We start from the raw sequence: 72,089 nt of genomic DNA on the forward strand, positions 1-72,089 counted from the left end.
TCCTGAGACCTGGCACCAGATAGCGGGTTTCTAAACTGCCTTTCCTTTTGATAAAGTAACTCAGACTTTACTCTAAGATAACACCTTTTATAGGAATGGGGCAGTCTCCATATACATCTAATACCTTGACTGCTTTTCTGTTAGGAAAGCATCTAAGTACAGTGTGGGCACTACCAGACATAAATAATAATAGTACCTGTAGAAGGGGAAATACAGAGGGTCCGTGTTAAAATGAAAAATAGCCCCTAGGAAGAGAGAGCAAGGAGACTATGTAATATCCTTTAAGAACTCAGGAAGTTTAATCACCTTCTTCTTTTCAGCTCTGTTGCCAATAAACACAGCGGCTGCCAGGAGTCACTGGGTTTTTTGGCTATTCAGTTCAGAAAAGGGGCAGTTTCAGCAAACAGCGCGTTGGCTGCAGTTCTCCAGGGTCCCAGCACTTCCTGCAGCAAAGAGCCCCAGGGGGCTTCGCACTCTGCAGTTCTGCTTGGGGGCGATGGCAGGTTTGGAAGCCTCTCGCGAGTTGTTGTCTCGGAGGGGCCGGTGCCCCAGCTTTGAAATACACCCAGCACCTCCATGCCATGCCCGAGCCCGCTGGGAGCTGGGCAATCAGCGCCCTCCTGACCATGCCAGGCTGCCTGTAGGGCTGGGAGCTACCTGGGGGAAGGAGGAGTCCAGGCTCGTCTCGCCCCGGGTCTGCGCCCAGAGGAAAGAATGGGAATCTCCAGCACAGGCACCTGCTGCCCGGCGCCCCAAGCTTCGGAGGGACTGGGGAAAGTTGGAGCAGCCCGGCCAGCCGCGATCGCTCTTACCTTGGGCACAGAGGGTGCACCCTGAGACAGCGACGGCTGCAGAGGGCGGCTAGGGGACAGGAGCACAGGGACCCGGCGGGTTATCTGCCGGCGGGGCGGAGGCACCAGCCCAAGCGGTGCAGGGCTCCCCGGGGCTGCGCGCAGCTGAGCTGAGCAGAGGCTCTCAGCGGCTCCAGCCCTGGCCAAGAGCGGGAGCACCTGGGACTGCCCTGAGGGCGGAGCTAGGGGCGCTGGAGGCTGCGGCAGCCGCCTGCCCTCCCCGCTGTGTGCTGGGCGGCCGGTCACCGGCGCTGCTGTTGCTCGGTCTCCCGCGTGGAGCGGTCAGCTGCGCTGCTGCGGGAAACCCAGCCAGAGGGAGCGCGGAGCCCCGTGGGCAGCCCGCGGGTACAGGCAAGGCCAGACTGCGCTCCGCCGCACCTGTGTGCGCACAGCCTGGTAACACCCCAGCTACACCTGTGCGCACACCTCGGTAACACCTCGCTACACCTGTGCGCGCACACATCCTGGTAACACCCCTGCTGCACCTGTGCATGCACACGCACTGGGTACACCCTGCTACACCTGTGTGTGCACACCCCCCAGTTACACCCCAGCTATATCTGTGTGCACACACACACCTCGGTTACACACCAGAGATACCTGTGCATACACACATCCTGGTAGCACCCTAGCTACACCTGCGTGCACACACATAGACTGGTTACACCCCCACTACACCTGTGTGTGCACGCACACACACCTACACCCCACTACGTCTGTGCACACACACAGATCAGTTACACCCCCACAACCCCACTGCCTATACCTGTGCACACATATATCGGTTATACCCCCACACCCTCATTACTGCTGTGCACACACCCGTTACATCTCTGCTGTACCTGTGCACACACACCAGGGTCACAGCAGCACAGGTCAGTACAGCCCTGCTATACTTGTGCACGCACACACTTGAGGGTTACATTCCCGCTATACCTGTGCACCCCCACACAACTCTATTATACATGTGTGCACACACACCAGTTACATCTCTGCTATACCTGTATGCACACTCACACACATCTGTGGGCACATCAGTTATACTCCAGCTACACTTGTGCACACCACACACCAGTTACATCCCACAGCCTCGTTATACTCATGTGCACACACATTGGTTACACCCCCACAACCCTGCTATACCTGTGTGCACACACACCAATTATATCCCAGGTACGCCTGTGCGCATGCACATGGGTTACACCCCACAGCCCCACTAAACCTATGCATGCACATACACCAGTTACACCTCCACTAGCCCATTATACCTGCGCACGCACACACACACAGTGGTTACACACGGGCTATACCTGTGAGCACACACACACCAGTTACACCCATACACCTCCATTATACCTGTGCACACACCAATTACATGCCTGCTATACTAGTGCACACACAATATACAGATACCGGTTACACCCCTACACACCCATTATACCTGTGCACGCACCAATTACACCTCGTCTACAAACACACATACCCCAGTTATACCTATACACCCCCATTATATTTGAAAGCACACCAGTTATATCTCCAGTATACTTGTGCGTACCCACACATCGGTTACACACATACATCCTCATATATTTGTACACACTCTATACCTTGTGTGCATTAGGTACAGCCATACACCCCCATTATACCTGTACACATACCGGTTACACCCCTATTATACCAGGGTATACCCATGAATCTCTCTGCTCCCCACCATACCCATGTGCACGTGAGCATTCACATACACACACATAACAGTTATACACAGGTATACCTGGACACACACACATTACACCCATGTATCTCCTACATCCCCATTAAAACTGTGTGTCTTCCCCCTTGTCAGTTGCACCTTCACATCCACATCCACATTCATATTCTGCCCCTACACATCAGGAGGATCTCTTGCCACAGCAGCTGAGGAAGAGGGCGGATTGCTTACCCAAGCCAGGGAGAGGAGGGGAATCATAGTTCCCATGGGAATATGTAGACCAAAGGTGATTTTTACCACAAATAGAGGGCTGTGGAGGTACAAAGAGGAGAAGAAATCATTTACATTGATCCATCTGAATGGCAGATTGACAGTTTCTCCCTTCCCCAGTCCAGAACCATTCAGATGCACTGCACAATAGCTTTGCAAACCAGCACCTATCTTAGAACCTACATGAGGACTTATACCACTACAAAGTAAGGTGTGATGTGAGTTTAAATCTATGTAGTCATACCAGTACAACACTTCCTGTGTGCATTGGCCCAGAAAGGCTGCCATCTCATGCTGCATAATCTCAGTTTTCATTTACAAAATTAAGGACTGGATTGTCTGGGGCAAAGTGAATTTAAAATTGCAGAGACAGCTGATGGAGAATTCCCCTTGTGCAGAGGAACCTGCACCCAGGGAAAGCGGCGAAGAGGGCTCTGCCACACCCTGCACAAGCCATCCCTCACCCTCAACAGAAAGGGGGAAGAAGTTATGTTGGGGGTGTGCCAGGGTTGGGGAGAGAAAAGGGTATGGCAGAGCAGACTCCCTAAAGGACCTTACATCAGTGCCATACATTAGAGCTATCGAGGGATTGCTGATGATGATGACATTATAGCTGCTTCTCTGTAGCTCTAACTTGCTCCAGGGCCAGGCAGCTCAGATTAGGAAGCCACAACCAGCGCCTTCATGGTCCTGTGTCCCCACTGCACTTGAGCTCTATTAGGTTCTGGTGGTGAATCTGCCCCACATTGTCTCTAGCTCCACCAAACGTAACTTGCTACTGATAGATTCTGGTTTCAGGATTCTCCTGGAAAGCTAATCTGGTCTCTGTTTAAATCCTTCTTGTAGAAAAGTGGATGTTTGTTAGGACTTGGGGGTGGGGGCATGGTGAGTCTGTGTATGTTAGATATTTAACATATCTATATATCTTGAGGAAGCCATTGCAGCAGACTGGAAAACAGTGGTACTTCTAAATGGCCTGTGTCATGCAAGAGGTCAGACTAGATGATCACAGTGCTCCCTTCTGGCATTAAGCTTGATGAAGAAAAGCTCCACATTAAAATCAGGACCATTTCAAATCTGGCCCATAAAAAGAGTGGAAAAGAGAGATACAGAGAGCAACACAAATGATTAAAGGTCTAGAAAACATGATCTATGAGGAAAGATTGGAAAATTGGGTTTTTTAGTCTGGAGACTCAACAATGGGGACATAACAGTTTTCAAGTACATAAAGGGTTGTTACAAGGAGGAGGGAGAAAAATTGTTCTCATTAACCTCTGAGGATAGGACAAGAAGCAATGGGCTTAAATTGTAGCAAGAGTGGGTTAGGTTGGACATCAGGAAAAACTTCCTAACTGTCAGGGTGGTTAAGTGCTGGAATAAATTACCTAAGGAGGTTGTGAAATCTCCGTCATTGGAAGTTTTTAAGAGCAGGTTGGACAATTACCTGTCAGGGATGGTCTAGAAAGATAATACTCAGTCCTGCCTTGAGTGCAGGGGACTGGAGTAGAAGACCAGGAGTGCAGGAGTGGAAGGGGTGATGACTGCAGGCAGAAGGGGTGGAGAGCCCCACACACACACTTGCTCTGGCCCAGGGCCCCACAAATCCCTACTCCACCTCTGGTTCTAGGAAGCATACTCACCTCATCCCTTTCCAAAAACGACGTTCCAGAACAGCCAATGTACATAATGGAGGTGTGCAGCTTTGTCTCATCACAGCTGGTGGTGCTGTTCTTTCATATTCTCTCTCTCACTGACTTGCGTTGATTCAAGGCAAGGACCCAGACACTCAGCCTAGGAAGGCATTCCAAACAGCCGTCTGAAGCACGTGCAGGCTCTGTCTCTGATTTCAGAGAGGGCACATTATGACCTAGAATTGCTTGTGGCGCTGTCTCCAAGTCCAGCCCTGCCAAGCATCCCACGATAATCCTCTTTACACCGCATGAGCACCATGCCATTGTACAGACCAAGGGCACTGTGCATCTTCACAAAGGTGCTGGAATTGCAAAATACTAGAGCTTCTTTCTTGTTAGACTCTTGTGTGACTCAGGGCTTAACCGGGAGGGGTGGGATAGCACTAGTGGAACAAGAAGTGTACAGGGTATAGTGGACTACTAAAATAAATGAAGAGAATATGGAAATTTGTCTTGGCCAAGGTTCTACTTTCTTCTATAGGTCTTTGGAGTACTGTCTATAGTACTTCCATCCACAATCTCTAAGCACTGTACAATCTTATTAATTACCCCCACAACAACCTTGTGAGCTGGGTAAGTATTATTACAGATGGGCAAAGAGACAAAGCAGGGAAGAAATTTCCCCAAACTCACACAGGAAGTGTGCAGCAAATCCAGATTTGGGTTTTTTTTATGATACAGTGTAGGGTCTTCTTTCAGTGCCTACACGTAAGTCCTGTGAGCGTGTCTATCAAGCAGAAGATACCGAATACTCCTACATATTTTAATTTGATTTGATTAAATTGGCTACCTAATTAATTGCATTGTTACATATTACAACTGGCCTAAGACACTAATTTCATCTTTTTATTTTAATCTTCCTTTTTGCTAACACTTTTTAAAGCAGTATATTATTATTGTTATTTTATTTATTAACTGTGTTAAAATAGCACCTCGGGGCCCCAGTTAAGGGCCCCACTGTGCTAAGTGCTCTACAGAGCAGTAATCAGTAGACAGTCCCTTTTTCCAAAAAGCTCATAGTCTAGGATTATGACAAGAAGCAACAGAACAAATGTGGCAGAAGGTAGAAGTGGGTGGGCAAGGCAACTGTAAAATAAGCAAGTTTTGCACACTAGTTAATAGTGTCAGCTCATTAACTCAGCTAGACCTAAGTCTATTTGTTCCCCAGTGCACATATAGTGCCAATCCATCCAGAAGACATAATCACAAGTTTAAATGGCAGGACCATTAAGAACTCCAAACTAGACTAAATATTTCTGACACCAAAGCCACACTAGACAATGTACGATGAAAATGTAGCACTGCCAGGGGGGAAAAATGTACAGGGCCAGCACAAAGCCCTATTTCAAGGAAGACTTAAGAGCCACGTAGGCCTCATGCTGGGCCCATTGATTTCATCCCCATTGCTTTGTATATATAGTATGTCATTCATTAAAAATTCAGTTTGCATAGCACCTTTAATATCATACTATGACACACTAATAGCACTTTACTACACCAGGCCACATCGTTCCTGGACTCACACCATGTTTGTTGTCTTTTGGGATGCACTCAAAAAGAAGACCAAGAATCTGAGAGAGAGAATTCATTTTAGATAACAGAATTTAAACCTAGGGTTCAAATCTTTGGGCAGTTGATTAGGATCCAGTGTTGAGAGAGTTTGATCAGTTTTAGAGGTGGCTCACTCAAAAGTGTTGCTGTAGGCTATTAACCACCATTGCAAGTGGGACCTTTGGGTTCCATGATAAAAGACAGTAGCAATTTCGCTATTAATTACACAAAGACAAATATCAGATTCAACCTACACATAAACAGATGTAACCCACACTGAAATCAGTCTGTTAATTCCAGTCTCTTCATAAGACCCTGCTGCAATGCCTACAAGAAATTAGCCATTTATGACACCTATTTATTTGATAGTTTTTCACCTCACCATGCTGTACACTAGCCTTCATTGAGTAACCCTGTGATTATGTTGTTACCACTCTATTTCCCTCATCCACCTCCTCCCTCCTGTCTTCTTACAGCCTCTTTGCAATTTGTCTAATATTAGTTGAGAAGCTCCTAGGGGTTGGGAGTCTCGTCTTGCTCTGTGCGGTGAGCACCTATCACAGCTTTGGCCATTATACAAAATTGATTATAGATTTAGCCCACAATATTACAAGTCATGTATATTACACATTTGTCCCAGCTTCATTGGCTAGTTCCTGCAGTTTAGTGATTCAGAAGAAGGAATTCCAGTATTTTTAGTTGACATAAGAACATAAGAACGGCCATACCGGGTCTGACCAAATGTGCATCTAGCCCAGTATCCTGTCTACCGACAGTGGCCAATGCCAGGTGCCCCAGAGGGAGTGAACCTAACAGGCAATGATCAAGTGATCTCTCTCCTGCCATCCATCTCCATCCTCTGACAAATAGAGGCTAGAGACACCATTCCTTACCCATTCTGGATAATAGCCATTTATGGACTTAACCACCATGAATTTATCCAGATCTCTTTTAAATGATGTTATAGTCCTAGCCTTCACAACCTCCTCAGGTAAGGAGTTCCACAAGTTGACTGTGCGCTGCATGAAGAACTTCCTTTTATTTGTTTTAAACCTGCTGCCTACTGAAAAGTCTGTTCAGCCCCAGAAGCATAGAGCAACTTCTGTTCCAGCCTGCCAGATGGGTAGCTGCTGTTGATTTACTGTTTAATTAACTTTTGGATTTTCCTCAATGTGTTTGTTTCTTTCTTTCAGAGTGGTTGATTACCAGGGGCACTTCACTGGATCAAGATTGAAGAGTTTGGAGTGGAGTTTAGAGTATTTGTTCTGCTCATACAACAGAAAGGAAACTGGGGACCCCAGAGGATCTCTGGGAAAATGCTTAAGAAAATTTTTACTGTATTGACTTTTTTTGAGCTGTCAAAAAAAAACAACAACAAACTATCATTGCCCTGACAGCAAAACCAAAACCATCAGTAAACAGAGACATGCACAAAGAAACAAACATAACAGAGAAGCAATTCTGAGTCTTTAGTTTTTGTACACTGCTGGGCTGACCAAAAAGCCAACCACTTGCCACAGCACATAATACAACTTTAGGCTCCAGTCCTGCAAACACATTTACACCTGAATTGCCCTACTGAATTCAGTGGGACTGCTCACATGCGTAAACATACTCATGTTATAAGCATTTGTGGGATCAGGGTCTTATTCACAGATCATCTTTCAAAATGTATCCCTTTTTTTATGGAATTAAATACCAAACATCCTTCATTGTTGGATATAAATAGTAGAGTACCATGGTGTATAGATATTGTGTGGAGAATGAATAAAAGCACTAAGGTATTAGACCAATAATAGAGATATAGGGAGAAAATATATGTTTAAAGAGAAGAGAGATGAAGAAAGTCTAGAGTTGTGTTTTACAATACGCACTTCTTTTGCCCAAGATAAATTATTTCATACTCAACACCTTTAGATGAAGTAAGCTCAGATAAATCCACAAATTTACTTGCTCAACACAGAGAGGTAATTAAAGGTGTAAAATACATACATGTGCATATCAGCATCTTAAAGATGGTTGTTAAATCTAGAGGTAGTCATAAAATAATGGAGACTAAGTAGATAGAAAAAAGCAGAGGGCCAAGAATTGATCTTTGTGGCACTGAAGGAGATGGTTCTTGGTACACCAGTGAAGGGAATGAGTGGAGGGACACATAGGAACAGAAGCCTGTCCAGAAAGGAAGCCAAGATACCTAAATAGCCATTGGAGGCAGTGAGGCAGAGGGACAGCAGAGTCCACAGTGTCAGAGGATGAACTAAAGTCAAAGAAAATGAACAATAAGAAAGAAGGTAGTAATTAACTTTATGGCAGAAAAAAAGATCCCATACTATGGCCAGAGTACTAGGCAGAAAGTGGATGAGGGCCCTGTTGTATGAGAGGTGATTAGAGAGAAGGTTCCCCCTCAGAGAGGGATGAGGCAAGAAAAAGGAGAAGGTCAAAAGTTTTTTTTTATTAAGAAGAGGTGGATGGGGCAGGTTTGAGAGACGTTAAGAAGGTACCCAAGAAAAGGGAGTTGTTGACAATTAATATAAAGAGAGAAAACAACAAATAGTAGGAGGGAAAGTGGGTCAAAGAAAGTGTGCTTTTTTTAAGTAACTGGATTATTGCTGGAAGGCCCAGGGTGATGAAGGAGAATGTGTCAGAAGACAAATGGAGGAGACCACCTTGAATCACAACTATCTTAGACTGAAGCAAGTTCCTCACACCTGCCAGGGAAAGGAAAACTGAGTAAATGGAGAAGTCAGTTAGAATGACTTTGTGGCCACATTACTTCTGACCTCAGTGCATCCTGAAAAGCTAGGTCTTTGGGAACATTTGTCTCACATCATATAGGTTGTGGCTTCATGGTCAAAATAAGAGAGGCTAGGGTTGCTGTGGCTTCCACTACAACATCTGCGGGACAAACCATAAGGAACCGTTGTTTGAGGCATTACTAGGATTCTACAATGTATGATGGATGTTTGTGATTATGAAAAAAAAGAGCATTAAAGTGCACAATAGCAGAGGTGCAAAAGATTGTGCAATCTTTTTAAAAACTTGCATTTTAACTTGTTGAAGTCTATTTCACTGAAGCTACACATTGCAGCTAGAATGAACAGGCAGATTGCTCCCCCAGGTGGCAGTTAGGAAAGCTGCATGCCACCCTTTTATTATTTTTTTAAAGAACAGATTTAAAAAAAATATTAAAACTAATGTTAAAATTATATAATACATAGGTTAAGGAAAGACTGCCAGTACATCTGGGTATAATGCTTAAATTATCCAAAGGTACAAAGGGTGGTTTAAAATACAATACATATAGTACATAATCAGCAATAACCCAAATAAAATTAATAAATTTAACGATACAATTTAGATATTAGCATCTAAGTATTTGAGTACATCACTCGTAAAAAGTTATGCAGAGAGCTGGTTGTAGAAAGCAAATATATTAATGAGTGTAGATTGTCCCTCAGCAATTGAGAATTTAGGATAGGTTGTCCCTTAATAGATATAATCGATCAGAGAAGTATTTCGGTTACTTTCCGATTTTGCTTCTCTTAGGCACTCCAGCTCAGCTCTCCTAGTATTGCCGATGCCTGGAGATGTGTTTTAGGTAGATGTCCCTCAACCATCTGATGGCGTCCAACACCATGAGTTGCCGCATCAGCCGAGCGTAGCATTGACTGATTCTGCATTCTTGCAACACTCGCTTGTTATTGGGGTCCAATTCTCCCAGGGCTCTGACGATCAACAGGTAAATTTGAACCCTGTAGCCCCTAGCTTTCAAAGTGTCTGCCAGAGGGGAGTATTTCTCAAACTTTAGACATTGGGTGTCGTGGAAAGCCGAGGTCCTGCTTTTCAACAGGAACTGTGAAGTCTACTATGATGATCTTCTTCTGTTCCTCATTGATGATGACAATGTCTGATTGCAGTTGGCTGTCCATTCCAGGGACGATTGAGATCATAGCAATCTTCCTCACGGGTGGCAAGATGGCTCCGACCAGGCGGTCTTGGATGGTGTTTGAGCACAGCTGCCAGGCTGAGGAATGGGGCTTTCAGCTACACAAGACATAGGGTAGCATCTCATTGGCACAGCTGCATTTCCTGTGCTATATGCAATGTTATTGTAGCCCTGTTGGACCCAGGAAACGGGAGAGACAAGGTGGGGTGAGGTAATATCTTTGATTGGACCAACTTCTGTTGGTAAGAGAGAAAAGTTTTTGGGCTTACACAGAGCTCTTCTTCAGGTCTTTTTTATAGTTAGTTCTATTTATGTACTTATTTGCAGGGGTCCTAAGTTTTGCTGTTTATTTTTAGGTAAACTGACACATTCTAAGGAGTAAACACATTTTTATAAAATCAGTCCTTAAAAATAATTTGCATTACCTAAAAAAAATGGCCCCTGCAAGCCCCTTCACTCATTGTGATTAACTCTCAGCAAGTGTGAGACTTCTAAGGTCTGCTGGGCAACTATATAGCCCTGCACTCCTAGAGTTGAATTCCTTCTCCACACAGGATAACGGGGAATTTGAGGGTCCACCACAGCTCTCCAAAAATAATTTTTAGCACATTACAGGAATTTTCAATACATATTTTATTTTTGCTTCAGTTGGGTTTTGTTGAATTAATACTCAAAGAACCCCCTAGACTTAAAACACTTGACATAAATCCATAGACATAAACCAGATGGTACATTTTAGGAAAGAGCACTGACTGTGGAATACATAGAGGCAACTGCAATATGAAATATGAAATGCAAGTGGGGTTGCTCAGCTCTGGACATGAAATCCAGTCAGCTGGGTGTGTGCAAGAGAAACTAAGCCCAGGCACTCAGAGACTGTAGTGATAAATGCAGTTATAAATACCAAGACAGATTAGATGGGAGTGTGTAGAGGTGACAGACTCCACAGACAACACTGCAAAGGGCCCTGCGGATATTGTGAGAAGGCATTGGAGGACTACTGGCCCTCATCTGCGTCAGCTCCAGCCTACATTCACACTACAGTGACAGCTAACAAGGGCAGCTCACTCAAGAATTGTCACGTGCCTGGTCGTGCCTGCCAACTGGTGTTATTAGCACCACCACACATGAGACAGGGGTTGAGTTAATGGGAATACTCAAGCTGTTACACATGGTAACTCTGTAGCTGAGACACATTCCATGTGGGTATAAGAGCGGTTTCCCTTCCACACCTGGTAAGCAGCATGCAGGGGACAGCACCATGTGGAACATATGCAGGCTACACAGTTTTGACTTGCTACTGATAGGTATATGGCTCAACAGGACAATCCTGCTCAGAGTTCTTTCACTAACAGGGTTAAAAATCCCATATACTGTTACATGGACCATGACAAGCCAGGCCTTAGCAAAGCATAGTTCTACAACACATTTCTCTTGCATCCTTTCCTTCTGCCTTTCAAAAGAGACAGACCTGGCTATAGATTCACTAGATAATTCCCCAGTCAGTAAACACAGTGTTTAGGTCAAGAACAATGGTGACTAATTCTAAAAATGTTTCTATGTAAAATGGATAAGTATTTTTCTCAGATCGCTCCACTATTTTCCACGTACACACACACACCCCTCAGATGTCTGCTTACTTTTACAAGTTATGAATCTGTTTTTAAATAACCCCGCACAAAGTAAGACTAACTATATCACAGATACAATGGAAATATAAACTCTGTCAAATCCTCCCCCATCTCTAATACAATAGATTAAAAATGTTTAATTTTGTGTTTAAGAATTTTAAATGCTCATCATACTACTTCATGTTTGCTGTTAAGTGTTGCTATACCTGACTTTATTTTGTGTGAATTAAATCTGTTTCTATATTTCATTTAAATTGAATTCCGACTGAAAAAAAAATTAATAAAAGATGCTTGTGTGTTGTTTCTTCCTACTCTGTTTTCTTCCACGAAAGGTTAAATGTAGCAGTTCCAGTTGGCTTAGTCGCCGTTGCCCATCTAACTTGTGTGTGTAATTTTCCTCACAATTTCAGTACATCCTATTCAGATTTCTGCAGTGTCTCCAACTGAACTGTTTGGTCAGAGAGAATGGATATAGAAATAGAGTGTCTAGTGTAAAAATGTATCAAAACTTTTAGAAGAACTTTATTTTTCTTATAAATTACTACTGTATTTGGTAAATAAATGTTTAATTTTTGCCTTGTGTACCTTTATCAAACTTTAAATATGTTGTAAACAGTATACCAGATTTATCAGTGCAGAATAATAAATACCATTTATTTTCATTCTTCACACTTTTATATAAGACTTTTGATTAACTTGGCCTTATTTAACAAAAGTGTGTTGTGGTTTTTTTTTAATTTAATTTTATAATCTGATCAAGGAAGCATCTCTTCACAGAGGTTCTCAAACTTTTGTACTAGTGACCCCTTTCACATAGCAAGCCACTGAGTGCAACCTCCCCTTATAAATTAAAATAATCTTTTCATATATTTTACACTATTATAAATATTGGAGGCAAAGCAGGGTTTGGGATGACCACTCACGACCCCACATGTAATAACCTCATGACCCCCTTAGGGGTCCCAACCCCCAGTTTGAGAACCCCTGATTTATATCTTATTATCTTACTTGAAATCACCCTGTATTTTAAATTGCTCAGCCCTAGGAAGCAGTATCTGCTAATAATGTAATTCACTCTTTCACTGCTACCTTATCTTTATAGCTATAAATTACTCTTTTTGCTACTACTAGAACTATCATGTAGTATTTGTTTTGCAATGTTTTTAATATCAAAGTCTCATTTTAACATCATGGAATAAATTGTAAATTTAGTCCTTGTGAATGCTAATGGATTGATAGGCATTGACAGTATTTATTAATTAAAGTAGTCATAGCATGGATATCAGCAGTGTAAACTTCCTGTGCACCTCTCCTTTTAAGTGCCTCTACCCTGTTATAAAGGGACTCCTAGGAGGAAGTTCAAGTTCTTGGTGTCTGCTAAGACAGCCATCAAAAGTAGTACTTACTTGAGGATCTATTCTGGTTTTATTATTTGATATTAAACATATTTTTTGCCTCTACACTGACAATAAAAGATAACCTCTCCAATATTTACTTAGAACAGATGTGGGTAAAGCACATGGTACTTATAATTTCAAAGTGGTATGTCTCATTCTGGATCAGTTTTTGAGACTGGGGCGAAAGAGCGCTTAAAGTGAGTCCATTAAATAAAGCAGGCATGCAGTCCAAAGGATCCCTTTGGTAACCTAATTGAGAGAATCTGGAAATATTCAGATGCTGTGGGGATGAGTGTGGTATAAGAACTTATATAAAATAGAAATTCCTTTAAAAAGTGGATGTTAAATCCTAGTGAGGAAAATAGAAAGGAGCATAAGTTCTGTAAAATTAAGTGTAAAAATATAATTAGGAAGGCCAAAAAAGAATTTGAAATATCTAGCCAAAGACTCAAAAAGTAATAGAAAGGATGATAAGGCCATTGCAGAGAAACTAAATGCATTCTTTTCATCGGTCTTCATGGCTGAGGATGTGAAAGAGATTCTCAAACCTGAGCCATTCTTTTTAGGTGACAAATCTGAGGAACTGTCTCAGATTGAGGGGTCATTAGAGAATGTTTTGGAACAACTTGATAAACTAAACAGTAATAAGTCACCAGGACCAGATGGTATTCACCCAAGAGTTCTGAAGGGATTCAAATGTGAAATTGCAGAACTACTCACTGTAGTCTGTAACCTATCATTGAAATCAGCTTCTGTATCAAATGACTGGAGGATAGCTAATGTGACGCCAATTTTTAAAAAGAGCTCCAGAGGTGATCCCAGCAATTACAGGCCTGTAAGCCTGACTTCAGTACCAGGCAAACTGGTTGAAACTATAGTAAAGAACAAAATTGTCAGACATATAGATGAACATAATTTGTTGAGGAAGAGTCAACATGGTTTTAGTAAAGGGAAATCATGCCTCACCAATCTACTAGAATTCTTTGAAGGGGGTCAATGAGCATGTGGACAAGGGGGATCCAGTGGATATAGTGTACTTAGATTTTCAGAAAGCCTTCGACAAGGCACTCACCAAAGGCTCTGAAGCAAAATAAGCAGTCATGGGATAAGAGGGAAGGTTCTCTTATGGATCAGTAACTGGTTAAAAGATAGGAAACAAAGGGTAGGAATAAATTATCAGTTTTTAGAATGAAAAGAGATAAATAGTGTTTTCCCCCAGGGTCTGTACTGGGACCAGTTCTATTCAACATATTCATAAAGAATCTGGAAAAAGGGGTAAAGAGTGTAGTGGCAAAATTTGCAGATGATACATAACTACTCAAGACAGTTAAGTTCCAAGTGAAGAGCTACAAAATGATCTCTCAAAACTGAGTGACTGGGTGTCACGGAGACTAGGCCCGGACCCCTCCCTGGCTTCCTGTGATTCACCATCACTTTCAGTCAGCCAGTAAAACAGAAGGTTTATTTAGACGACAGGAACATAGTCCAAAACAGGTCTTGCCGGTACAGACAACAGGACCCGCTTTAGTTAGGTCCATCTGGGCCCCCAGGGAGGCCACAGGCCTGTTGGGAAGCCCAAGCCCTGTCGGGGTGCCCCTCTCCTTTTCCCAGCCAACTCAAAACTGAAACTCTCTTCAGCCTCTCATTCAGCCTCCCCCCAGCTCCTCCCCCAGCCTTTGTCCTTTTTCCAGTTTCTCGGGAAGAGGTGTTACTTGGCCTCCAGCCCCCCACCTGGGTTCTCAGGTTACATGCTCAGGTATGCTCCCTTCCCCAGTGCAGGCAGTCCCAAACTCCTCTGCAATCTTCCCAGGTTAATACTCCCCACTCAGCATTTACATAACACATTAAGAACATTTCCACTTTGTCACACTGGGCAACAAAATGGCAGATGAAATTCAGTGTTGATAAACGTAAAGTAATGCACACTGGAAAACATAATCCCAACCATACATATAAAATTATGGGATCTAAATTAACTGTTACCACTCAAGAAAGAGATATTGGAGCCACTGTGGATAGTTCTCTGAAAACATCCACTCAATGTGCAGCAACAGTCAAAAAAGTGAACAGAATTTTGGGAATCATTAAGAAAGGGATAGATAATAAGAGAAAAAATGTCATATGGCCTCTATATAAATTCATGCTATGCCCACATCTTGAATGCTGTGTGCAGATGTGGTCACCCCATCTCAGAAAAGATATATTGGAATTGGAAAAGGTTCAGAAAAGGGCAGCAAAAATTATTAGGGGTATGGAACAACTTCCATATGAGGAGAGATTAGTAAAACTAGGACTTTTCAGCTTGGGATAAAGAAAAAGACGACTAAGGTGGGATATGATTGAGGTCTATAAAAACATGACTGGCATGGAGAAAGTAAATAAGGAAGTGTTATTTACTCCTTATATCACAAGAACTAGGGTAATTAATGAAATTAATAGGCAGCAGGTTTAAAGCAAACAAAAGGAAATCTTTCTTTACACAATGCAGTCAACCTGTGGAACTCTTGGCCTTCACAACATCCTCCGGCAAAGACTACAGCAGGGTTCAAAAGGAACTAGATAAATTCATGGAGGATAGGTCCATCAATGAATATTAGCCAGGATAGGAAGGGATGGTGTCTCTAGGTGCTGTTTGCTAGAAGCTGGGCATGAGCGACAGGGGACGGATCACTTGATGATAACCTATTCTGTTCGTTTCCTTCAGGGAACCTGGCAACTGGCCATTGTCGGAAGACAGGATACTGAGCTAGATGGACCTTTGGTCTGACCCAGTATGGCCGTTCTTATAGGTAAGTGACATATTTTTAGGATACATTAAAAATCATTTTCTTTTTGGTTCCTATAGGTAATCGCTTGGTACTTTTCTGTTCCCGACTTATTTTAAACAGAAAATAGGCCTGCTCCAACCACTGAAAAGCAGCAGTGATTGTCATTTTTCATAAGAAAGTGGAAGTCTTTTTAATCTGTGACATTCAACATCAGCACTACTACAGTTTAAACATATTTTTAAGTCCTCCAATTTCTAATAAGAATGGAAAATTACTCCATTCCCCCAAAAAATCTCACCACGCACTTTATTCTTAAAAAGTTTTCATTTTTATTTTTCACCATAGTACAAAAATACAGTACAATGTGATGGCAAGACATTCTCCAAAAACATTCCGCAAAAACGGGGGAGAACCCCATAATGCTTCAATATAAGCTATCTTCTCTTAATATAACAGTTGAAAGATGAACATACAATAGATAGGTGGAGTTTCAACCTGAATGCAAATAAAGTCAAGTCACAAAGAGTTCCTACAAGAAAAAGAATGTTCAGAGTGACTATTCCACATGCTACTAGATATTAATCAAAATAACTCTATTTGTTTTAAGTGTTCATGGCAGAATTATTGGTTTGATTTTTTTTTGGCTTTTCAGAATACAGCAGGCTTGAGTCACATCTCCTACTCATGAGTATCCCCACTGAAATCAAAGGGATGACTTCATGTCAGTCAAACGTAGGGGAGCAAGCACTGATTGGAGACCAAGTGCTGGCTATCTGAAAATGTAAAAATCATTGCTCTTAAGAAGAGGGTAAGATCTAGGCCTCTGGATACAAGTGGTCATTGTTTATGTGGACAGATCTGATGTGTCCATTCAAGATGAGGTTGTGTATGCATGTACATCAGCTGTAAATAAGCACTAACGTGTACTCTAGACAGGGAGAAGATAACACTGTATTTGATGGAGGTGTGTGAAAAATCAGATAGTGTTTAACCTTCCAAGTTATTGAGAGGAGAATTACGTCTTTCCAGTGCAACTACATTTCTTGGTATGTTTAATGGATTAAAACAAAAAAAATCATTTATCCTTTCAGAGCTTCAGGGTGATGGAAAAGGAATGTTCAATATATATATTATAATTCATCGCCAAGATGTTTTTGTTTGAAAGCACCTCCTGTCAGCTTCTCTTGGGCTTCCTTCATTCCTTGGACAACTGTCAAATTAAATACACAGAATATCAGCTGGATCATTACTACACATGATATGGAACAAGTAAGGAAGTGTATAATGAAATATTATCAACCAATGGTGCAATTTTATAGAATAAACCCCTTGGAAGTGGCCTGCAAAAGAAAAAAATTACAGTTATGCTCTTTTTGCCTTCTATATGATGTATAAAGAAGCATTAAATATCTCCCACCCTCGCCTTTCCCATACCATTTGTAAGTTCATGCCTCATCTACCCTATTTTTGTTGGCTGACTCTATGGACAAAGGAAGAACTAGCAGGATTATGACATCAGATAACAGGCACATAAAACTTGATAATTTGAGAAGGAAGTGGTTTTTAACCACTTTTTTGCTCACAACCTAAATGGCTGAGATACACTTGGGTATCTGTATTTAAAGTTCCACACTCCCCTAACAATTCACATCTCTAAGATCCTCTCCAGTATTACCAAGGAGGACAAGTTTTGACATTCCTGATATGTCTAAAGGTAAAAGATAAATTAAAAAAAATTAATATTGTATGAAGGCTGAGAGTGGTTTTTTTTGTTTTGTTTTGTTCTTTTTAAAAGTCACAGCTGGAAAATTCAACAGAAACCTATTTTTCTCTTTTATGGGTCACTTTTAATATAACAGAGCAAAGCTTTCCTGAATCTATCCCCATCAGCATTCCTAAGTGATTCTCCTGTGGCTTGTTACTTCAATGGCAGTTTCATGCCTGCTTCTCTCAGGCACCATAGAAAAATCTCTACCAGAACAATTAAGAGGAATTGAGTTTTTTTAATTCAGAATATCATTAGAAAGATTCCCTCTGTTTTACCATGTACAAAACACACTATCACAGCTCACGGCCTTGTTGGCTCTCTCAACAGCAAGGTTGAGCAGTGAACCTGAACTATTCTCTTAGAGGCAGGTGGCCTCTCCAGGGCTGAGGTAAACAAGTGGGCCAGCATGGGGAACGCTGCACTGCTCTACATGCTGCTGTGATTCAGTCTCCAAGACAACCAACACACCACTGTCTACAATGTACCAATAAATTGCATGATGAGCTAAATGCATTTTATGAGTGGGGCTTAGTTTTCCTCAAGATCAGGTATGATGCTGATGGGATGGACTATAGATCTGGAAAACCCTTAGAGAGGTTTTTGGGTTTTTTTCTCTTGTTATTCCTCTTCATCACCCTCCAAAGAACAGAATGGCTACTCTTCCCAACTGATTATTTTAGGGCCATGTCTACAATCTCCCACCAGATCATCTCCACTGGTGTTAGCAGTCTTGGGAGTCATAATGTAGACTGGCACAGCTGTAATCAGCGTTGATCAGACCCACTCTTAACATGGTTAGATGACATGGTTCTTAAAATGCTAGCAGCATCTGGTCTAAACTAGGGCTCTGAAAATTGCTGATACTGATAGAGTTGGGCTGGCAAGATATTTTTGAAAAATTTTTCCAGAGCATAGACAGGGCCAAAGAGATTCACAGTCAGACACTTCTTGATTTGAGAACAGAGCGTTGTTAATTAACCAGCTTATACCACACATAACAGGGACACATTGCTCACAGCTAGCACCTGGTCCTAATGGCTTTTTACATACTTTACTGAAGAGACAGAAAACATAAGGTCAATTAATTCTTCTTAAATGAGGTTGTCCTCTTACAGTTGTGTGAAAAGGGAAAGTACACAAACGGAAGTGTCCACATTTACATCAGAAGTCACAGACGGATATGTAACATCAAAGGCTGAATTTTTAAATGACAAGAAAAGCTTTTATTTTACATCATGACTCTGTAATAGAGGTCTATCCATCCACCCACAAGATGCAAAAAAACCCATTCATTCGCCTTATTTGTAACAGCTTCCAGCTGTGTTGTAAACTACAGGTTACCTCCACTCAAAAATCAAACTTACGTTAGCTGCCATTCCTATGACATACCTGCAATGCACTCCTACTTAATTCAAATTTAGAGCTCTTTCTTGCATACCTTGATCAGCATTGATGTAGAAATACTTGTAGCTTGGGTTTCCTTTCTCATTTATAATCTCTGGATGGACCTTCCCACTGGGATCTGTGAAACGAGAGAGTGATTAAAATGCGTAAGAGGTGAGGATGACAAAGTAGTCCTATAAGAAGCTGTAACAACAGTGAGCATGCCTTACCCATGAAAAGGATTCTGGGAATATAACCACCATCAGGGCTAAAAGCTTCATCCTTTGGCTCTTCTTCATCCTAGGTGTGCAAGACAGACGTAAGACAACATTCTGCTTTCTAACCAAGGGATCTAACAAAATGTAACATTTACTTTAAAACTATTTTCTTCCAATGGCTGTTATAAAATGGTAGATTTAATTAACATGAACAGCTTGAAAAGAAGATAAATAACTGCAAAATCCTCTACTTTTGTCAACAAAGGAATAAGGTCACCCAACAAGTAACAGTTGTAAAGATAACTGTAAAATTAAATCAAATATTTTCACCAATTTACATTAAATGGACTCGCTATTTTGGTACTGGAATGTTTTGTAGGTAATAAATGTGTATAGAAAAGCGATTTCCTTTCCTATTATTGGGGAATAGTACAATGTACAGATTGTTAAAAATAAAATGGAAGAGAATCAGCTACATGAACAAAACCATATAACGATACAGTAAAGGTTTTATTTTTTAAACAGTCAGTTGTATCAGTCAATACTTTGTATCTAATCAATAATACTAAGAATTTAGTTAGGAAGGGATGGAGTCAGGCGAAATAAATAATTATAAGAAATAAGTGACAAATGCTCAGTTACAAAATAGTAGCATGGACATGAACTGTACGGACGCCTACCTCAAGGTTTACCATAATAAAATTATGGGCAAGTTCGGAGATCTCCTTGGATTCAGCAAACTTTGGCTTTAAAGCTAAGAAGAAAAAGAAGGGAGGGGGAGAGAAGAGAAAACTGTAAGAAAAAACCCAACACCTACCCAGACCTACAGCAAAATCACCACTCCATCCCTTCTTCTAGAGGTTAGGTGCTCATCACTGAATAGTAAGTAACCAAATCTTTGTCTCAAATTACTGAACCCATAACCCAGAGTGAAAGCTAACTAGCTCAATTCTCAGTGATCAGTCAGATGATGAATACTGGCCAAAAACAGTCATATGGGTAATTTTTGAACCAATTGTACAGAAGCAAAAAGCGTTCTCTGCCCATTACCAGTCACCTAAACTACCCAATCCTCCTCACCTACATTTGTAGATCTATGTCATTATGGTTAGCCAGTTCCATTACATCACTGAACAAGACGAAAATCTAACCATCCACTGAGAAAGACCAGTTTGGAATATGCAGGTTTACTGTTCTTTCCAACTTTTATAATTTTCCATACCAAGGATTAGGCCTTCAATAGAAATGGAAGGTACCTCCCATTTGGTGTGTGTCTTTTTAAAAAAACAAAAATTTATAGCATGGATTTGGACAGCTATTAATTTACTGCCTTGAAGATTTCTATTTGTGCACTATTACATGGATCTGAGCAAAAAGCAAATATAACACATGCTATGCTTCAAATGTAAATAATAATTGACTTGTACAAAGAAACCTTCCATTAAGGATTTTAAAGTGCTCTAGAATTAAATTCACATACCTTTGCAAGCTCCACACCAGGACTTGTGGATGATAATCATTAGAGGTAAACCACTTTAGAAAAAAACAAAGCACAACTGACATCAATTCTAAGACACTTAACAAGACTGCATTCCTCAATGAAACTCTGAAATGCACTTTTCAGTAACTAAAACTTTTAAAAAGGCCCTAGCTACTGGAAAAGGTCATAGATGTAAACTGATTCTATTGTGCTCCCAAAGCTTTGTTTCCTTGCTAAAGTCTTCCCAAGTTATAAACATCAGCACCAAATAATTCAGTAAAATGCCACTGTGACTCTCTGTACCACAAAATAGGATTTTGGAACCCTCATACTCACCACTGTGATATGATTATGTTTTGTACAAAGATGCCTTGTGAGGTATCATTTGAGAAGTTATGATTGGTTGAACATTTCTCTTCTGATGAATTGTGTGTGTTACCATTGTGTCTGAAATTATGAAGTTTTGCTCTGTGTGTGTATTACTGAAATATACTGAGTCTGGGAAATGCCCACAACTAGCCGTTCACTAGTAACAAAGGAGCAGCTAACACTGAGAAGATAGGTTTCAGAGTGCTAGACTGTATCATCAAACACAACAAGGAATCCTAGGCATCTTAGAAACTAACAAATTTATTTGAGCATAAGTTTTCATGGGCTAGAGCCCGCTTCATCAGATGGAAGACAAAACAGATTTACATCAGGATCAGTCAGACGTGTTGCTGGCCCATTAAGAAGAATCCATTCTCCCAGTGACTCCTCAGAGAGGGCATGTACACTCTGGGGGCTATCTAACCCCTACTTCCCTGCAAGGATCTTTCTAGCACCTGGACAGAAAGTATACATGAGGGTCAATGACATCACCACTGGCCCTTTCTCCTCCCCCTATTCAACATCTGGAAGATTGTTTGGAAGACAAAGGCTTTGAACTGAGGAGGTTGGCAGACTGAGAAGAGGATTCAGCCTGTGTATTAAGAACTGCAGATGGCCTGGAACATCCAGTGGACTGAGAAAAACTGCTTGATTCAAATCTTATTTAGTCTAATAAAGTGTAGAATTTAGACTGTAATTTTCTTTTCTTATGTAAGCAACATTGATCGCTATGCCTGACACTTCTAATCACTAAAAATCTATTTTTTGTAGTTAATAAACTTATTGTAATGTTTTATCCTTACCAGTGAATTTGTTTGAAGTGCCTGGAGAATCTGCTCAGATTACAAAAGCTAGGGCACATCCACTATCCTTCGACGAAATGGTGAACTAATTAAAGAGTTTGCATTGTTCAAGAGAAGGTCTCGAGCAGTGTAAGACAGTACATTTCTGGGGTACAAGACTTGGGACCTGAGGGATTAGCTGGTGTCTCCCTTTCTGTATAGTTCATGAGTAGGTTCGAGAGCTTCATACAATTTAGCTGGGTATGTCTCTGCATGTTGTTGGCTCAGTGATCACAGCCCCTGAAGAGGTTTGCTATTTGTCACTACAACGGCATTGTAAGAGTCAGCCCAGGGAGGAGAGTTAAGGGGGCATAGTGGTCCAACAGTTCCAGGTTGTAGCCTGGAAGCAGTTAAAAAATAATAATGAATAAGCTGATTGATGGCAGAAGACCAGAACAATCTCATTCTCTAAGTAGTAATGATGGCTATTGGTATAGTTACATGGCAGCTATTCACTCTGTCAGACACTAAGAATCTATGATCTACTATAACAGGAATGAGGTCGTGGTAACAGAATGTTAAGAACATAAGAACGGCCATATTGGGTCAGACCAATGGTCCATCTAGCCCAGTATCTTGTCTTCCAACAACAGCTGGTGCCAGATGCTTCAGAGGTAATGAACAGAGCAGGACAATTATCAAGTAGTCCAGTCTCAGCTTCTGGCAAAAGGTTATCAAAAGATAATTTCATGAGCCCACTCCCATTCCCTTTCTCTAGACCAGGGGTTGGCAACCTTTCAGAAGTGGTGTGCCGAGTCTTCATTTATTCAATCTTATTTAAAGTTTTGCGTGCCAGAAATATATTTTAACATTTTTAGATCTCTTTCTATGTCTATAATATATAACTAAACTATTGTTGTATATAAAGTAAATAAGGTTTTAAAAATGTTTAAGAAGCTTCATTTAAAATTAAATTAAAATGCAGAGCCCCCCGTACCGGCGGCCAGGGCCCAGGCAGTATGAGTGCCACTGAAAATCAGCTCGCATGCCACCTTCGGCACATGTGCCATAGTTTGCCTACCCCTGCTCTAGACTTTCTGATGAAGCAGCAATTCTCTATCAGAAACATTCCATAAACCCGTGTTGATTTTCATATTCCTTTCTATGAAGCACGTTGGGAATCACCAAAAGTATCTTGGGGCTCACTTGAGGAGGAAACGTGGAGAGCTGCAGATGTGGGCTCATATGAAGGACATTGAAGGAACCCCTATTTTAAACAATCAACCACTTGAAGTTTTTGTTGAACCTTTCTGAAGAGTCCAAATACTGATTTGCTAGTTTCTTCATATATACTTATTATTAAACAAGACTCCCAAGAAAAAGTAAACGTTTTTCTACTATATCTGTAGATTTTAAAGCCAGAAGGGACAATTATGATCTAGTCTATTTCATCCTACATAACACATATCACAGAGCCACACCCAATAATTTCTGCATCAGCAGAAGCCCCTAACTTCAATTTGAGCTGTAATATATCTTTTAGAAAGACATCTTAGTCATTTAAAGCCTTCAAGTAATTGAGAACCCATTGTATCCCCATACAAGTTGTTCTAATACTCAAACTATTTAAAATGTACACTTTATTTCTAGTCTGAATTTGCCTAGCTTCAGTTTCAAATCACTAGATCTTTTTATACCTTTGTCTGATAGATTAGTCATGTACTATCAGAAATCTCTTCCCCATGCAGGTACTTGTAGACAATGATCAAGTCACCTCTTAACCTTCTCTTGGATTAGCTAAATAGAGTTTCTTAAGTCTTTCCCTGTCAGGCAGGTTTTCCAGACATCAAATCATTCTAATAGGTCTTTTCTGAACCCTTTCCAAAGAGTGGACACAGAATTTCAGTAAAGGTCCTACTAATTCTGTATACAGAGATACTACCTGTTCATAAATTAACTCCAAGCAAACAAGTTCTTCTAAAATCTTGTCCTACAAAGGACTCCTGTTTCTTCACTAACATCTCAGAGTTATATAGCACTTTCCACAAAGCAAGATTCAGCCGCGCTAGAAAGCCGCCATCTCTAGGGTAGACTTTTGAGGGTTTATGTCTTTTTCTTCTTCAGTTTGGGAAGTATGAAATTGACCTGGTCTAACATACTGCCAATTCAGAAATACATTTTAACACATGATCGGAATACAGCAGACTTACAGGTAGAATTGATAAACAACATGTGATTTGATTGGAATGGATTGTTTCAATAAACTGAGTGGGGGGGTATTTGGGTTGTTTTTTTGAAAATACAAAGCCAAACAATATTTCCCCCAAGATTTGTATATCAGCTAAGCCTTGACTTCCATTTTAAGTCACCAAGTTGTTGTTTTTTTTTTGAAGGTGTTTTGTATATAGAAATATGAAGCCATTCCAGACAGAACCTGAAAGTGTTAGCCTTAGGGAGGGAGGGAACATGCCTGGTGTAGTAACTAGATTTCTAGCTACATATATTTCATATCATGCTGTGAAGAACATAGAAAAGGGCCGCTACAACTGTCATTTTACACAGATAGTGATTGGGTAAAGAGTAAGAAGTTACACTGAATGAAGTTTTTAATTAAATATGGATCATGGTAGTCCAAAACAGCTTTGATGGAGGTAAGTTCACTGGTTAGTGAAAATAAAAGTAAATACCGCCTTTGTTTTCTTGAAAACAAAATTTTATGGAAAAAATGTACAGGGATGTCACTAAGATGGAGTCAAATTTTTGAAACAAATTTTACATAGCATTTTTTGACATCTTACATTAAAAATAAGAATTTCAAAAGATGACTTCACTGCTCATTACTTCAGTCAGGGCTAAGATTTCACTCATGTTGTTCACTTGCTGTAGGTATCTCCATTTGGATGATATACTTTCGTATGTATAGTGAGTTTCACTTTTATTTATAATCACTTTCAGGTTTTCATGCAAACAGCACAATGCTATAACCCAGGCCTGCACAATTCGTAAAGTGGTGAGGGCCACACTACTCCAAAGAAAACAGCTGCTGGGATTTAAAGGGCTCTGGGCTCACTCTGGCTGTGGGCAGCTCAGAGCCCTTTCAATCCTGGCCGCAGCTGGGATTTAAAGGGCTCTGGGCTGCCCGCAGGCACGGTGTTTCTCGTGTGCGGGGGATTTGGAATCCCCCCGCAGGCCATATGTTGTGCAGCCGTGCTATAACCTTTGGCCTGTTAACACTGCAGGGGAATATTATAAAAACTGTTAAAAAAAAAAAAAAAAAAGTCATGCAAGTCAATCAGCTGTATAGGGTTAGATAGAACTTGTTTGCATACAAGAAAAACTAAGCAAGAAAGTATGAGATTATAACTAGGAATAATATGATGAAGAAAAGGAAAATGTATCTGAATATCAGGGGGGAAAAAACTCCATCAGTTAGATACATTAAGCTGTGGAAATAATCTCTTAAAAGGAAGTAGTGCAAACCAGTAGTTGCGATACTTGAAGACAGGACAAACCGTTCTGCAGAAAACAAGTCTGCATAAGCAAAGAGGTGATACATTAAGATTTTTTTCCCACCTCACACCTCTAAGATTTTTTTTTGACTTGACAGTCTCTCTTTGCAACTTATAGTCTTTTTCTAACAAGAGAGTGGCATGTAAAAGGAAAAATGTAACAGGAGGATTTTTAAAGCCACATCACAATGGCCACACACCTTTAGTAAGATAGATTCCAAACCCCTTCACAGAGCCAGAGGCTGCTGCAGCCAGAGGGATATGGGCCAAGAAATACCCTCATGTAAAAAGTGGCAGTATCTTTGCAGGGACAGCTGATACATGGAGAACACAGAAGGCAATCTGGCACCAGAGAAAGCACACAATAGATGCAGGCAAGGAGCCAGGATTTTAGAGGAGTGTGGCATGGGATTTTTGCCAATTAAGCTTATTAAACTGTAAAAGTCTTCTGAGGGCAGTGGTGGTAGAGTTAATGCTTGATTCAATTGAAACTAGATTGTTCCTTACATTATATTGTTCAATCTTGCAGTGGATGATGGCATTGAATTACCTAAATTTACAGAAAAGAATGAGAGGTATGAATGGAAGTGTCCTTCCAGTTATAACCAATTGTAGTCCTGAGTACCAAGAAAGGGAGGAAATTGTGCTAAGAGAAGCATGTATGGTCAATTCCAATTTTAACCACAGAGATATATTATCAGCATAGACGCTGCTTCTCTGTAGCATACACAGAACATGGGCACATATTTTCCTACCCAAAATAATATTAGAACAAACATACTAAGGGATGTTGAGAAAACAGAATGTTACACCTCCACAGATTTCTTTCATGTAGCTCAGCATGATTTTGCTCTTTAATTTTCTTCAGCAGTAAGGCGATAGATTTATCCAAAAGATATACTGAAGTTATAACAGTACCAGTGATTCCCATTTAATAAGGGAACACAGTCCAGCTAGCCAGCAGCTGGCCTAGTACCACACGCTACTATCAAGGGCAAGATTATCTGGACAGATTTTAAACTGAAGGGTTTATCATTACTAAAATACAATTGTCTGCAAATCAGGTCTCAGAAATGTTTTACCGCTTTTGACCACACATTTCCCAGCTTTTATTCTTTTCCATTTAACTTCCCAAAGGGGGCAAAGTGGGGTCTCTTTACATAGCAGCTATAGTCATTTTTCAGTCTCACAATATACAAATCCATGTACTGACTGGTAGATATTATTAGGCAGTCAGAGTGTATGGACTTTTGTACTCACTGAAGTGACCCCTCCACTTTATCCCATCATTCCAGACAAAGAAATGAATGTTTAATAGGGAGGGAGGCCTTCCTCAAAAGGCAAAGAGAAGTAGGTATGCATATGCAGGGAGAGGGTTCATACTAAGATTACAGTTAAATAGAAGGACAGGATCCAAAGCTGAGGTAGGAAGCAGGGATGTCTATAAACAGGAATTAGTGCATGGCAAGCTAGGGTGTAAATCTACAGCACTCTAGTATATCATTCACTAACTGTGTGGCCCATGCTGCTGCTCACTAAAAATTACCTAGTGTGCTTTGACCTACTACTGTTCACAGAGCACTAGGGAAATTTTAGTGCACAATAGGAGGTGCATGCAGTTACTGGGAAGCATGGTACAGAATGTAGATTTACACCCCACTTGCCATACACTAACTTTGCCATATAATTTCTTAGTTAAGGCACATAAAAAGAGTTCCAAGGGCTGTACGCAATCAGAGCAGATATCGTAATAACGAAGTACAATTCAGATCATCCTCATTGTGAGAGCACCTACTGTTAACTGAACAATTAGTGTATTTAGCCCAGGATCTACTAATGACTTTGGAAAAGAAGCCACAGAAAGTTGCTGAAATAATTGTTTTGAAAGTAAATTAAATACTTAATTCCATCCCAGGCACAGGATTTCAAAAAAAGAAACAGACATTTGAGTATACTAAGTAAGCATGTTTCCACCGTCCAAATTTTGAAGATTCATTTCCTGGGTTCAGACAAACTTTTGAAAACACCGGCAGTTTTTAAAAAGGCTGTAAGTCCCAATCCTAGAGCAGCAAGGCCTCCTTTGTACAGTTTGATGTATACATCTTATGCTTGCCTTATTTAGAAAAAACTCAGACGAAAGATTGTTCTTTCGCAAGATGTTGCAGCAGCATGAACTCGGCTCCCCTGTAGCATTCTTCTTTGGACACTGCAGAGACCATATAGTTAGTGGGGTTTGGCTCTCCATAGCCCCCATTAGTAGACTTTTTGGATGCCTGAGGACCTGATGGCTAGCTGCCTTTGTCAGGCATTTACTCAGATGTTCAGGCTGCTACTGGGGGGAAGTGGTGTGAGTGCACACCCACAACTCCTGTTAGCAGATATCATGGACTACCACAGCTGGTTCCCCACACTCACTCTGGCTGGATACTCTTACTCTGATGATGGGTAATGCAGGTCCCTCTTCCTGTCTATCAGCACAGATTCCTGGTCCAGGCACTGGAGAACAATGACTAGGAAAAGTCAACTTCCTATTGGCAGAGACTCTTATTTTGGGGTGTGTAGAGGCTCTCAGTGACTGGACCCCATTAGCCAGCCGTCCTGTGCAGACACTGGACTGGAGAGACTACAGGGGTCACTGGATGCTGCGGCTCAAGTATTGCAGGAACATGTTGGCCAGCTGGGGGAGGTTCTCCTCATTGGGGTGCATTTTGGTGTAGCTGATGAACTGCCTACGGAGCCGACTCAGTTCAGCCATGCCCAGGGGCCGGTTCAGCACCAGCCCTTCGCTGGCCCCAGACACCTGGATCAACTCCCCAGGCTGGGCCCCGCTCCTCTGGGCAGCCAGCACGGCAGCCAGCACTTCCTGGGTGACCCGGTCCAGCTGGTGGAGGAAGCCGGCGGACTGCAGGGGCTGCGAGCGGGTGGACTGGTTGGGCGGGGGCGGCCTGCTCTCGAAGAGGGCGGCGCGGATCTCCGCCAGCGGCAGCGGCTCCTGCCCGTGCACGGTGAAGAGGGGCCGGTCCCAGCGGTTCCGCGAGTCCGGGGTCTCGAAGGGGCCCGCGGACGGGTGCGGGGCGCCCCCCGCGCAGTGCAGCAGGCAATGCGGCGTGCCCGCATGCTTGGTCACGCAGTAGAGCTCGTAGCGGAAGCTCTTCAGCTCGTTCCCCGCGTCGACGATCACCACGTCCCGCCGGCTCAGCCGCCGCTCCACCTCGGCGCGCAACGCCGCGCGGCCCCCCACCGCCTCCGCCACCACGTGCACCGGCCGCTCCTCCCCGCTCAGCGCCCCCCGCAGCTCCTCGGCCCGGCGGCTCTTCCCGCTGCCCGGCAGCCCGCACAACACCACAAGCGGCATCTTCCTGCCACGGCCAGGGACGCCGCCATTATAACCCGGAAGTCCATCCCAAGCACATCCGCGGAGGTCAAGCAACGTCACTCCTGGCCTCAGGGCAACAAGAGGGACTGGCCCTAAGCATGAGACGATGTCAGGCTCTAACGCCCCTATGTAGGGACGGGAGGGCTGGGGACCAGGGAAGCGCATCCCATGCCATGGCAACCAGTCACCCCACGGCACTGCCACCCCACCGGGCGTGCCCCATGTCAACGCAACCAGTCACCCCATGGCACTGCCACCCCACCGGACATCACCCCATGCCATGGCAACCAGTCACCCCATGGCACTGCCACCCCACCGGACATCGCCCCATGCCATGGCAACCAGTCACCCCATGGCACTGCCACCCCACCGGGCACGCCCCATGTCAACGCAACCAGTCACCCCATGGCACTGTCATCCCACCGGACATCGCCCCATGCCATGGCAACCAGTCACCCCATGGCACTGCCACCCCACCGGGCACGCCCCATGTCAACGCAACCAGTCACCCCATGGCACTGTCATCCCACCGGACATCGCCCCATGCCATGGCAACCAGTCACCCCACGGCACTGCCACCCCACTGGGCATTGCCCCATGCCAACGCAACCAGCCACCCATGGCGCTGCCATTGCCCCATGGCATGGCAACCAGCCACCCCACAGGGCATAACCCCAGGGCATGGCAACCAACCACCCCACAGCACTGACACCCCACCAGGCATCGCCCCATGCCATCACAACCAGCCACCCCATGGCATTACCACCCCACCGGGCGCGTCCCATGCCATCGCAACCAGTCACCCCACGGCACTGCCACCCCACTGGGCATTGCCCCATGGCAACGCAACCAGCCACCCCATGGCACTGCCTTTGCCCCATGGCATGTCAACCAGCCACTCCACATGGCATAACCCCAGGCCATGGCAACCAACTACCCCACAGCACTGACACCCCACCAGGCATCGCCCCATGCCATCACAACCAGCCACCCCATGGCATTATCACCCCACCAGGCGTGTCCCATGCCATCGCAACCAGCCACCCCATGGTATTACCACACCACCGGACGTGCCCCATGGCATCGCAACCAGCCACCTCATGGCATTACCACCCCACTGGGAGCACCCCATGCCAGGGCAACCAGCCACCCTTGGCACTGCCATGCCACAGGGCATCACCCCAGGCCATGGCAACCAGCCACCCCCCAGCACTGACACCCCAGAGCGCATCACCCCAGACCATTGTACACAGCTTCTCCATAGCACATAGCCACCTCACGGTGCCACCGCAGGGCATGACACTCAGCCACCCCATCACACGCACACACACACAAAGGTTTTGTCTCACCTACACACAAGGTTTTGTCTCACCTATGCACTCCTTGTTCCCATACAAGCTTTGCCACTCACAGACACTCAGATACTACAAAAAGAACAAGAGTACTTGTGGTACCTGAGAGACTAACAAATTTATTTGAGCATAAGTCCCACTTCATCTGATGAACTGGGCTGTAGCCCATGAAAGCTTATGCTCAAATAAATTTGTTAGTCTCTCAGGTGCCACAAGTACTCCTGTTCTTTTTGCGTATACAGACTAACACAGCTGCTACTCTGAAACCTGGAAGATACTACAGAATCTGGATAGAGATGTCACCTGGGTCTGCCCTTCCAGCAATGGAAGATGAGGCTATGAAATTCACTGACTGATCATTCACTGCATTAGCCAAGACTAAGGAAGAGACAGCTCACTGCCAATGCTTGACAACCTCCCACCCACTAGCTTGTCTCGCTAAATGTAAGGCGGACTGCGTAAGGTCACATATTACTTTTCTATGGAAAAACAATAGTACAGTAATTACCACAAATACTGCAGTAGCATGGTTTTTGGGAAGGCATATCACATGGATGCCATTACATACAGTTAACTGCCACCTTAGATTTCTCTAACTGCACCTACTGTGTTAATTTTATGTCCTCACTACACATTCTCATATTGTGAGTGGGAAAAAACAGATGGATCAGTTTGAATGCAAAATTCAAATTCTAGCTATATCTTTCATAAAAAGGTAGGCTGTAATTTTATATTTTTTAAAATAAGAAAATATTTTACACTTCCAGATTGGTGTCATGGATGGCAGTAAAATAATCCTTTCAATTAACTCTATGGCCTCAGTCCTGCAAATATTTATGCATGCAATGGCAAGTAGTCTTGTTGAGCTCCAAACAAAATGTTCATGTACATAAAGTTAAGCACTTCTTTAAATGTTTGCAGGACTGGGGCCTATGTCTCTTTCTATATTGTAATAGGTTGTCAAAAAGCATGATAATTTTCTGTTCAGCTCAATGATGCAATACAGCCACAATCCAAGCAACTAGATCTTTGGGTAGACCTATGTACATTTATGAAGATCTACAGACCTATGTAAATTTATGAAGATTTACACGGCCTCAAGGATCTATCTACCTGGAAGATCTGATTGCAGGATCAGAGTTTATCATTAACAAATGTAAAATGCTTTCTCTCTGATGTATTATCTGGGTCTGTAGGTTCTCCTATATCACCTGGATATATTTATACATAACTAGTCTGATTAAATATAGGATCAATGCAGAATCTTTTTTCTCTTTTTAATGTAAAGCCACCCTGTGAATTTAAATTGTATAACATACCTGGCTGCTGCCTCTTTCTTCCCATCTTCTAGTGTCCTCCAATGAATGTGATCTCCAAAACCTGGAAAAGGGAAAGGTTTATAAAAGTAGCATGATTTAAGATGTCAAATGACAGATAAATATATTTTCTGACACTTAAGGACCCGATCAGTTAGTTTTATTTCCCTTCTTTTAGCAAGCATTTTTTAATATGTAACCATTTGTTTTCAATATTCATACTCACTATCACTTGAACAGAGACGGCTCCAGGCACCTGCCCAGCAAACAGCTGCTTGGGGCGGCCAACGGTGAGGGGCAGCACGTCTGGGTCTTGGGTGGCGGGTCCCTCAGTCCCTCTCGGAGCAAAGGACCAGCTGCTGAATTGCCGCCAAAGACTGAAGCAGTGGTGGTAGAGCTGCAGATTGCAATTGCAGCTTTTTTTTTCTTTTTCTTTCTTTCTTTTTGCTGCTTGGGGTGGCAAAAACCCTGGAGCCGGCCCTGCTCTTGAATCTCTGTTCTTGGGTAATAAACTTACTCTTGTTTTCACTATACATACATCTAAGTGCTGTGTGTTCAGCAGAGCTGCGTTCTAAGGTATAACTAGTAAAATGTGGGGTACTGTTCCTTTGGAAACAGCAGGTCTAGTAATTCTAAGTGTTCAGTGAATAAGCAGCTGGATCTTACAGAGACTGTTCAGAGGACTTGGGAGATGGATGTGCCTATTGCTAACCTGTAGAGAGAAAGCAAGGTCTGCAGAGCCCTTGAAGGTAGCACTGCCAGAGGCTGGAGTAGTCAGGGAGCTGACACACAGGCAAGATTTCCTCATACTAAGGATGAGCAATACCAAGGTGCTTCACACCCCTGGATATGCCCAGAAATCATCAAATTTCATCTGTGAATATTGAATTTTTTGGGTAAAGTTAATTTTCATAATCCTCTTTCATAATATGCAAAGTCTAAGAAGATTGCGGAAAATTCCAATATTCATACCTTTTAATCAATTATTAAAGAAATGGGGGCTCAGTTCCACATGCCCTTACTCATACAAGAAGTACCACCAATTCTGTAATTAACAGACATGCAATCCAAGCTGCGTATCCTGAACTGAAGACAAGGAGAGGATGCAGAATGGCACCAAGATCTGCTATCTGATGATAGAGCTGGCATCTATCAGCATTATCCATCAAATACGATAGTAGGTTTGTCTCTGTGTCACTCTGAAGTTTAGAATGTCTGTTGAGTCAGTGTGAAGCGATGGAAACAGCTACAAACAGAGCTGAGAGCTCTTTTTGTATAGAATATCACCAGGTTCATTCACCACTGGGATTCACAGCCTGTTACTGTCCAACGTTTAAGTTCTCAGACATTTTTTTTTGCTTTTTTCACACATTATGAATTACACCCATACAACAGCATGGCTTCCACCTATCACTATGCTATTTTTCTATTTAGTGTTAAACAATACATAAGTGTGCCTATCCAGGCCTGCAGGCATCTTTGCCATATATTAAAAATCTAACCATACTGCTACAATATATTTCTGTATAGGACTAAATTCTATTGTCTGTTAAAGTCCCTTTTCTGCAAAAGTATTTAAGTATGTGTTTTACTTTAAGCACATGCTTAAGTCTAGTTCAATGTGACTTAAGTATATGCTTGCTTAAGCATTTTGCCGAATCAGGCTGTAAATAGGCAGAAGTCTCTGATGTTAATGGGGACAAGACTGGGGCTATGGTGTAAGGAAACCTTACATAAAATATGCCGGGGGAGGAGGAGGAGCATTATTTCTTGTAATCAAGGATATTTAAATACAGATTAGATCACAGTTCTTTCTAGTAAGCAAGGATGACTACTTTCATTAACAATAAAAGCATCACAGTCTTCCCTCCCTCCCATGACCTGACTAATATTAATAGTTTTATTATCAACAAAATTAAGAACCTTTCCATGGTGAATGGAATTCTGTTACTAACAAAATGCAACACTCAACAGCTTATGAAATAACCTTATTTTTAAAAATAGGGACCTATGGAGTTTAAATTCAACTATTAAAAAAGATAACTAGTAATACTAGACACTTCCCTGTCACTGAAGAACATAGTCAAGAACATTGATGCACTGACTGAACCTGCTCCTCATATTCCCCACTTCAGAACAAAGATAAGGAAGTAAAGTAAGGTGGACTGAACAGAGCTGGGGAAAGATAAATCCAAATCATGGTACAGTACAGGATGGTCAGACAACTACAGGTTTATTAAGAAAAACTGAAATCAGTAAGTAATGTAAAAAGTAAGATAAAATGGCTAGAAGGGATTGAGTCAGAACAAGTGACAAGAGAGGGGATTGTAGTGGAAGTACAGTTCCCTGGAATTTGAACAGTAGAGAGAGCTAAAAACTATAGGAAAAAACATAAAATACCCACTTGATCACCTATTTTCTAGCAATACCCCAATATGCTTACATTGCATAGTTGTAGGGATGTCAAAATGGGACAATCTGAAGGGGAAATTAAAATTTTAATTGAGATTTATTTGAAAGACCCTTTACAAAATCCTTCAACACCAAAGAAATTTAAAAAACTGCCTTAAAACTAACTTAGAATGAACAAATCTAAAAGAGAATGAGACTTGGCAGGTCTGCTACAACCAGCAATTGGCAGTTTTGAAAAAGAATAAACCTGCCAAGCCCCCTCTTCTCCACTCCCACAATATTAATGCATTTCCTACTGTATCAGGGCTGCATTGCAATTACTCATAATTAATTTATGGCCTGGCACCATAATATCTTGTATGTTTCAGACTCAGTTCTACCACTAAAGCACTTAGTCCTTACCCCTAGCACGGATGAAATTTACCTAAATAATCAAAATTACTATTTGAATGCATTATTGCAAATATTAAATACATTTCTGGGGTGCGGGGAAGGGATCCTCCTGATTAGACATTTATTTAGCTATTTATAGCAATCATAAAAGTTTAAATACAAACAAAAAGAAAAGAGATGCCTAACCCTTTCCAAGCCCTTCTTCAGCAGAGGATGTGGTAAGCACCAGGAAAATCAGGCAAAGAAAGAGACTGGAGAGTGCTGCTGCTAATTGAATCTTCATGGTGTCTGCTTGGATCCTCGGCAGCACAATGAATATGTCTCGATGGCCACAGTCAGCAAGATCAGATCAGATAAGCTTAGGAGTTTGGGGAATATGTGTGTGGTTTTTTTTTAACCCAGGAAGTGATTTTGGGCGGATGTGGGTGGCGCTTCAGAGTCCTGTATCAGGTTAATAATAGAAGGAACAGATCGCCCAAAATCTGAATGAGAGAGTTGGCAAAATTATTTCTGATCTATAGTTACAACTCTGCATAGTTGTTTCCAAACTGGCCACTTTCCGACAAGAGAAATTGCCGGGGGACATTTAAATAGTAATTTCATATAGATTTGAAAGGGGGACCTCATCCAATTCACACATGCAAACTAGTTCTGCCGCCAGCCCCTCATGAGTAGTAATGTTGCTCAAGTTCAGATTTTGACTAAAACTGTATGTTACCAGAATGATTTAATGTTTAACTAACCCAGTCTACATATGTCTTGTAGAATTGACAGAGAATTGGTAGAAATTGATTGGTTGCTCTTCAGCACCTGCCAGCGAGGGATGGATTTCAGTGTTATTTTATTCTGTACCAAAAAGGTGGAGCTTATATATCACTATGCTCAAAGTGGAACAATCTTCGGGGTTCGATACATTAATGCGTAGCTGTTTGCAAGCGGAGAAAGTAAAAGATGGATTATCGCAGATCTTGATTTATATGATTTACAAATTGGAATCTGTGGGATTTTCCTACAGCTATCACATTTAAAAAACCTGCTTCTTAAAGTCTGCCTTACTGTACAAGTCCTGACCAGCCAGCCTCTAAAACCTGGAATCCTGAGAACTAGCCCATCAGGCTGCTAACTCTAGTCAACTGGCGACTGGAATCTTCTTGGGACAAACTACATCGGTTTGCAACCCTGATCTCACTTGTACTGTCCCATTTTGCAAACGCCACGTCTTTTTTTTTGCAAAAAAAAAACAAACCCAAACCAAACAAACCTAGGACCTAAGAGAATGCAACTTCCTTGCCTACTGCACTGCAGAAATAGACCAATAGTCTCCTCCACCCTATACGAGAATAGTCCGTAATAGACTACAGTGCATGGCCCTAAGGCAGAGCCCTGCAACAAGCTCCACGCCGTCTCCTCCTACAACTCCCAGAATGCACTACCTCGACCTGGTTCTAGAATCCCTGTACGTGAATTGCATGCTGGGACTTGTAGTTTCCCCCTGCAGAGTGGACGCGCAAAGCGAAAGGGAAGAGGAGGGAGCTACCTACAATTTTCCATGAGATGCAAATAACTCGGTGTCCCTTCCAATCGGAGGTGAGAGGGCGGGGCCCAGGGTCCCGTGGTCCGCGGCCTCCTTTCTCTGTGCGCCTCTCATTTCTTTCCCTGCTTGGCGTGGCCGCCATCTTGTTCTTGCCGCGTGTTGTTTGCGGAGGGGTTGCCGGACTCAGGTGAGAACTTTCTATTTCCTCCTCTTCTCCACCGTTTCTCTACCCCCTCGTCCCCGCACCGCACCCTCCCATCCCCCCCTTCTCTCTGCGGCGCGGCCCGGCTCGCAGGGGGGAGGAGCAGTCGGTGCCGTGAGGGGCATGGGCCTGCCCGCTGCCTGAAGGGAGCTCGGCTTGTTCTGCGGAGTCTTTCCCCCTCCCCTCAGGGCTGGTCATGGGGGGCCCCCCCAGGCAGGGACCTTTCCCTCCCTTGGAGCTGGATGTGGGGGAGGGGGTCTTTTCTCCCACCGTAGACCCCATCGGCGCCAGGGTTGGATATTGGGAGGGCCGCCTCCTTTCCAAGGCATGGACCCTCTGGATATTGTGTGGGGGTGGAGGTGCTGCTGCCCTTGGCTATAATCACTTCCCCAGTGCTGGATTGTCTGGGGAGCGGGTGCTGCTCCCCTTTGCTATAATCACTTTACATCTCAGGGCTGGATTTTGTCCCCTTCTCCTTTTCAGGGGCAGACAGCCCTTCCCTCCAGGCCTCTGGGACAATTAATATTGTGGGGATCTCTTCTGCACCCTCCTCCCACTGAAAATGATTGGGAATCCCCCCCTTCAGAAAACGAACATCTTTCTCCCACCTCCTTTTCTAAGGCTGGATTTTGGGAGGGCGGGCTGTCTCAGGATACATCCATTATAGAAACTCCTTCCTGTTAATCAGTGGTTCTCAAACTTTTGTAGTGGTGACCCCTTTCACATAGCAAGCCTCTGAGTGCGACCCCCCCCATAAACATTAAAAATCCTTTTTTTATATTTAACACCATTATAAATGCTGGAGGCAACGCAGGGTTTGGGGTGAAGGCTGACAGCTCATGACCCTTCCATATAATAACCTCATGACCCCCTCAGGGGTCCCGGCCCCCAGTTTGAGAACCCCTGCTGTTAATGTATGTGGAAGCTCAGGGATCCTTTCCCCTCGTAAGAGTACCACCTGAGGCTAGCACCTTTCTTTCTTTGCCAGTATGGAAGTTGTGAGGGGTTTCTTTCTTATCTCTTTACTAAACAGTGAAACATGAATGACTTCCTGGGGGCAGACCAGCTGAATGACTCCCAAATTTACTGTATGCAGAAGGTGTTGGGTGCGTTCTCCTTCTGATTATGACAGTTTTGGTTTTAAGAAAAAACAGTAATCCCATTTTATGCAATGAACACTTTAGCTCTTTATTATGTGAATGGTGTTGTGAGACAATGGTATTTGCATAGCCTGAATACCTAATAAAACTTATTCATTCAAAAATGTACTGAGATATTATTGAACTCTTCGAGATTAATCGTGGGTATGGCAACGAAAGCTTATATTTTAAAGCAGTCTTATGAAAGACTTCCTTTTCCAATGTCACCTTGCCACTTTACTTTAATAAAGTGCAGTAGTTTTAGAAATGACTGTTGTGAAATGCATGCTGTTTTAGTACGTAAATTGAGTTGCCTGACTTTCAGCTGTATTATAAGTTTATTGGAGTTGGGGGGGGGGCAAACACACTGATAGGACGGTAAATTAATATTAAAGTTAGGATAATATGTTAAATGTGACGTTGAATTTCCTGGCTTCTGTCAGTTTGTTTCAGAATGCCATTTCTTCTGCTAACATATATTTTCTTGTGCATGTTGTCATTTAGATCAGGGGTTCTCAACCTTCTTCTTTCTGAGACCCTCCTCCTCCTCTCCCAGCATGCTATAAGAGCTCCACAGCCTGCCTGTTCCACAAAAACTCTTTTTCTGCATATCCAGTAGATTAAAAGCCAGAGCTAGCATTAGGGGTAGCAAGCAGGGCAATTGCTTGGGGCCCCACTCCACAGGGGGCCCGCAAAGCTAAGTTGTTCAAGCTTTGGCTTCAGCCCTGGGCAGTAGGGATCAGGCTTCAGCCTCAGGCCCCAGTGAGTTGAACACCAGTCCTACTCTGGTTTATTTTGGCAGACCTCCCCTGAAACCTGCTCATGGGCCCCAGATCCCTGGTTGAGAACCACTGAGTTAGATGATATGGCTTACATATAGTATTGTCTTTAGCTCTTGTTAGCAAATGTTTTTGTTGCTTATGGTATTATTTTAAAGGACATTACGATGAACTTGAAAATTTATAATGTACGTTTAAAATATTTTTAAATAAAGGCAGAGTCATATAAAAATTGAGATGATTTGTGTAATAAACTTAAAATTTAACATCATGCTAATAGGGTCAGTATACTTATTCTTCAGACACAGCGTCATGAATCAAGAAAAGTTAGCCAAGCTTCAAGCTCAGGTCCGAATAGGCGGAAAGGTAAGAGGAAAACAACATTAAATTCATAGAGAGACCTACCATATTTTATTTTCTTTGTATATTTTAAGAGTCTGAAATAATACTGCTGTTATGATCAGGATCATAGCATGTTGGAGCCTGGAAAGTATCTTTCTTTAAATCCAAAACAATTGGTTGCCAATCCAAGGATATTTTATTCGATGACTTCATCTTTTAAATATACATTAGTTTAATGCCTAATTGTGGAAAGATGTTTGTGTTTATAGAAGTTTGTAGAATATAAACTTCATTAAATATGAAAAATACACTTTTACCATATTTGTAAGATGAGCTTAAATTTAAGATATTGATGAATTATCTTTCTGGCAAAATGAACTTTGTGCCTTTCTTAAAATAACTTTAGGAAAATAAGGAGGAGAACATCTTGAGAAAGGGAGGGCAGGAGAAGGAAAATGTAAATATTTCCTCTTATTGAGAACTTGCTGTAAAACACTTTGAGTTATAAATAAGCCAGTGTGAATCTCTTATATTGAACCATTTGAAACCCTTTGAAATCTTATACTGGAACCCTCAAAAACTTGTCCAGGTAAAGCCTAACATACTAAAATTTAAAAAAGGGTGAACCGAAAAGAACTTCGGGTCATGGGACTTCTCTATACTCTAGAGCAGGGGTCGACAACATTTCAGAAGTGGTGTGCAGAGGCTTCATTAATTCACTCTAATTTAAGGTTTTGCGTGCCAGTAACACATTTTAATGTTTTTAGAAGGTCTCTTTCTACAAGTCTATAATACATAACTAAATGATTGTTGTATGTAAAGAAAATAAGTTTTCTAAAATGTTTAAGAAGCTTAATTTAAAATTAAATTAAAATGCAGAGCCCCCCCAGACCGGTGGCCAGGACCTGGGCAGTGTGAGTTCCACTGAAAATCAGCTCGCAGTGCTGCCTTTGCATGCATGCTGCAGGTTGCTTACCCTCGCTCTAGAGAGATGGAGGTGGAGCATGCTGCGGTAGTATGATTTTAAATTTGTGGAAAAGTGTATCTTTTTGGAGAGAATTGTTCAGCTCTGAATCATTTGCTGTGAACTTTGGAAAACTGGGCCAGGTTGTCAGCCCAGACTTGATAATTATCAAAGCAGCTTTGACAATGTAAGTGCAGTATTCAGCAACTCCTTTTTGTTTAAATTAGTTAGTTGATATTACGGTACATGTGACTCCAGTGTCAGATTTTCAGAGTTGCTGACTAATGTTTCTTGCATTGTCTGACTTTTTCAGGGTACAGCTCGCAGAAAGAAGAAGGTGGTACACAGGACAGCGACAGCTGATGACAAAAAACTTCAGAGTTCACTCAAAAAATTGGCAGTAAATAATATTGCTGGAATTGAAGAGGTATAGTGGTATAATAAATTTATTGCCTTGTCTAAATGGTTCACTTTAAAAATGACAGCTAGCTAGATGTTGAAATGCTAAGAAAAGTTGGGTCTGATTCTCATCTCACATAGTGTAACTCCCTGACTTCAGTGAAGTTACTCCTGATTTACATAATTGGTGTAAATGATAACGGAATTTGCACCCCAATTACTTTAAGCTATTGGTATTGGAAACTGGCTGGTTGCCTGTGTTGCCTATACCTTTGAATGGCTGAAAAACAAAATCTACTCATATGATTTTTTTTCTTAGTAAAATTGGTTTGTCTGAATTTGATTACAGTTAAACATTTCTGACTCTTAAATTAAAGTTCTTTGGTAAGCAAAACAGCATGCCTGATGCTGTACAAAATGTAAAGGAGAAACATAATGTGGACCTCTTTCTAGATTGCAAGAGTTGACTACTATTCTGTTACATGGAAACAATCACATGGAGCAGATTTTTTTAAACATTTTCTAAGACACTAAATACTCGCTCTCTACATATGATCCTAGTTAGCAGGATCTGGCCCAACTAGACAGTAATGGAACCTCTTCAATGTTTTTAGCATATCTTTTTAAAAAATACACATTTTATAGGAACATCAGAGTTATTTTAACATTTACCTTCCTGAGGAAGTTGACCTTCCCATGTGCCATTGTGTACAAATGAAGAGAATGCTGAGATAATATGTAGAGAGAAGTGACCATCAATTAAATGTTGCAGTATTTGGCTGAAGAAATGTAATACAAGTGGCTAATTTTAAATTTCATATTGTGTATGTGGAGGCGTGCTCCTTCAAGAGGTCCTAGTGCCTCTTATAGGTGACTATGAATTATCCTAATTTTCTTAGACCATTTATTTGAGCACCATTAGTGTGCTCTGTGCTGTACAAAATTCAGAGATAAACACAATCCTTTCTTCCCTTTACCCAGAGCTTAAAGTCTTAATGCACAGACAAAACTCTTCAGATACAAACTGTTCTGGGAAACTGAAGCGATGATATCTGGACACTGCTGGCTTCCATTTTAATGACTAGGCCTTCACTCCTGAAAGTTGTTCCACTTGGCCAGACCCACATTGACTTTAGAGGGCTCTATCTGTGCGGGACAGCTTGTAGGATTGAAGTGTGGATGTGTAAGAGCACTTATCAGTGAGTTGGGTTAAGAATGGTGAACTGTTTAAGTAAGAATGATCACCATGCATACTGAGATCTGAAACAAGTTCCAGGCATAAAGGACATCGTGCACCTTTGAGAACTGTTGACTAATCTAATTCTAAATTATTTTAAATTAATCTTTATTGTGTAGAAACATTCCCTAGGCACTCAAATCTTCAGTATTTGTTTTTAATCTTAGTCTCTGCCTTTTCCCCATAACATCTCAGTTAAAAACAAATTGAATGGCTATAATAAAAAAACAAAACAAAACACAATGTTATAAATATGCTGCAATTGACTATGTTTACCAGGACTTTTTCTTTCCTTATTTTAAAATAAAGACATTTCCAAAACCCTCTTATTTTACACTCATTCTTTCTCAGTTTCAGAAAAAAAAAATACCCTTCATTTTCTTTCCTTCTTCATCTAGTTTAAAACAAAACTCAGATATACTTTTCCTCTTTAGAGGCAGAAATGGACTAGTGGTCCATCTAATCGCAGTGGCTAATTCCAGACGATTTAGAAGCAAGTGAAAATCTTCATCATACCTATGGTCAAGGTCAACACGCAAAGGGACATTGGTGTGATTGTGTGGGCATAGAGGTCTGTAGCAGCAGAATTGGAGCCTAAGGATCCCGTGATGTGCATGGGTGGATCCCTGCACTCTCACAGATTCCTTTTGACTTCAGTAGGACTTTGTGCAGGTATAGGGGTCCATCTGTGTGCATCATATTGCAGTATTTGGGCCTACATTTTCAAGTATTTACCATGGAAGCAGGAGGCGCATTTATTTTTCCCTCTGATCTCATCCCAGATGGTAATTGGCTTATGCTCTGGAGCATGATGATTTATATAAAGTGTTGTCCTTGGGCAGGTCACTTTTTAACCAAAACAATTAATTTAACTGTATGGTAACACAGTAGAACACAGTAATCCATTGCTTGCTCACGTGCTTATCTGAATACTAGTTTCATAAAGGAACTTCAGCTCTCAAATTTTGTCTTTCCATTCAATGTGCATGTCCTTCTACTATAAACCTATATTCCATTTCCATACAGAATTGTAGAGACTTCTCTAAACTCTCTAAATATAGGCTTGAATATTTAAAAATGTTAATATAAACAATGTTGTTTTGCAGCATTTGTACAGACAAAACTATGAGAGTATATTAGTGAAATGCGTGAAATGTACTAATTGTTCTGTATTTAAATAGGTGAATATGATAAAAGATGATGGAACAGTTATTCATTTCAACAATCCCAAGGTCCAAGCTTCCCTTTCCGCTAACACTTTTGCAATTACTGGTCATGCAGAGGCTAAACCGATCACAGAAATGCTCCCGGGAATCTTAAGCCAGCTTGGTGCTGACAGTTTAACAAGTCTGAGGAAGTTAGCTGAACAGTTCCCGAGACAAGGTGAGTGTCCCTATTTGGATCGTCTTGTTGAAAATTTTAAAAAAGTTGTATCACCTTTTGGAAAAGGTTTGGGGTACAATTTTCCAAAGTGCCAGTGTAATGTAGACCCTCTGGAAGACTTTATACTTGGCCTAATACTTTGTGTTTACTAATCCAGATAAATCACCAAAACTATTTTCACAGTAAACTTCACTTGTTCTTATGAGAGATGACCTTCTCATGCAATACAGTTTTCTTCTATATTAATTGTACTACTTTTCCTAACATCTTCACTAGCACAGAATATCTGAAACAAAATATCACTGCATTAGACTTAATGCTTTCTACTTTATGATATGAGTAGGCAGCTTAAATCTCCCTGAATTATAACATTGTGATCATTAGCTTTCCATGTATTTTCTGTTTGACTTGCTGATAGATGTTGGATTTTTATCAATTCCAAAAGCACTTTCTGTTCTCATCAATATCACCATGATATAAACTGTTCTGCTCTTCACTTAATATTGCTATCCACTTAACAGTGCTGTAGTAATGTAATGAAACACCTATTTTCTCTCTGTTTCAACACTTTTTTGTGTAGGCCCAGCTATGTGGAAAAAAAGGCAATTTTTTTCAGTTACAAGTTAGGCATGTTGTCAGTTGTACTGTGTTTTAAAATACTCTGGAATATTGAGTATATGGTTTCATGACTTGATGAAACATGTCTTCTATTTTCAGGAATATAGAATGAAATATAAAAAAGGTAGATTGATATAAATTATTATTTCTAAACTGAAACTTTTAACTTGATAGAAATTTTTGCAAGCATTGAAGTAACTTTTATAGGCAGAATAAAAGGTTAGTGATAGCTATACAGATAAAATGCTGGTGCCATAAAATCGGTTGAGGAAGATGCATATTATAACAGTTGGAATAAACTAGTTAACTGATACTTTGAAACATCTTTGATAATGCTACACTTTGATATTGAACACTTATTGTAGTGAGATGTTTACCTAAAATGCTGCTTTAAATACATAAAACTAACAGTAATTCAAGGTTCACCTGGATATAGGAGTCGGTTTCTTCTGTTAAGGAATTCATTTTGAAGTAATCATAGTCTTAAATAAAATATTTTCCCCCTCTAAATCCATAATGGGTTCAATGCTCACCACCTCTCTTTCCATTTTTCTTAAAAAAGCAGCCATACACTTGAAACTTATTCTCAGATCATTAAAAAGTGAAACTGAATTACGTTTTTCCTCTTTTTCATTGCACATATTTAGTGTCCCAGTGTCTCATCACTTTGTAAATCCTTTAGAATTGTGATACACTGGTAACAGTTTAAAGGCTTTGTCTTACTGAAAGATATACAGTACTTGATGCAGCCTGTATTGTAGCATCACAATGGACTACTGGAAGGGATATGTGTGGCAGAGAGGGCAGGAGCTGGTGTTTTGAATTTAACATTCTATTTGGGGGAATGCATCTTAGCTCTTTGAAACCTGTCAATTTTGAACTTCCTTTACAATTGCTAGGCTATCAATCAACTTTCTTAGGAAAAAGAGGTAGAAATGGGGAGTCACCTTTTTCAATACTGTATATTTTTCATCAGTCCTTATTAAAATATAGGAGGCTTAAGCTTTAAAAACAGAGGCTGAGCAAGCACAGTAGTTAAACTTAGTGCACAATGCTATTATCTGTATAGTTGTAAACTCCCATATTGGAGTTTATAGTTTTTCATTTCATGTTGTGTATTGATGAAACTAGAGTCCTTACCCCTACACTCATTCAAACAGAGAGAAATCCAATTTTTATTTTCAATCTTTTTTATTTATACTTTTTTAAAATATTTTTGAACAAGCTCTAAAGAAAGCATAAAATATATAGATGTAAAATGGAACTAGGTAATACCTACTGCTTGTTCTAAGGTCCAACAAATTTACCCATCCCCAAGAGAACCAAGACAATTTAAATATATATTTTAATTTTTTTTACTTTCCCTATGTTTTAGAAGAGCCAAGAGTTCAATTCAAGACAGAAAAAAAACAAATAATTTTCTCTGTTACTAGTAGCCATAAAGAAAAAAAATCCAATTTGTCCAAATTTCAAATAGAGACATGAGCCCATTCTGATACATTAAAAATCTTTGCAACCAGTCCACATTAATACACTTCTGAAGATGTTACAGAATTTCTGTGAGTAATAGGAAGGAAAACTGGTAAGAAGGAATTGTTCTGTTCTGTAGTTTTTCGCATTTTTGAGTAGATAGGTTGAGGGCTCCAGTACTCTTAAAGCTGTAGTTTTATTTAAATAGAACTTACAGGGGAATGATAGGTTTCTTATGGATCCCTGAATGGGAATGCTGTACTTTTCAGAATGGTCTCGCCTTACTGTAGTAACCTCCAACAGAAATCAGAAAATATCCACTTCCTGTTTTAACCTATAAATTATGGCTTTTGTTTTGTGAGAGAGTAGTATTGTATAAATGGGACTAATTGTTGTGTTAAAACATATACTTAACACACAACTTTTTTATAGTGTTGGATAGCAAAGCAACAAAATCTGAAGACATTGATGAAGAAGATGATGATGTTCCCGGTAGGTTTACTAGCTCATTCTATTTCTTCAATTTGAGATTATTAGTTACCATTCTGATTATATATTTAGATTTGTGCAGCTATATTTCTCTTGCATTTAGAGAGGCAGTTTGGTATAATGGACTGATCATGGAACTGAGATAAGGAACTCGTGAATTGCAGATTTCACACTAATTTACCATGTGGCCTTGGGCAAATCACTTAACCTATCTATGTCTTACCATCTGTAAAATAAGGATAAATACTATCAGGGTTTGGGGGGATTAACTATTTAATATTAGTACAGTGGCTTCAGGATGTAAAATGCTATATGAATTTTAAGTAGTAATCATTGGGTTATCTTTTCAGATCAGACTGTTTAAATGCGTGTTCATTTCTGTAATAGGAGTTACTAAGCTCCACCTACTGCCAGGTTCTGAAAATTCTCTTTAAAAGAAAAAAAATAAAATCTTAAACTGGGAACTTAAAGCCACATGCCATTGTTTTTAGCATTGTTCTTTTGAGTAGATTGTTGGGAACTATTAATTTGTGTTTTGTAACACAATGATCTTCTCTATTCATCAGTGTAATTTATTATCTAAGGCTGAAATTCGATCTCTGGGGTTGACATGCTGTTTGACCTTGATGGTCCATAGGTCTATTTTAAAGTTTCTGACCAATTTCACATCTAAATCCTAATTTTAAAAGGTGCTAACTACTCGCCAGTCCAAGTGAAGTCAGCAAGAGCGCCTCTGAAAATGAGATCTAGGCATCTTATGTTGAGCATCCAAAGTTAGTGGATGTTTTAGAAATTTAGGTCTTAACCTTCCTGTGCCTCAAGTTCTTCATTTTTGCAAATGATACCCCTTTTGCAAAATCCTTTGAAATCTCTAGGTGAAAAGCACTATGTAATCATTAAGTATAATTAATAACTATTTGGTATCTTAGGTAAAGTTACATAGTTTCTTTAAAAAATATGAAGACAGTGTTATTGGGGAAATGATTCTATTAAATATTTCCATCTCTTTCAGATCTCGTAGAAAACTTTGATGAAGCGTCAAAGAACGAAGCGAATTAAATCATTAATAGTTCTGGAAGCTGGCATGGACTAGATTTAAGAAATCAGCTATGTGGTTCCAAAGTTTTACAGAAACAGAGAACATCACCTGTTAATAGTTCAGTAATATAAATATTTTGTATTTTAATTATGCTGTTTGTTCAGCATTTTCTGTCAGTTGATTTTGCATTTTGCACTTACTCCCAGGATCTACTTTTTCGGTCAAAAAATAAGAATTGTCAGTGCAGTTTGAAGGTGTGTGCATGTGCATATGTGTATGGTGTGGGTGTACATATAGTGGAGAACAAATTGGAGATCAGTTCTATTTAACCTTCCCTTTTCCCTCAGAAGTAGAAGTAAAACAAATCTTTTTGTTGTTACTTTTTATTCCCACCAAATAGTGCACAGAAAGTGGTGAAAAGTGAAAGTCTTACTTGTCCACATTTCATTAATTCAAGGCATTCTGCCATTAAGACTTGGGTTTAATTTGCTGTGTTAACTATTGTACTTGCAAATATGTATCTCTTCCATGTTGAAAATGTTCACATGCTATTTGCTATCAACCTCATGTTGGTTCCAAATGATACCAAAGACAGGATATTTACAGCCTGTTTGGTGTGGTAACATTTGTAAAAATCAGACCTAGAAGGTTTGCTTATTTTTCTTTTTAAAATTCCTTTCTCTCTCGCTGTGTCTCCCTCTACTCCTCCTTTAACTTTAGCCAGCTCTTATCAGCCTTCATTTCGAGTCCCTTATTATAGAACTGATGTTTGTTCAACCCATTCCACATAGACTAAGCAGTATGTTCTCCTCTTGATTATGTGGGTATACTTCCCAGGAATATTACTTGCTAATTGTAAGAGAAGATTAGTTCTCTCTACCATCCAGAAGAGCTAGGTCGAGTCAGCTCTTGAACTTGGACATCCAGTTGGTAACAATTCAGTGCATTAGTTTTGCACAATAACATACTGTTGCTTAAAGGACTTTGTTTGAGCTGTTCCAGTGCCATAACTGTAGCTGCTAGGAGCTGATAAGACACTGTCATTCTCCAGGGCACTAGAAATGAGGAGTGTCTTGTGGATGATATTTAATGTGAGAGAAAGAGGTCATTGATCATATTGCTGTAGCCTCCTGCTGAGCAGTTTGTGCAATGGCTCAAGGGATTTTTTTGGCCTATCTAACTTTGCCTGTAACCTACCTCTAGGTTTGGTGTCATGGCTATAGTAGCTTATTAAAAACCACAAACCTTCCGTAGGCATGCAGAGGACTTTGGAAGTATCACTGGTATATTGCAGTATTTTCTGAACCTTCCTTCAAAATGCTCAATGTGAATCCCTTTGTCTGAGGCTCTTTAAAGGTGCTTGATGTAACTTGCATTACAACATAGTTGGCATCACTGTTAACCTGTATCAAGGGCAGCGGTGGCTTAGGAAAGCCATTTTTCTCTACATCTGTCAGCTAAACTATAGCTTAATTCTGAGACATATCAGCTTTCTACGTAGGTTCATACACTAGATAACTAAAATACAAGGCTATCAGTACATGAGAGTTCTAGTGACATCAGTGTAAACTGCAAAAGCAGAGCTCTTGTGGTTTGTCATCTGGACTCAATTTATTTTATAGACTTGTTCAGTTTTCCTGTTATATTTTATATAATACATGGATCTTACTACAAAATAAAACAACAATACAAAAGAGGAAATGTTCCCTCTTGTGTGTCATTTCCTTCTCCCAGTAGCACCTGTTGAGGAACGTGTTGATGCAGCTGCTACTTTAAATAGCATTACATTCATTGTCATATTGCATTTGATAACTAACAGGAAAGCTTATTGGATTGGGATAGATCCTTCAATACGTTGAGAAAGCCCTTAGGCTTCTCACCTTCTCCATCGCTTTTCCCATTCGTACTAGATGGGACTCCCTTCACTCTCATGGCTACTCCAACCTTCTGCAGATTGTTGCTGTTGGTTAATGAAAATCTCTTATTCTTTCACACACATACAAGCTGAGCAAACTGCCCTTCCAATGCCTCTTCTGGCCCAGTGAGCAGAGAAAGGAGACTAGGAAACAACCTTTCAGCTTTGCAGAGCACTTCCACTAGTTAAGTGATATGAATGAAGAACATTTAAAAGTTGCAACTGCACTGACTTTACAGATATCCAGAATATTTTTTCACTACCAATCATTTAGTTACTGAAAATCCACATATTGTAGTATAAAGCATTGATTTCTGGAATCGCAAGTGTGGTTAAAAAAAAATATTTGGAAGAGTAAAAACAGTAAGGATCTGGGGTAAAAATGATTTGGTAAGTTTGTAATCAGACTTACTGTTTCATGCGCAAAAGAGAATCTTTTTAATTTTTGCTATTTGGTCATTGTAACCCTCATTGCTCACCGATGTTTGGAAACCAGCAAACTATATGGGCTATGTAAACATTATTTTTCTTTTTTTTACTGTATCCGAAAACTGTTGACCACTTTTGATTTGCTGCTGAAATGCTGGAGGTTATAGAAATCCATTAAACTGATTTTAATTGAAAGTAACCCACCAAGGCTCTTGTGGAAAATAGCTAGTGTTCCTTTCTATATAGCTAGGAAATGCCTGGAATAACCTTTGTGCACACCGACAGGAGTATAAAAAATTGAGTGTGTGTAGTATAAAGGCGCCTAATTTTGAGATGTATGAATACTATATTAAAGGTGCCAGGTGTGTGGTTTTCTTTACACTATGGGATCCAGTGTATCCACTTGGAGCCCTGAGGATTTCCTATTTACAACTCATTTCAGTGGTCCATTCTGAAGGATAACTACACCGGTCTTTTTAAGAGCCCTGTCATTACTTCCCTTGACCAAGACATTATTGAATTACCTGACGCCCCTTTTCTTTCCTTGTTTAGGCAGACTACAGCACCTGGTAATCTAGATTGCACAAGTCAGTATGTTAACTTAGTTCTCTGCTGGGAGTGAGTTACATGGTTGTGGTGTCCAACTCTTGAGAAAACTCCTATGCTCATGAATCTTCTGCTTCTGGATGAGAGTTTTATTGTTGCAGTGAACATAGCTGTAAAAGGTCGTGGGTGGAGAGGGAAAGTTGACCTTGAATTGGACTCTGTATTCATGGGATGCTAGGGCAGAGTTTGAAGCATTGGGTTATGTGCTCGCGGTGACCTGAGATGCTCTGTAGATGGGCTGTTGTGGTTTATACCAGATGAAGCTGTATCAGGGTTGTGGCTTTACTCTTAGATATAAAATGAAATAATCAAGCTGGAGATTGTAAGTTGGTGTTTCAGTGTAGCTAAGTCTGCCCAATAAGGTATGCATTCTTCTGGCCCACCAAAGATGGAAGTGGCCAATTTTTCATTGCTATGGCTGTTGGGTTGTCAAGTAGCAGTGAAGCATATAAATGGATCTGAAGGCTAGAAACTGATGTAACAATCTGTGGGCAGATGCCCTTAGTTTTGGGGGATGTTAAAGAGGAGGCAGCTACTTGACATCACTCTCCACTTCCCTCCAGCATCATTTCCATTTTGCCTCGGTTCATCTTTATCCCACTGATCTCAGCTAGTCTTTAATAAAACTGGGAGGTTGTGTTATTTACTTTTTGACCTTTCCTAACACAAATGTTTGTCTACAAGGAAGACAGAGATGTTTCCTTCACTATACTGGGTCTTGAAATAAAGCGTCAAGTCATAAAATTACCAAGTTTCAATGAATATATTTCTGTAACAAAATATACAACAGAAGAAAGTTGGCCTCAAATTTTCTTTAAAAAACAATTGTAAATGTAGTTTGTGCTGAAGGAGCTCTTGTTAGAACAAGTAATTTGGCTCTTGCTACATGTACTTTCCATTTGTAATAATAATTGTTCATTTTAATTAGCATAAAATACCATTTAGCTTTTCACAGGTTCTTTTTAGATATTGGAAACCCGTCAGTACATGGCCCAAGCCAGGGAAGCTAATGATCCAACCAGTAGACCAAATTCGGTAATGAATCCTGGTCACATCACATGCCACCTGCGGCACATTGCGTGTAAGCATTAAAAAAAAAAAAATCCCCACGCATCTGCACATGAGGCATAGCATTTCACAGTATAAGCCATTTCATTGAGGGCACAGTTATCAGCCATATAACAGATTTCATTGCTATCCAAAATGTTACAAAAGGGTTGTTCTTCAACTATTTTTTAACCAAAAAAAACACCCTTATGCTGTTGACCTTTGATCCCCACGGCCTTTAAAGGATTATATAGTAAATGTTATGTTATGCTGTCCAAAATATTCCTCTTCTTTGAAATTAGACTTAATCTAATCATCTTAATTTTATTTTACTTTTAAACCATAAAAATTGAAATTCGGCTGACATTAAGATTCTGATTTTTAAAGCTGCAAAAACCAAAGAAATTCTGGTTTAAGGCTGAATCTGTATATATAGGGGCTTAACTGTACTGTATAGATAGGCAAAGTGTTCTTTCCAAAGTCTTGTCTCCTGCCTCAAGATTACCTTCAGGACACTTGAATGAGAAGAAAAGGGCATTCATATAAAATGAAGAATTGGAGATGACAATCATCTTTGAAATAATCACTGAAGAACTGAATATTAAAATCAGGATGAACATGAAAAGACCAAAATCATGTCAGTTTGAATGTGAAAAAAACAAAAGATCAAGAAATTATTAAAGCAAGAATATTAGGTGCAGAGGTGAATCAAAGCTTGGTGACTCATTTCAAGGAACTTTTGCATCATTAGGAGGTGCAAGTGTGTTCTCTGTTTTAAAAAGATCATATAGTACTCGCTCAAAGAAGATTAAAGACTGAAACGATACCAAGAAGGCGGAACAGAAATGTAGGCTGGAAATAGTTGTGCTTTCTACCAAATTAGATAGGAGGATGATCAAAACTAAACCAAGCGAAGCATTTTGAGGACCGAAAGATAAATACTTAGCACTTGTATAGTGGTATGCAACCCCTGTGCTCTCACCAACTCAGACAGAGTAGATTAATATTTTTCTCCATTTCCAGATGAGGGCAGAAATGGTTTCAGAGAGGATGACTTCCTTAAGGCAAGACAGCACATCAGTGACCTAAAATAGGAGTTGCCAGGCCATGCAAAAAAAAAAAAAAATCACTACATATGTGATGGCATGTAAAGCAAGACGCATAAAGGCCAAGTTACAGTCAGCAATGAGAAGAGGTGAATTGGATGTTCTTGTTTTGTAATGGCAACAATAAGGCTTTTATCATGTGTAGAATGAGGGAGTGAAAAAGATATAAATACCAACACTCTTAGCTGTACATTCAATTGATATAAAATAAGGTAATCTTAAATATACAGTAATCACTGAAATTAATGATTCAAGGGAAGATAAGTTCTAAACTGGATTCTTCTATTTTAGGATTTCATGTGCATAAATGTAAATGATAAATATTAAAAAAAATATATATTTTACTAACAATCTTAAAACCCCAAAAGACCTATTTTAGGTTTATACTCTGCTTTGTTGGCTATTGAGTGCTCTGGGAACATCCTGACGATTGGACAAATAAAACATTAGAATTTCATCTGATTTACTACTGAAAACTTTTTGAGATATATTACTAGTTTGCTACCCCTGAATTTGTATGCAATGGAAAGGAGTGCACGCAGTCAGCAATACATGCTATGGAATTTATTGGATTTTCATAGCTTATCTACTCCATATTCAGTCTATTTTGTACAGAATGAGTGAGAGCTTCTATCACAGGCTTATTTAATTACCAGTATCCTGAAATTTTTCCCATGCCATATAATACCAATCTTGATCTTGGTTTTTAATTCTAAGGGTGCAAACAATTACATGCTCTTCATTGTTTCGTACAAAAAGGTTACTGCACCTGTCCATTTCATGCTATTTAATACCATAGATAATTGAGAGACCTCTGGTTCCAGATTGGTGAGTAACCTGTCTAGCAATTGCAATAATGTGTGCTTTAGGAATGAACTTTTTAACTGGCTTATTGCATATCTTATCAGCTGTAGTACTCTATGGTAAATAAAACTATGCATTAGTGAGGTTTCAAAATCCTGACCAATCAAGAAACAGAAGAACTCCAATCACATGTGTGGTAATAGAATAGGCGGTGTTTGTTTGGGATTAGAGCATGAGAGTAGGACTTGGGAGACCTGGATTTTGTTTCTAACTTTACCACTTGCTTTTTGTACATCTTTGACCAATTTACTTAACCTCTTACTTAATCTCTCTTTATTAGTTTCTAGAGCTGTAAAATGGGGATAATGTACATGTTCATAAATTACTTTGAAATCATCAGAGACATAAGTGGTAAGTATTGGTACTGTTGTTTTATTACCAAATATCTTTGAGCAAGTAAGGGAATTTTGAAACCTCACTATGTAGTCTGTGCTTTTGAAAAAAGAAAAGTGGAATTCTGTCTGATAAATATTGTCAGTTAAATAAAGATTATCTTTTGGACCGAAGTCTACATGATCACTAGTGATGACTGACATTATATATGTTGGGCAAACTAAATGCATAATACACCTGGTTTCAAAGAAATACAGAATGCATATACTGCTGTAACTAAAAATATAAAATATTTTAAATGCAATGAAAAATTGTAGTTGTATTTTGATGTTGTCACAATTAATTGATTTTCAATTTTTCAGTCTAAAGGTTATTTCTTAGTTTTGTCTCCTGAGGGTTCCTTCTTAATTGGACCTATCTATTAGTAATAGTCACTAGTTTTCCTGAAGGTTTGGTTTGTAAATCAGAACATAGAGCTTAGAATGACATTTACTGGCATTTTATAAAAACTTTTTTTTTTTAAATTCCTTGCTGTTGACATCTTTTGTAAGTCTCTGCCATGCATCTTGAGAGGAATGTGGTCACCCCAAACTCACGATGACAAACTTCATTGCATTAGCTACATCAAATGCAACATGATCTATATAAGTCACTTAAAAATATGACTCTACAATTGAAGGACTGTTTCACGTGGTTTTCATCTTCTTTTGTAAGGTGTGGCAGTAACATTAACTACTTTAAAAGCATGCATTGGAAGCAATCAAAGTTCCATACAACATTTTAAGTCCCCCGTCAACACAGCATATTCCTGGGCTCAGTAATGTATCTGATATTAAAGAGATGCTACACTATATAGGAGATTAAAGTGTAACACCAAGATCTGGGGGAGGGAGAGCTCAGTGGTTTGAGCATTGGCCTGCTAAACCCAGGGTTGTGAGTTCAATCCTTGAGGGGGTTATTTAGGGATCTGGGGCAAAAATCTGGGGATTGGTCCTGCTTTGAGCAGGGGGGGTGGCCTAGATGACCTCCTGAGGTCCCTGATATTCTATGATGTATTAAAATTAGAAAATAGACCTGAGCCAAATCCATATGCTGTTTGTAACAATGGACTAAATTCATTCCTGATATGTCACCAGTGCAGGAAGTCTGTTACACCAGAGGTGAATCACTGTAAGACCAATCTTGAAATTGGAGGAGGGTGGCTCTTGGTTCTTTTAGTCATTGGGGAGCTCTGTCATCTTTGAAAGGGCAAGCATAGGTGAAGCTGAAGTTCTCTCTTACTGAAATGGCTGGCTTCAGGCTGACTCCCTTGTTATCATTTGAAGATAGTGCTCTTGTTTTGTCTTAAACAAGTAAACAGAAAGGTGGCTCTGAGGAACATGATTATACTAATTAAACAATCCTGCCTAACTAAATTCAAGGATGCAGGGCAGAAGCACATCACAACAATAGCCAGAACTAGTGATGACAACTGTCAGAAATAATTGCTGAAACAGAAAAGCTCTTAAGTATGTGCAACTTACCTTGAATAATGTATTTTTCTCCTCAAGCACCAGTTTGCAGAGACTGAAATGTCTTGTGGATTTGTAAAGAAACACCAGGGCAGTACTGCCCATCAACAGTTGGGTAGCCAAGGAGAGCAATTGAAGACAGATTCTTAAACAGGTCTTGCTGGTAGATCTGTGAGGGAATGTGGGCTACTGGTTAGAGCAGAGTACTGGGACACTGGGTTCTATTTCTGACTGTGGCATCGATTCACTGTGTAAATTTGAGGGAAGTCTTGTAACCTCCAGTGTCTTGGTTTTCCTTTTGTTTGTACAACTGGAGTTCCTACCTATCTTTCTTACTTGGATGTACTGCAGGGCTCAGTTAATATATAAATCACTATGAGATCTGTTTGGGTGAAAGGTACTGTAGGAAGTGCAAATGTTATACAAGCTGTTTCAGTTCCACATGACAGTTAAAAACAATTGTTTCAGAAACCAACATCTTCTCAGTATTTATGCTAGAAGTGTATCTGTTTACAGCTTGTTACATTGAACCTTCTCTCTACTATACATGATTCTGTCTTGGTACGTGATTATCTGTTAGCCTCTCGCACATGATATAGAGGTACATGTCCCTCTGAACCTTGTTTAAAGAGAGTTCACTTATTATCCTAAAAATAATTATATCCTGGGAGTAACAAGAAAGTAACAAGACTAATGCAACTAATCAAAATCTATTTTAGGGCTTCCCAAACTTTGTGTCCCAACTTTGTTACGTGGCTGCTCTGTTTCTTGCAACATCCTTGTGGATACTAGAGCAATTGCTTACATGGAAAAGTGATATTAGAAAGTAATGTATTTCTAGTTTCTTTTTAATGCAATTTAGCATCTGGAGAAAAAGGAAGAGCCAGTGCCATGTGACCAGCTCTCCAGGGACCACCAGCGAGTGCTGCACAGGCTACAGTCTGAGAACATCTGATCTATTCTAAAGACCACGTGTTAAGCTCAGGGCTGGCTCTACCATTTTTGCCACCCCAAGCAACAACAACAACAACAAAAAACCACTCAGACTTCCAAAGCAAAAAAAAAAAAGGTCACCTGGACTGTGCTGCCCCAAGAATGGACTGAATGCCGCCCCTTAGCATGTGCCGCTGGTGCCTGGAGCCGGCCCTGGTTAAGCTGGAAATGTCAAAATGTTGATACCCATAGGTAAGTGCAGGTTTGAGGCTTGCGGGATTGGCAATGAAATACCAAGTCTTTTCAGTACAAGTCTGACTAGGACACTGTGCCTAAGGATTCCACAACTCGCTCTTCATGAGTGGAGAAGTGCACCCCATGCAGAGCATGTTGCAGAATTAGGACCGTGTTTTTAGTCTCTATTATCATATAATATTTGGGTGGTTACTGATATGAAATGAATTGGTGATTTCCATTCAGTAGGGAAGTGTTTGCATTGCAATCAACGTCCCTTTTGGCAGCTTGAGGAGAGAGACCAATGAACAAATGGAACTTGGAACCTGAATCTTATCCCTGCCGGTGCTCCCTACACATTTGGGGCATACTGGCTTGGCAGGACAGCACATGGAAACCTGCGCTGCTGCCTACACTGTGCCTAGTCTATGCTGAAGGAAAGCACTTGCAGCTCGAGTGTTATCAATTTGGCACCTTTCACAAGCATTAGATTCACTGAATATGAAGACGGGGGAAAAAACATTAGAAACATAACAGGTCAAATCAGGTCAAATACATTAACCTGCATTTTTAATCACTGTAGTTTCTTTGAACATTTAACAGGTATTGTTTTTAAACAGCTATTTAAACCTGAGAGAAAGGTAATAAGATGTGAAGTAAAGGTGAGTTTGTGATGTGAAGGACTTGCCCTGCTACATGCACATGGAAAAAAATGCATACAATGTATAATCCTTACTTCTGCATCCTTCTGATCCAACTTTTACACCACTTTGCAAATGCACAGTATCCAGTGGTAGGTTTGCTTTTGAGGTGCACATCATGCAAGCCAAAGATTCAGTATGAAAAAAGTGTGTGTGAAGCTATTAAAGTTTTGAACTGTCTCTAAATTGATATATGAGCAGCACAATCCCAGAATTTACTCCATAGTGAAATTTTCGAAATATTTTTTTAAAAGGCCCTACTTCAAATTAGTTTAAAATGGTGTTTAATTTTAAAATACCCTTACATTGTGTACAGCTCTCTTTTCACCTCTGAAAAACAATGGAAAAACAAAAGTATATTTTCTGCTCAGTTTTAACAGCTTATCGGTACATTGTTACTAACTATTCTACTCTGCTTTGTCTGAGAGAGAGTTATAATTACCAATGCAAAAGAAAAAGCACCAGTAAAGAAACTTTTCTGCAGAAGTTCTTTCTAGAGAGAACAATTAGGGTTTTAAACAATATTTTTTTCTGAATAAGGATTCTGCTCCTTTGCGTATCTTATACAACCTGCTTCCTAAAAGATGGATCCATAGGCTTGCAGATTTCCACTTACTGGTTATTTAGGTGTTTTGTTTAAACTTGAATTCTGTGATGAGAATTTCAGCCCATTGAAAAATGTAATATTGACTCTTCTGAAATTACTAGAGCTGAGCAAATAACTTACAGCAAATTTTATGTTCAAATTTCCATGCTTTTTTGTTTGCAGACTTTTTCAATTGGTCTGATTTTTCAGTCATTGAAATGATATATCATCAGTGGATACAAAAATTCCTTAATCTCCGTTTTTACTTCTGCCTTTTATCAGTTGTAGGGAACAATCCTGCATTGGCAGGATGTAATTATCTGTCTTTTCCATCTCTGAGTTCTTACAGTTTATCTAATTACCTTAAAATAATTTCACAATTCAGCTGTTCCTCTCAATGTTTTGAAATGGGCTAAATTTTCCAAAAAATGTTTGTTTTCCTTATGAAGGGAACATCAAGATTCTAATGGATAGATTCTAGCCATAACATTTCGAGTCCCACCTATCCCCACATAGTTAAGACTATGTTCAGAAAATAAATAAATGAATATACTCATTTTACCTGAACTTTAGGTAGCCTGTATTTTGCAGCTAGGGTAGATAAATTATAGAGGTGTTGCATAAAATTAAGCACAGTGGTGCCTGTAACAGGAAAGTGAATTTTCTACACGGAATAGTTTGTTCCTTGAAGCAGAGGCCATTCAATGTAAATGCACCATAAACACCCTGGCTGCTGTCATTTTTCCACTATGAAAGCAGGCCCTTTCCATAGTTTTATCTGCATAAGCACTTTACAAATTTTGCATTAAAATGTTTGACATAAATTAGAGCTAAACATCTTTTATTGTTTCTTTAATGGTTCAGAGTACCACAGCCAAGTATGTATCCTTTCTCCTGTGTCATGACTGCTTATCTCATCCTGCTTGCCTTCACTGTAAGCAATGTTACTCACTGACCAAGAGACAGAATAGTTGATTCTGGATTGAGTGATGATATGGGATGCATTAATTATTTCAAACTGTTCGATTCATTAGACTTACTATGACTTCCAATGGCCAGTTTTTGTCTGGAAAAGCAAAATGTTCCTTCAGGAATCAGTTTGGACTATTATCAATTCAATGCCAGGCTTTTCTTGCCTTGAATAATCAAGATGGTTAGTAGAGAGAGGTGAATAATCAAAACATATCCATGGACTCTTTGTTAGAATTTGAAAATGAACTTGCTTTGATTCTGTTTCTGACCTGTGTTTTGTTTACTGCAATAATTTTAGAAATTGAAGTTTTATTGGTAAAAAGGTTAACAGACACCACATTTCAAACTTACCCATTGGAGTGTTTGCAACAATTAAAGTGGAATAAACATTTTTAAAATGTCTGAATGATAAATCTGAGCAAATTTTGGTCTGCTGAGGCTGACCTAGGGTTAGTGTTGCTTGGTGGATGTTGAGGCGATGGCTGGTGAGACTTCCCAAGTTTTATTTCTCATGAGCCCCTACAAAACCTACAGTATGCCCCTGTGATTTAGCAATGAGTAAATAAGCCTGTTTCTTATAGAAGTAATTACATTTACCTAAGAAATATCCTTTTGTTTATTAATCTAGTGCCTCTCTGCTCTGTTTTGCAAAGTCAAAACATCACCCCACAGCAGAAAAAGAGATTTTTGCAGTGCTACCAAGTTTGTATGTGTAATAGTGACCCTGACCTATGTACATACACTTGTGCCCACATGGACATGCTTTATAGTGAGTAGGGTTTGTCTACTTCATGCATCAAAACAAAACTGAAGTTCTCTGAGCTGGCAGTTACGATTTCTGAAGACTGTGTTCACTACCCCTATTGACAGTTTAATAAATGATAGTCTGTGCCTGCATATCTGTCTGGCTTTCTTGCATTCATATTTCATAGTGGAAGGGAGATAAGGACTGGGGGCGGAAATCACTGCATAAATACAGTTGCCTTGGCTGGGTTAATTAGAGTGCCTCTGTACTAAGTCAGTTTTTACTTTTGACCTTGCTGTGGCTTAGCATATCCACACAGCATCACTGTTTTGTGGCTGCATCAGTGCATTCTGGGGCTCCTGAGTCACCTAGTTTATAGTGCTGAACACTACTTCTGGAATCCAGGAATTAGGGGTACATTGAAGTGCAGGAAGAAGTTGGAAGCACTGGCTGAACCAAGGCAACTGCAATTTTGTGGCTTGCATGCTATACTAGGGAGAAATTGCTGTAGACTAACCTAGTTCAGCCAGGCCTGAGCTCAAGATCTGTTCCAAGAATTGCTATTAATGCCTGTAAAATCCCTAGGATGACTTTCATGTGAGGATACAAGACATTGAGCCGCTGCTGCAACCGCAAGGGTGATTTAATCAAGTTTGTTTCAATACTTTTTCAGCTACTGTAGATGAGGCTAAAGGCTTTCTCCTCAGAGAAATGTCATATTACCACCCAAAGGGAGAGGCTAACTTGATCCATCCAACTCAAGCTCCCAGAAAAATGGGAATATGTGAAATCCTTTAACAGTCCCCATTTAGGAAGTTCAGCTGAAGGTGTTTCTGATCTGTGGTATCTGAGACCCTATACAGCACTGACCACCTGCTTTCCTTTCATCACTCATAATTCAGATTCGCTATTCTCAATATCCTCTTATTAATTGTAAACACTTGCTCTCAACCTTATTATTAAAAGCACCTTCGATATCTTCTCTTACTCATACTAGACACTCTATTATCTTCCTAATTTCTGCAGCCACTCCCCTGAACACATCATGTATCATCACTCTGGTTGTGCTGGTCTTGGAGGTGGCATTACCAATTGCCTTCAGTTCCACATTTAATTTTAATTCCTATTCCATTTCCTCTTCTGTTCCATGGACCTCAAGTATCAAACCATCTTCTATACCCTCTATGATAGCCAGAACTGCCTTCCTGCTAGATTTTCGGGATCATTTTATCATTATCCTTTTCCTCCTCAAGGCTGCTCCCTGCCAAGGTAAAAACTTACATGTTTTCATCAATGAAACAAACTCTAAAGTTCTTACTCATTTTTAATGCAGTCTTTATTCAGGTAAAATGGAGCAAGGCCTCCAGGATTCTGTCCATTATGGTTCATTACCATCATCAGTGTAATTGGCCCTTTGCAAACTATAAAGGGACCCGTTCCTTTGTCATCAGTTTCCCACTTCTTACAATTTTCTCCTTTCTGGATAGTTTTGGAAAGATCCAGAGAACAAGACCTTGTTATTGAGGAATGGGTTGAGATTGGCTGTGCAGTCTTCATTTGAGTTTCAAGAGGGTAGCTTGATAGCATATTGGGGCATTTGTTTTGTGAGTTTCTCTCAAGGGCTGGTTCAAACAAGTGGTTTCCTCATCTTCTCCTCCTCATCCTCCCTCACCCACGTAATTATTCATCCACCCTCTCTTACAATTTTATTTGTATGTTTTTTTAAATTTCTTTATAAAAATACATTATTTCTATCAGTGAGACCAGGCTGATTGGGACAAGGCATGAGGGTGCATGGGGCAGACTGCTGGGGCAGAGGAAGGACAGTGACATGGAAGATGGGGGAAGAGGGGTGCACAGATAAAAAAGAAACATCAGGCACCATGAAGTTCCCCTACATGGACTGTGTGAGAAGCAGAGATAGTAGCAATGGGTGGGAGTGGAGAAGAAGGGGGTCTGGGAATAACTCTGAGGTGATGGCACCATAAAGTGTCTGAGGTGAGTGAACAGTAACAGTCGGGGTGACTAGAAGATGCCACTGTTGTGATAGGAGGTAAAGGAACTGGGGAATCAGGAAGGAAAGGAGACTGCCCCATTCTCCTCCTTCCACCCATCCAGTATCCCTTTCTCCACTGCTGTCTTCTCTGCTGTCTGCCTCATGTTTCATTGGACAATGGGAGGTTGTCTTAGGACTGAGCACATCTAAAGCCTTGCTTCAGGCTCATGAGGCACCGCATGGGCTCAGCTCAGCTATCTCACACTCATTATGTGATGTATATTAGAGGAGTGAAGAACAAGGATGGGCACAACTCTGACTCTTTCTCCTGACCGGTGGAGGCCCTTTCCTAACAAAGTGACCTGTGACCACACGTTCGGTAACCACTCCGAACCATCCCTATTTTCTCCCATCCCGATTTCTAGTCATAAATTATGTAATTAAACTGACAGTTGGTTAAGCTTAACTGAGCATCCCTCCACGTTAGCAGGTCTATCGAAGGCACTCTTCAGAGTCTTTATGCATACTACTCTGGTGTTAGATGGATGGCTTGTGTTTGAACCTGACGACCTTACCTCTATGGATCTTCATACTGGCCTGGGAAAAGGGCTTCAGAACTGAACAGCAGCCTCATGAACCAGAGTACAGAATACCAACACAAGGCTTTTGCCCTTTCTGATTATCTGTTTTAAGTAGATGCTGAGGTAAAAATCACCTCAGGCCCAAAAAATGTTTTTGTCGAATAAATAGTGTGTGCCACAGAGATCAATGTAAATGAATAACTGCCTCCCTGGCAAGTTTATGATATAGGGTGTTTCATGTCAACACTACTGACTGCTTTACTTTTCAGAGTATTAAAATGTGTGTTCTGTTTGCAGCTTGACTATTGATAATAAGAAAGCAGCTTCACTGTCATCCATAAACAATACAGACTGTAGGCAAACTAGTGTTTTAATCTTATGATAACTAGCTGAAGGCCAGTCATAAGGCGGGATGTAATCAAGTCATGTGCTAGTTGCGGCATTTCAAGCACTATTTCTACATTTCAGCCATAACTTGTCCAGTGAATGTGTGTTGTTGTACATATGCTTCCACTTCCTTTCCCTACCCTTCCCACTACCTTTTCAAGAGTTATTTTCAGATCATAGTAATTATAAGAAAATAAAAACCCACCTGTTCCTGACAGAAGTGGAAATGGAATCAACAAAAATTTCCCCTTGCTAAACACATCTCCATGGATTTGTGAAGGCAACTTGTGTTATGGTAAATTGTGTGGTGTGAACAAACCGTTTTTTCTCTAAGAGATGGCCAAGGCCTGTTGCTCATCTATTTAGTGACCCACGTGGCCTAGTGGATAGTACAATTGGCTTTCTGATAAATTATTTGAAAACACAAAGCCATTTTTGATGCCTGCAGAACAAATGTCAGATTTGTTTCTGGAGCAACTTCAGTGGAATTACTCTTTGGATTTGGACCCATGTATATTTTACTAGCGAAGGACATGCTGATATCAGTTCAGTGACAGGGACATCGGCAACTCAATCATCATTTCACCCCATACATAACAATCTTTGAAATGTAGTGTTGAAGTGGACCTCAAGGAGTTATCAGCTCCAGTCTCTTGGGCTGGGGCAGGACCAAGTAATCCTAAACCATCCCTGAGAGATGTTTGTCCAACCTGTTCTTAAAAACCTCCAATGATGAGGATTCCACAGCCTCCATTGGAAGACTGTTACAGAGCTTAACTACCCTGAGAGTTAGAAAGATTTTCTTAATAGCTAACTTAAATCTCCCTTGCTGCAGATTAGGCCCATTACTACTTGTCCTACCTTCAGTGGGCATGGAGAACATCTGATCACCATCCTCCTTATAACAGCTCTTTACATATTTGAAGACTATATGGTCCCCCCAAGTCTTTTTTCCCCCTCAGAATTAAACATGCCCAGTTTATTTAACCTTTCCTCATAGATCAGGTTTTCCTGGACCTTTAATCTTTTTGTTGCTCTCCTCTGAACCTTTTCCAATGTATCCACATCTTTCCTAAAATGTGATGCACAGAATTGGACGTAGTCCTCCATGGCTGAGTAGAGCAGGACAATTAACTCCCATGCCTTATATGTGACACTCCTGTTAATGCTCTCCAGAATATTAGTCTTTTTCACAACTGTATCACACTGTTGTCTCATGTTCCATTTGTGATCCACTATACCACCCCTACCCCCCACCAGTTCTTCAAGTGATGGTCCCTATATGTATTCCAAACATGGGTGTGCATATGTACCATGCGCTGGAGACAGAAGATTTTTGTAGCAGTGTCTGTTCATAGAATCATAGAATATCAGGGTTGGAAAGGACCTCAGGAGGTCATCTAGTTCAACCCCCTGCTCAAAGCAGGACCATCCCCAACTAAATCATCCCAGCCAGGACTTTGTCAAGCCTGACCTTAAAAACCTCTAAGGATGGAGATTCCACCACCTCCTTAGGTAACCCATTCCAGTGCTTCACCATCCTCCTAGTGAAAGAGTTTTTTCTAATAGCCAACCTAAACCTCCCCCACTGCGACTTGAAACCATTACTCCTTGTTCTGTCATCTGCCACCACTGAGAACAGTCTAGATCAGAGGTGGACAAACTACTGCCCTCGGGCCACATCTGGTCTGTGGACTGTCCTGCCCGGCCCATAAGCTCTTGGCTTAGGAGGCTACCCCCGGCCCCTCCCCTGCTGTTCCCCCTCCTCTGCAGCCTCAGCTCACTCACTATGCTGCCAGCACAATGCTCTGGGCAGTGGGCCTGTGAGCTCCTGGGGCAGTGCAGCTGCAAAGCTGGGCCTGACCCAGTGATCTGTGCTGCATGGTGCTGGCAACAAACTCATGGCTGGCTACAGCCAGGCGGTGCGGCTGTAGCGCTGCCAGCCACCGATGATCCAAGCAACGTGGTAAGGGGGCAAGGTGGGTTGGACAGAGGGCAGGGAAGGGCAGCATGGTGGTCAGGGGGTGGGGGTGTGGATAAGGGTCAGGGCGGTCAGGGGGAACAGGGGATTAAATGGGGGCACAGGTCCCGGGTGGGGCCATCAGGAATGAGAGGAGGGGTTGGATGCGATGGCAGGGGTCGAGGGTGGTCAGGGGACAGGGAGTGGGGAGGTGTGGATGGGGCAGGGGTCCCAGAGGGGCCGTCAGGGAATGGCAGGGTTGGACAGGGCAGGAGTCTCGGGGGGGGCAGATAGGAGGTGGGGGCCAAGCCACGACCCCCTCCCCTAACCAGCCCTCTATACAATTTATGAAACCTGATGTGGCCCTCAGGCCAAAAAGTTTGTCCGCACCTGGTCTAGATCCATACTCTTTCAGGTAGTTGAAAGCAACTATCAAATTCCCCGTCGTTCTTCTCTTCTGCAGACTAAATAATCCCAGTTCCCTCAGCCTTTCCTCATAAGTCCTGTGCTCCAGCCCCTTAATCATTTTTGTTGCCCTCCGCTGGACTCTTTCTAATTTTTCTACATCCTTCTTGTAGTGTGGGGCCCAAAACTGAACACAGTACTCGAGATGAGGCCTCACCAATGTCAAACAGAGGGGAATGATAATGTTCCTCGATCTGCTGGCAATGCTCCTACTTAGACAGCCCAAAATGCTGTTAGACTTCTTGGCAACAAGGGCACACTGTTAACTCATATCCAGCTTCTTGTCCACTGTAACCCTTAAGTCCTTTTCTGAAGAACTGCTACCTAGCCACTCGATCCCTAGTCTGTAGCAATTCATGGGATTCTTCCGTCCTAAGTGCAGGACTCTGCACTTGTCCTTGTTGAACCTCATCAGATTTCTATTAGCCCAATACTCTAATTTGTCTAGGTTCCTCCGTATTCTACCTCTACCCTCCAGCGTATTTACCACTCCTCCCAGTTTAGTGTCATCTGCAAACTTGCTGAGGGTGCAATCCACGCCATCCTCCAGATCATTAATGAAGATATTGAACAAAACCGACCTTTGGGGCACTCCGCTTGATACCGTCTGCCAACTAGACATGGAGCCATTGATCACTACCCGTTGAGCCCAATGATCTAACCTGCTTTCTGTTCAGCTTATAGTCTGTTCATCCAACCCATACTTCTTTAACTAGCTGGCAAGAATACTGTGGGAGACCGTATCAAAAGCTTTGCTAAAGTCAAGGAATAACACATCCAGTGCTTTCCCCTCATACACAGAGCCAGATATCTCATCATAGAAAGAATTAGGTTAGTCAGGCATGACTTGCCCTTGGTAAATCCATGCTGACTGTTCCTGATCACCATCCTCTCCTCTAAGTGCTAAAGAATTGATTCCTTGAGAACCTGCTCCATTATTTTTCCAGGGTCTGAGGTGAGGCTGACTGGCCTGTAGTTCCCTGGATTCTCCTTTTTCCCTTTTTAAAAGATGGACACTAAATTAGCCTTTTTCCAGTCATCCAGGACCTCCCCCGACCACTATGAATTTTCAAAGATAATGGCCAATGGCTCTGCAATCACATTCACCAACTCCTTTAGCACCCTCGGATGCAGTGCATCCAGCCCCATGGACTTGTGCCTCCGTAAGTTTTTCGTGGAGGAGGCTCTCAGGCCACGTGCACAGTCTGACCCTGGACTGTCAGACCTGGTGGTGCACTGCCCTTCACTGGCAGTAAGTATCCTGTCTAGCACATCTCATGCCTTGCATCCGGCAGTACAGACGATGCAGGACAGACTCAAACATCAAAGAATCCTGTGGCACCTTACAGACTAACAGACATTTTGGAGCATGAGCTTTTGTGGGTGAATACCCACTTCGTCAGATGCATGTAGTGGAAATTTCCAGGGGCAGATATATATATGCAAGAACAGGGCCTCATCCTCCCTGATTGAACTAACCTCATTATATCTAGCTTGCTTGCATATATATACCTGCCCCTGGAAATTTCCACTACACGCATCTGACGAATGCCACAGGATTCTTTGCTGCTTTTACAGATTCAGACTAACATGGCTACCCTTCTGATACCAGACTTAAACATAAGAGTCACAAATGCTCTCATGGTCATTGCACCAAGTCCCCATCGAGGACTGCCGCCAAGCACAGCATTCCCTCCCCAATCCATGCCAGGTCAGGTGAGACATTGTGTAGAGACTCTACTGTATCACTGCCTAAGCTTCCCTGTTCCGAGGGTAAAGCTAAGAGGAAGAAAGACGTGGCAGTACCACTGCCCAATGCACTGACCGCATGACAGAACTGATCTCCAGGGCACAATGCTACCAGTACAGCCAGAGTCTCCATGCTCTGCACCATGGACACCACCAGGCTCCAGGGATCCTAGAGACATCCCCCAGACTCCTGACACATTGAATCCCTCCTTCCAGTGGCACATTTGGACCTCCCTCCCCGCCTTCTCCACTGCTTGCAGTACTGGAACCCCTCACTCTGGCAGATGTACCACTTCTATTGGAGAGGGGACTCCATCTGACCCTCAGCCATAGACTGCCAGTACCAATGGCGCCTTGCTACCGGATGCTTGCTCGGACTCTAGACACCTTCTCACAGGTGGAACTGTCCTTCTCTCTCATTTCCATGTGCAGCTCGGACTCCTGTGCACTCCCCACACTACTGCATTGGTACCAGTGTTCTTGGGGCTCTCTGTACCTCCAAGAGCCAAACATGAGGCCGCACTGGTCACCTTGAGCCCTTCCCATTGACTGTACCCGTCTTCCCAGGTTCCACACATCTTCCTCCTTGGGCTTTTGCATTAGACCCATCGAGCTCCAGCCCAGAACTGGAGCCAGTACCGTTAGTCCCTATGGTGCCTCTGCCTCTCTAGATGAAGCCCTGATTCCCCCCACCCTCTCACCTCTTGATGATCATAAGCAGTACCAGGAGCTGCTGGAGTGGGTTGCTCTTGATTTGGGCATACCCCTGGAGGAAGTACAGGATCAGCACCACTAGTTGCTGGATATTCTCCAGAAGGCTGTCTTACGTCATTGGCCATTGATGCCTGCGTGGGCAGTCCTGCACATGCCAGCCTTCTGTGCCCCCACACCCAAATGGGTGGAGCACCAGCATTTTGTCCTTTCGAAAGGTTCAGACTTTCTCTTCTCCCACCCTTCTCCCACTTCCTTGGTGATGCATGCGGTGACCAAAAGTGCAAGACAGCACTTGCACGGTTCTAATCCCCGGATTGAACGGCAAAATGCTTTGACCTCCTGAGGTGCAAGGTCTATTCCTCCAGAGGGTTGCAGTTTTGCCAACCACCAAGCGCTGCTGGCAAAGTATGTCTTCAACAACTATGCCAAGCTGGTAGAGTTCCTGGATGACCTGCCGCAGGACAAATGGCCACATTTCCAAGCCCTTGTGTAGGAAGGCTGCCTGGCAGCCAAGGTGAGCCTCCAAGCTATGGTTGATGCTGCAGACACATCCTCCTGCTCCCTCACCACGGCTGTTGTCATGCACTGGAAGTCATGGCTACAGTCTTCTAGCTTCCTGTGGGAGGTCCAGAACACTGTCCAGGACCTCGCCTTTGACAAGGACAAGCTGTTTTCAGTGAAAACAGTTGAGTCCCTTCACTCCCTGAGGACTCAAGGGCTATGCTTTGGTCTCTTTGGATATATACCCTAGTGCCCTGTTGGAAACTGCTGTGAGAATCATTTCATTCATGCTCATACGTACCATATCAGGCTGTCTATTCTCAATACCAGAAACCTCCACAAAAGCATCATCTGGCCCAGCAGCCCCGCCACAGCCACCTCCTCCACCTTACCGCAACACCAACTCAAGGCCCAGTTTTGACACGCAAGTTGAGAGCTGTGAGCCCCCCCGCTTCACCACCCCCAGCTCTCCTGTCACTTTTGGGGTCTGTCTTGCCCAGTTCTCCCACAACTAGGGCAAGATCACCATGGATTTTTGGGTACTAGAGATCATACAGCATGGTTACTCTATCGAATTTCTCACCTTCCCTCCACACTGTCCCCATCCCCTGACACCTACCAGCGGTCTTCCTCTTCGCATCATCTCCTTGTGAAAGGTGCGCTAGAACCAGTGTTCGACCCCTTAATTGATGGGGGGGTTCTACTCCTTGTACTTTCTCATCCCAAAAAAGGGCAGAGGGCTCTACCCTATACTCGATCTCCGCCTCCTCAACACCTTCATCAGAAAGGCCAAGTTCTGTATGGTGACGCTCACCTTGATCATTCCCTCCCTTCCCCAGGGAGTCTGGTTTGCAGCTCTCCGCATGAAGCACGCATGCTTTCACATCGACATCCACCCAGGTTACCACAAATTTCTTTGCCTTCACATGGGCAACAACCACTATCAGTTTAGGTTTCTCCCCTTCAGCATTGTGACTGCCCCAAGGGTCTTCACAAAAGTATTCACAGTCGTGGCAGCAGAGCTGAGGCATCTGGGGTATTCTGTGTTCCCTTATCTGGATGACTGGGTTTAGTTGCACTTTCCCTTGCCAACATTATGTCTACCATTTGTGCTCTCCATTCACTCCTCACTGCTTTCGCTGTCTGTATCAACTAGGAGAAATTGGTGCTTGTGCCAGCACAGACAATCCGCTTCATCCACACGTCTGGATTCTGTGGTGGCCTTGGGCATTTCTTCTGGTGGAATGCTTCGCTGTCCTGACGTCTCTCTTGGTGGACTTATGCTGCAAACCATGCACCCCAGTGCATTATTGCCTCTGCCTCCTCGGGCACATGGTGGCCTGCACCTATCTGATGCCGCATGCCCCCCTGCACATGCGCTGTCTCCAGCTGTGGCTTTTGTCAATCTTCACACCCCATAACGCTCATGTGGACACCATATTGCTTGTTCCGTGGTCAGTTCTGGCCTCTCTCTGAACCATTCCTTCCAATATGGTGATTGGCACCCTCTTTGCCATTCCTGTCCCCACCAGCACCCTGACCACAGATGCCTCACTCACTGGTTGGGGTGGTCATCTAAACAGGCATGCCACACAATGGGTTTGGACTCCATGCAAGGCCACATACACATCAGTGTCCTGGATCTGTGGCCAGTCTGCTTGGCCGGCCCTGCATTCCTGACTTTTATCCATGCCTGTCACATTCAGCTGCTCTCTGACAACACGACTGTGGTGGCATACATCAACAGGCAGAGGAAAACCAAGTCCCTGTTGCTCTGTGAAGAGTCCATCTGACTCTGGAACTGTTGTATCAAACGCCACACTGTATATGTCACACTCCACACAGTATACCCCCAGGCATGGAGAACTCTGGCCAATGTACTCAGCTGGACCTGGTACCTCAATCACAAGTGGGAACTCCATGACTCCACTCTCTGTTCCATCTGAGGTACCCCTCACTGAGACCTTTTTGCCACCCATCCCAAACACAGACTCCAACATCCCAATCCAAGCCCTTTGCATCTCATTGCTTGTTTTTTGGATGCAGCTCGTGAATAGACAACGCCTGTTTAACACTGGTGCAACACATCCTTATGCACAGTAGATGAGGCTCCATGCCAGTGTGCTATGCGGTGAAATAAACATTTTACTTTCTGAGCTTAGCACCATCGCCTCCCCCTCAACGTTGTTTCCATCTCTACCATTCTGAACTACCTCCTGAAACTCAGGCCTCTCCCTTGGCTGTGACCCGGTCCACCTGGTGGCACATAGTACCTTCCTTCCACCTCTGAACAGACATTTGATGTTTACTCACCCCACCACCGCTTGCTTCCTGAAGGGGCTGTTGGGACCTCAACCTTGTGCTATCCACCTTCACCAGACCCCACCCCTTCAAGCCCCTGGCCATGTGTTCTCTTTCCATGAAGATCATCTTCCTTGTAACTATCACCTACACTCGGCGGGTCAGCAAATTGGTGGCCACGATGGGTGATTCCGCCCTTATGTAGTCTTTCATAACTAGAAGGTTTCCTTATGCCTTCACCCCCTAATTCCTCCCAAATATGGTCTCAGAGTTTCACCTCAACCAGTTGATTCACCTCCTGGTCTTCCGTACTAAGCTGCACACCACCCTGCACTTGCTTGACGTCCATCGTACACTTGCATTCTACCTGGACAGAACTCAAATCTTCCGTGCCTCTCTGTGCTTGTTCATGATCATTGTGGACAGGTCCTGGGTCCAAGCCCTCTCCTCCCAGTGCATCTTGAAGTGGGTCTCTACGTGCATGTGCGAGTGCTATGTGCTGTGTAACACCCTGCCGCCCTACTGGATTACGGAGCACTCAGCATGGGCACACATGACTACTTCCGCCTCCCTGATGGACATATCCTCGAATGACATCTGCTGGGCAGTGACCTGGCATTCCATGCATACCTTCACCACTCATTACACCATTGACCAGGGGGCGGCGGGCGACACGGTCATGGGCTGTGTTGTGTCCTGCAGACTGTGATACTTCTTGCATCCTTGCATCCACCTCTGTGCCGATCACTGCTTGCTATTCACCCATGTTTGACATACTTATAGAGATCATCATTTGAAGAAGAAGAAGAGGAGGAGGTTATTTACTTGTAACTGGTGGTTCTTCCATATGTGTGGTCCCTATTTGAATTCTAATACCTTCCTGTCATAAACAGATAGCTAAGGGTTAATGTCTCTTTCACCTGGAAAGGGTTAACAAACAACACCTGACCTAGTAGTGCCCATCAGGAAACAAAGATACTTTCAAATCTCAAGGGCGGGAAGCTTTGTTTGTGGTTTGGTTTGGCTTTGTTCTCTCTGGTCCTGGACAGGCCTAGAGGTGCAGCCAGGTTTCTGCAATCTCCTGTACAGTCCTTTATCTATTCAGAATAGTGAGTAAGTAAAAAGGCAGTTATAGTCTTTTTCTTTGGTTTTCTTTATGTGGAAATGTGTAGTTTGCTGGAATATTTTTAAATTGTATTTTTGGATAAGGCTGTTTATCCATTGTTATAAGCTAGTAGACCTGTAATATTTCATCTTGATTATAGAGACAATTTTATGTTTTTTCTTTCTTTTTATTAAAGTTTTTTTTTAAGACCTGTTTGATTTTTTTCCTAGTTAAGGCTCAAGGGGATTGAGTCTGTACTCATCAGGGAATTTGTGGGGAGAAGGGTCTTCCAGGGTAACCTAGGGAGGAAATGGTTATTCCCCTTTGTTGTGAGACTCAAGGAATCTGAGTCTTGGGGTCCCCAGGGAAGGTTTTTGGGGACAGAGTGTACCAGACACTGGAATTTCTGTTTGGTGGCAGCACTACAGGATCTAAGCTGGTAATAAGCTTAGAGGATTCATGCTAGTATCTCATTTTCTGGACGCTAAGGTTCAGATTTGGGAAAGAATACTATGACACCTCCCACCATCCCTTCCGCTGCAGACTGTGCTGTTCAGTGGTAAGAGGGTCACCGAGGGGGCATCATCCTGCACAGCCTCATATAACCTTGCCTGGAACACAGGGCTACGTACAGTGCACATATGGGTCAACGGACACTGCTGCAGAAATCTTCCGGAGCATGGCGTGCATATGCACTCACGTTTGGAAAACAAATAGGGACCAAACATCTTGAAGAACTGCCAGCTAAAGGTAGGTAACCTCCTCATCCTTTTCAGTAGTACTACCACCTAGCCAGTTATTTCCCATTTTGTAGTTGTGCATTTGATTTTTCCTTCCTAAGAGAAGTACTTTGCACTTATCTTTATTGAATTTCATCTTGTTGAATTCAGACCATTTCTCCAACTTCTCAAGGTCTTTCTCAATTCTAATTCTGCCCTCCACCATGCTGGTGTTGACTGCAGATTATATCAGCACACTTACCACTCTATTAGTCAATATCTAGCATACCAGATCATTGTAGTGTTGAACTCTGCAACTGAGATATTGCTGTTGAATAGATTGAAGAGCCATGCATACTTTGTAATGAACTGCTCTTTGAGAGAGAAGAGAAACAAAAGCACAAGTGGGATTTCCTTTAATTCCAGGAAAGATGTGAATTAGTGTGGAGCAGTATTTAAAACTAAGAAGAAGCTTGGAATGTCTTAAATGTCTTGTGTATTTTAGGATGGAGAAAACCAAAAGAATTCATCCCAAAGTGTGATGCTTTGAATAAATGCCAAGGATTCTCCCAATGGATAGGAGATAATAGGAAATGGGATGCAAGGATAAGCAGACCTACACATGACCCAAGACAGGGCTTCTGAAGAGTCCCATGTCATAGATTTATGGGGGAAAATAAAATCCCCTTTCTGGGGGTTTGCATTTACTGTGTTTCTAGTAACACAATTTTAAAAAGTCATAAGCCAGGGTCACAGCCCCTGCCTCCTTGTACAGCTAGCAACCATTTAACACAAGATAAACAAAGCAAGGAAGTGATTAACAGAAATTAACCCAGCTATGTTTACTGCTCCCTACTAAGCTATCTATTCTTTGGGTTCCTGTCTCTGTTGAAGAAAGCCCATCTTTTTATATAATTCTGAACAAAAAGCTTCATTAACCTAGAGTTACATTGAGAAAGTAGCAGAATGTAAAAGAAAAACCCTGAAAAGTACATTTTAAGTTATCTCCTCCAACATTCAAAAATAAGGAAATTCTAAAACAAGGTTAATTTATACTCTCAACTGGCCTGCCTCCCAGAAAAGAAAAAAAAGATGAGAAGGTATGAAAATGCATGTTTATGGTCTCGGAACAGCCTTAACCTTGTATTAGCTGTCTTTATAAAAGATACATGGTAACTCAACCAGAAGTTGTGGGCTTGATGCAGGAAATATTAGGTGAAATTCTATGGCCTGTGTCATGCAAGAGGTCAGACTATATGATCATACTGGTCACTTCTGGCCTTAAAAATCTATATATCTTAACTCTGCCCTCATCCTATCACAATCTTCCTTGTGTACTTGTGCACTTTTAGTACTTTATAAAGTGAGGTCTTATTATTTATATTACAATAGTCTAGAGAAGAATTCCAGTGAGATCTAGCAATGCAGGATAAATAGGAAACACAATAAATGGTAGAATAATGCTGATAACATGCAAAGTAATGCAAACTGGAAGAAATAATTTGGATTTATATGCAAAGTGAGTTCTCAGTTTTAACCACTCAGGAAAAAGACCTGAGCAGTTCTGTGGAGTGGACAGCTGAATGACACCATCTGCTAAATGTACTCCAGTTATTAAAAAAAACAACAACAACAAAACAAGGATGTTGGAATGTATAAAAATAGGATAGAAATATTAGTAAAAAGTTATGATGCCGTTCTGTAAATTGATGATATGTCCTCACCTAGATTACAGTTCAGTTCCAGACACCCTATTGATAATGCTAAAATTATGTCATGGAGATCACAGAAGTTATGGAATCCGTGACTTCCAGAGACCTCCTCACTTTCCTTTAACTCTAGATGACCTTTACTTTAACATAC

The 72,089-nt window shown here is 41.6% G+C and overlaps 4 protein-coding genes across 6 annotated transcripts in view; 1 reads left to right on the top strand and 3 right to left on the bottom strand.

Moving 5' to 3' along the window:
- RAB3B (RAB3B, member RAS oncogene family) overlaps positions 1 to 996 on the bottom strand; it is a 132,101-nt gene extending 131,105 nt beyond the window's left edge. The window contains exon 1 of one of the 2 annotated variants that reach the window (XM_032768454.2): positions 813 to 996. The gene's annotated coding sequence lies outside the window, so the exon portion shown is untranslated. The remainder of the gene's footprint in view (positions 1 to 812) is intronic. The other variant, XM_032768452.2, reaches the window with a different exon arrangement.
- A 15,122-nt stretch (positions 997 to 16,118) lies between these two features.
- TXNDC12 (thioredoxin domain containing 12) lies at positions 16,119 to 34,560 on the bottom strand. Of its 2 annotated transcripts, XM_032768433.2 has the most exons (7): positions 34,358 to 34,560; positions 31,370 to 31,430; positions 20,663 to 20,715; positions 19,863 to 19,936; positions 19,195 to 19,264; positions 19,020 to 19,103; positions 16,119 to 17,023 (listed from the first exon to the last, which is right to left on the bottom strand). In XM_032768433.2, exons 1-7 carry the CDS (start codon positions 34,452 to 34,454, stop codon positions 16,944 to 16,946), a joined length of 519 nt encoding a protein of 172 aa, XP_032624324.1. In that variant the 5' UTR covers positions 34,455 to 34,560; the 3' UTR covers positions 16,119 to 16,943. The 2 variants fall into 2 exon arrangements, with proteins under 2 accessions (XP_032624324.1, XP_032624325.1); XM_032768434.2 differs by lacking the exons at positions 31,370 to 31,430; positions 34,358 to 34,560 and adding an exon at positions 21,835 to 22,673.
- Positions 23,902 to 28,939, bottom strand: KTI12 (KTI12 chromatin associated homolog). Its single transcript, XM_032768430.2, has one exon. The coding sequence runs from the start codon at positions 28,861 to 28,863 to the stop codon at positions 27,955 to 27,957; it is 909 nt and encodes a 302-aa protein (XP_032624321.2). The 5' UTR covers positions 28,864 to 28,939; the 3' UTR covers positions 23,902 to 27,954.
- A 1,130-nt stretch (positions 34,561 to 35,690) lies between the features above and the next one.
- Positions 35,691 to 49,460, top strand: BTF3L4 (basic transcription factor 3 like 4). Its single transcript, XM_032768431.2, has 6 exons — positions 35,691 to 35,892; positions 38,128 to 38,191; positions 39,445 to 39,558; positions 41,949 to 42,150; positions 44,671 to 44,730; positions 45,740 to 49,460. The coding sequence occupies exons 1-6, from the start codon at positions 35,726 to 35,728 to the stop codon at positions 45,784 to 45,786; spliced, it is 654 nt and encodes a 217-aa protein (XP_032624322.2). The 5' UTR covers positions 35,691 to 35,725; the 3' UTR covers positions 45,787 to 49,460.
- Positions 49,461 to 72,089: the final 22,629 nt, after the last annotated feature.

The sequence above is a fragment of the Chelonoidis abingdonii genome, chromosome 7 (genome assembly GCF_003597395.2).
Source record: "Chelonoidis abingdonii isolate Lonesome George chromosome 7, CheloAbing_2.0, whole genome shotgun sequence".
In the NCBI taxonomy this organism is placed as follows: domain Eukaryota; kingdom Metazoa; phylum Chordata; order Testudines; family Testudinidae; genus Chelonoidis; species Chelonoidis abingdonii.

What these genes read in the sequence shown, in the direction of transcription:
- TXNDC12 (XM_032768433.2), bottom strand. Translation starts at nt 34,454, where the DNA reads ATGAAGATTCAATTAGCAGCAGCACTCTCCAGTCTCTTTCTTTGCCTG. An exon ending in AAGAAAGAGGCAGCAGCCAG is followed by an intron (nt 20,716 to 31,369) that starts GTATGTTATACA and finishes TTTTTTCTAAAG; the next exon opens with TGGTTTACCTCTAATGATTA. An exon ending in TTATTATGGTAAACCTTGAG is followed by an intron (nt 19,265 to 19,862) that starts GTAGGCGTCCGT and finishes TTGCACACCTAG; the next exon opens with GATGAAGAAGAGCCAAAGGA.
- KTI12 (XM_032768430.2), bottom strand. Translation starts at nt 28,863, where the DNA reads ATGCGCTTCCCTGGTCCCCAGCCCTCCCGTCCCTACATAGGGGCGTTA.
- BTF3L4 (XM_032768431.2), top strand. Translation starts at nt 35,726, where the DNA reads ATGCAAATAACTCGGTGTCCCTTCCAATCGGAGGTGAGAGGGCGGGGC. An exon ending in GGAGGGGTTGCCGGACTCAG is followed by an intron (nt 35,893 to 38,127) that starts GTGAGAACTTTC and finishes CTTATTCTTCAG; the next exon opens with ACACAGCGTCATGAATCAAG. An exon ending in TGAACAGTTCCCGAGACAAG is followed by an intron (nt 42,151 to 44,670) that starts GTGAGTGTCCCT and finishes ACTTTTTTATAG; the next exon opens with TGTTGGATAGCAAAGCAACA.